Source organism: Acartia tonsa, chromosome 13 (assembly GCF_053477335.1).
Source record: "Acartia tonsa isolate MP-2025a chromosome 13, ASM5347733v1, whole genome shotgun sequence".
Lineage (NCBI taxonomy): Eukaryota > Metazoa > Arthropoda > Copepoda > Calanoida > Acartiidae > Acartia > Acartia tonsa.
This window is the reverse complement of record NC_137272.1, coordinates 36,641,583-36,713,671: the sequence shown is the minus strand read 5'-3', so window position 1 is coordinate 36,713,671 and position 72,089 is coordinate 36,641,583. Positions and strand designations below refer to the sequence as shown.

At 33.9% G+C, this 72,089-nt stretch overlaps 1 protein-coding gene and 1 long non-coding RNA gene across 3 annotated transcripts; both read right to left on the bottom strand.

Annotated features, from left to right (window-relative positions):
• Window positions 1–14,611: 14,611 nt before the first annotated feature.
• Window positions 14,612–33,639, bottom strand: LOC145335441 (2-acylglycerol O-acyltransferase 1-like). 2 transcript variants are annotated; one of them, XM_080181187.1, is made up of 14 exons: window positions 33,565–33,639; window positions 33,046–33,081; window positions 31,466–31,532; window positions 30,584–30,660; window positions 28,607–28,668; window positions 28,140–28,186; window positions 27,131–27,201; window positions 26,054–26,064; window positions 25,940–25,996; window positions 23,046–23,108; window positions 21,908–21,999; window positions 20,806–20,883; window positions 19,414–19,475; window positions 14,612–15,846 (listed from the first exon to the last, which is right to left on the bottom strand). In XM_080181187.1, the coding sequence occupies exons 1-14, from the start codon at window positions 33,569–33,571 to the stop codon at window positions 15,737–15,739; spliced, it is 840 nt and encodes a 279-aa protein (XP_080037313.1). In that variant the 5' UTR covers window positions 33,572–33,639; the 3' UTR covers window positions 14,612–15,736. The 2 variants fall into 2 exon arrangements, with proteins under 2 accessions (XP_080037313.1, XP_080037312.1); XM_080181186.1 differs by lacking the exon at window positions 25,940–25,996 and having other exon boundaries at window positions 14,613–15,846; window positions 25,997–26,064.
• Window positions 33,640–33,933: 294 nt separating this feature from the next.
• LOC145335273 (uncharacterized) lies at window positions 33,934–34,541 on the bottom strand. Its single transcript, XR_013885186.1, has 2 exons — window positions 34,433–34,541; window positions 33,934–34,058 (listed from the first exon to the last, which is right to left on the bottom strand). It is a non-coding gene; the product is annotated as an uncharacterized LOC145335273 (long non-coding RNA).
• Between the last annotated feature and the right edge of the window lie 37,548 nt (window positions 34,542–72,089).

The following is a 72,089-nucleotide window of genomic DNA, read 5'->3' as shown; positions in this document are numbered from 1 at the left end:
ATAAGAAAAGTCTTAACCTAAACATAAAATAAACCACAAAAATATCTTCAAAAAAACATTCAACAACTTATTTGTCTAATAAAGTAAAAACCATATGTTTTTCTGTTTTCTGTTTTTCCTGTAAATTGTTTCCTGGAAGCTAGATCTGTTTTTTTCTTTTTCTCTGCCAATTTTACTTTTCTAATGATTACATAATAGCGGGTGGAAGCTCTTTACAGTGCCTGTAAAAAATGACGTTATTCAATACAAATGACCAATGCTAAGTCAATACAAAGACTAAATTACCAATTGCAGGCCAGTATACATTTTTAATTATAGGCCAGTATGACGTAATTGTTTAAAGTTACTATAAAATGCTTCAAAGGATTGGATATTTAAAATTCTAGTGTCAGTCTTACTTTATTTATTTGTTTATGTTATTAAAATATACTATCTATCTATAACTATCTATCTATCTATCTATCTATCTATCTATCTATCTATCTATCTATCTATCTATCTATCTGTCTATCTATCTATCTATCTGTCTGTCTGTCTGTCTATCTATCTATCTATCTATCTATCTATCTATCTATCTATCTATATAATATTGCATGCTGTGCGTAGTATAAAGTTGTATTTGGATTGACACATTACTAATTAATTTATTTCTAAGTGCTTTGTAAGTTAACTTGTAAACCAGCAAAAAAAACACTTTTTAATGGTTTTTAATACATGCTTGCAGTCGAAATTATCTATAATATCATACCTATCGCTTTAACACAGGGAAGGCGGGGAGGAATAAAAAATAGCCCAAAACCACCAAAGATATTTATTTAGCTTCCCTGAAAAGTACAATGTATTCAGATAATTATTTTTTAAGATCTTTAGATACAGACTATAAACTACTAATGCGTATCCCTGCCCTCATAAAATAGAATAAAACCTGGCAAGAGTTATTCATAGCTTTATGATAATTTTCACTACTTAAACATACACATATTAAACTACTTAAATGTAAAATATAATTTTAATGAAAATAATGTGCTATTTTGTAAGGCTATAATCTTTTGAGTCATTATATTAACTTTTTGGTTATATTTTTCCCTCTACTTAATGTCCCCAAATATTAAGAAATAAAATATAGTCATTTCTTTTTATTTGAAACAAGGATGACAACATCCATAAACGGACATTACCACTTGTATAGTGTCATAACTGAATAATCAGAATGTAAGTGTATAAAAGTCGGAGCAAAATTGTAAGTAAATTTGTTGAAAAATTGCTTGATACAGTATAATGTTTATGGACATACTTACATTTTTAGGACTTGATTATAGAGTTGCCTCGATTATAATATGGAACTTTGTAGTCCCAGGAATAAGTGTACCAAAAATCAGATCAATCGGATAATTAGATCATATGAAAACTTGTTAAAAAAGTAAAATGTTTAAAATAGACGTACGGACATTCTGGTAATAATTGTAGAGTTGATACGATTTCTAAATCGTACCTAACTACTACAGAAATCACCATGCAAAGTTTGAAATCGATAGGACAATTCTAACAAGTCTAAATTAACGAAAAAAGCTATCCGTTCCAGACGGACGGACCGACCCTATTTATAGAAAAGCTTCGCTTTTAAAAAGATTATAGTAAAGCTTCTATAACGTTTTTTTTCATTTTTTACTAAAATCTTTTTTTTTAAAAGATTAATATTGTCATTTTATCTATAAAATTGTGATATTTTGACCTTCCAGGTTATGTAAAGATATCTGTCCTTCTTTGTGTCTGAACCGAAAGATCTTGATAACTGCTAGGCTCATACACCTCTCCTTTACAGGTTTTTATTTTTATTGTGGGAGAAAACCTTCTCACTTCACATAAGATAAATCGGCTATGTAAAAACATTTTATACTAAAGAAAACTAAAATAATTCGAAAACGATTTTTAGCTGTCGCTGGGGGGCAACTTTTTACCTGACCTCCAAATATTATTTTAGATTTATTTTTCTTGTTGGCTATACCTTATTCCTTTGTATAAAAATCATCCCCTCCATTAAAAAAAAAAGATTTTCAATATATGAAAATATTTTTACTAAATCATGATTACCAACATAGATATTTTGTATATTATTAACTAGAGGCGGCGTTCTAAAATTATTCCGCTATTGGCTAGATTGAATATTAATCTTTTTTTTTGTATTTTTGTTGTTTCAAATTATCGTTCTGAAAGGGTTAAAATGTTTAGTTTTAATGTTAAATTTTAGTTTAATATCTGAACACATTACAGCACATCGCTAGTATCAAATTATTTTAAAACTAAGTTTTCTTTGATTTACTATTTTATAAATTTAAATTTTCTATTTTATGAATGGAAATTTAATACTTTAGTATAATTCAAATAGCAACATGAAATAAAAAAAAGAATGTATTCTTCATAGAGTAAATAAACGGGTCTTATAGTTCTGGTCAATGAGAGTTTATTATGGATTATTGGAGCACTATGGGTATTAAACACTCTACTATTGGAAGACTCGAGCTCATTTATAGACATTTATTTGCTATATAGATCTGTCATGGATCTTGATGCAATAAAGCAAGCTGTTTTATAAAAAAAATCTATCAAAAATAATTCATAAGGTAAAAAAACAGAAAAGTAGTCGCTCATATAGGTATAGAATAATTCTAAAATCTTAAGAAATTTTTTCCCTCTATATATCTTTTTATCTCTTTCCATCTTTTTATTTGAGTTTTAGGTTTTACATACATTTTACATTCATAATAATATAAATGTATATTATACCCAGGGATCTAAAGGGATAAGACGATGATTCACAAGATTATCCCTTATGTAGATTACAATAAGTGGCTGAAGCGTTTGGACACTCAACTTAATGAACCAACCAATCAAAATTCAATAAAAGTCCCCAGAGTTGTCAAGCCAACTAATCAGAACACGTTATTTTAAAACTTTGGGGACTTGTGTACTAAACAGCCCAATGTCCCCTTACTCCCTTTACATTCTTCCTCCTACTAAAATGTAAAGTTTTTTAAACATTAGCTTACCATAAAAAGCATGAAATTAAATCAAAAATCTGAAAATAAACTTATGCATATAAAAATTGCTAAAAAATAGAATATTCTCAGTAAATTTGCTATTATGGACTATTTTTTATTTCAAAATTTTCCATTACATGATCAATTTGGTGGGGGGGGGGGACGCTGAGTGGGGGTATCGTTATATTAGCCAGCTAGGAGAAACATTTTATTTAGAAAAAGTATGTGAGAATAGCCATGTATTCTATGTCTATTCTTATAAGGAGAAATTTTGGGAGAATATTAATATAGTGTCCATTGTCCCCTCACTCCCTGTTATCTTTACATACATGATATAAATGTATATTTGGATGGATTAATAAATCTTCCCTTTTTTTACTATATTCAAGGATATAAAAATTTCTGGGATCTTTAGGGATAAGACAATAAATGATCATTAGATGTACATCCCCAATTGTTATAAACAAAATTAATCCAGCAGAAGTTAAAACGTTTATTGAATACTGGTCATTAAAACCCAAAAAACTTTTAATAAGTCCCCATAGATTGGAGGCAAACGTAAAGATCAGCTTGTTTAATATACAGTCTAATATTCCCTACTCCCTAAAAGTCTTGATAAAAATAAAACTTTAACAAACAGATGAACAGGCTGACATACTTTAAAATTAAAAGTTTGCTTTACTACAAGTCTAAACAGAGAGTTTCATTGATTACTCTACAACCCTTTTTCTCCCCAAAAATACTATATCTTCTAACATCTGTTGATAAATTTTCAATAGCTAAGCTTTTCTGCATTTAGGCTACGCCCGTCTGGCCGCGACGGATAGCTCTGAATGATAATCATTTTGTATACGAACATTTTTACAAATTTAAAATGTAAATCCTAATTCTTATTTTAGAGAAGACACATTTAATGTGTTGAAAGTACTAAAAGTTAATCTAGCGCTGCTGTGTTGAGTATAGAAATTTTTTTTGTTGGGTAAAAACAATGGATGGAAGAAAATTCATATTTGTATTGAAACAAAAGCTAGAACCAGGGATCTGTAGGGATAAGACAATAGCCGAAAACTTAATGTACATCCTAAATGATGATACATTAAATTGCACCTTCATTAGATTAAAATTATTGGTTGAAACGTTTGAAAACTCAACTTAATGATCCAAACAATCAAAATTCACTAGGGTCCCCAAAGTTGTTAACGAATAAGAAAACGTTATTATAAAACTTTGAGGACTAAACAGCCCATTGTCCCCTCTCTCACTCTGAGCTAGAGCACAATTCTTAAATTTCTTTCTCTTCTCCAGTACTGGATGTGTGTTTCCGTTTTAAAAGGGAAAATCTTTATTTTCAATTTAAGTATAGAATGAAAATATTAGGCTTTACAATTCAGTTTGTCTGTTGGTTGATTAATAATGTGCCTTATAGATAATATATTACCGTAGCTGGACAACGTGTCTAAAAAATCAGCCATGTGACGTCATAAAAATGAGGAAGAATAGAGAAGTGGGAAAGAAAACCCCTAAAAAGATATGGATAATCCCTCATTATTACGTCACAAGGCTGATTTTTTGAGACAATTTGTCCAGCTACATATTATCTCTTATAAGTAACAACTCTTTATTTTAAAAATCTAAAGCTCTTTTATTAAATATTAGCGGCTACGCCCCCTAGAAGGCTCTAGGGGCACTTAAGGTAGGAGGGGGTGAAGTCAACCTCATACCATTTTAAATTTTAGTTTCAAAAGAGAAATAAAAATAATTTTTGGGGAGGAGGGGGCTGATGCTCTCCCCAAAATAGTATAAAACCTTCAGGGCCTTATAAGAAGCTTCACTGTAATAGAGAACAATATCGGCTCGCTCAGCTGTTAGCGAGATCCTTCGAGACAGACAAAAAAACGCCTTCTACATTATATAATAAGATAAGTTTTTTGTTTAATTTAAAAAAAAGAAATATTTGACAATTAATTAATTGACAATATTTAATGATAGGTATTCAATGAAAATTTGAATTTTTAGTAGCGAAGCTACTCTATAATTCACAATGTCCGTCCGTCTGTCCGTCCGTCCGTAATTAATGAATTGGGGGAAACGTGATTTTCTCGGCTCCTATAAAAGATAGAGAGCTGAAATTTTTTGACAACATTCCCATCAATAAGGAGCACAATTAACTATAAAACATCAATGGCGGTCGGACTGCTTTTTTGCAGGTTTTTGGCTATTTTTATATTTTTCACAATTTTTACCCATATCTTTGGTGTTTATGGTCCAATTTTCAAAAATTTGTCAGTTAAAGATATTAAAATTAAATTTCTGGCGTTTTAAGAAAAGAAACAATGGTGGCCAAACTGCCTTTTAGCAAGTTTTTGGCTATTTTTATATGTTTGACATATTTCCCCATATCTTTGGTATTTTTGGTCCAATTTTAAAACTTTTTTGCATTAACAGTTTCAAAATATTTTTTCCCACCGTTAAGTGCATCTAGTATGTAATTTATTTTAACCGTCTTCATCATACAAAATAAAACAAAGTTTCGTGTTTATTTTCTCCAATAAATCTATTCTTGATTTTAATAAATACACTTTAAATCTACTTCTACGTATTCCCATCCACAATTTTTTGTGCTTCGCTACTTATGGATGTTGTCATCCTTGTTAAAGTCTAAGTTTCATATTGTCCCTTTAAAAAGAATGCACAAGATGATAGCATCCAACTAGCAGCTCCACGATCATAGCACAAAACAAAACATCACATAACAATTCCCTTTTTAAATCATTTAAACCAACCTCTGTAAATCTACCAAAAGTAAATTGATTGAATTTTTATGATTTTTATATCCTTGTTTAAAGTACCATGATTTTATTTAAATTTCTGAAGATGACTAAAGTCCCTCAACAGATTAATACGTCATGCGATAAAATAACCAATGAGAGGCCAGCATAAATTTTACCATTGGTCAATTACAGTGTATACTTGCCCCTCATTGGCTATTCTATCGTATGACTTCATAATCTGTGGAGGGGCCTTAATCATTTTAAGTTTTTTCCTTTATCGCTGAACCGTTATGGTTTTCTTTACAATGTGAAGGTTGTTAACTATTTTAGGGGAGGGTACCAACACCCTCCTAAGATAGATCGCCCCTGTAAAAATACCCTAATCCAAAAATTGAAATAGGGAGGGGTCAACTCTCCATCCCCCACCTCAAGTACCTTAGGAGGCCGTTAGGGGCATATACACTCGTTAATATTTTACAAAAAATTAGACTATTATTACTGGTGGGTTTTGCCCAGTCAATTGGTCCAGGTGGTTGCTACTTTCGGACAGACAGAAAGACAGTCACCGTTCTCCTTATCATTATAGATAAATCCATACTTATTGCAGGGATCTAAAGGGATAAGACAATGGCCGATAAATTGATGATCATCCCATATGATGATAGACAAAATTACCCCTGCTTTAGATTAAAATAAGTGGTTGAAACGTTTGAACACTCAACCTAATAAATCAACCAATCAAACTTCATTAAAGTCCTCAAAGTTGTTAAGCCTATGAAAAAGAAAACGTTATTATAAAACTTTGGGGACTAGTCAAATAAACAGGCCGAATGAAAAAAAAAGTGTTATGATATGATATTATGAAAATTGTTAGAAACCTTGAAGATTATATTTTGGCAGCATGATATGCTTACAGACAGGGTCTTGGCTTCTAAAAAATAGGATAAATGATAGTTTGAGGTACATAATATTACCCTTCTGTAGATTAAGGTTAATGGTTTAAAAGTTTAAACACTGATAGTTTTAACTAATCAATCTCTGCTATAAATATACTTGAATATGGTTCTGAATATGGATATTATTGATAGACAGACTGACATACAGACAAGCTGAAGACATAGAGTAGGATCTAAACAAAATCTAAAATTGACTGCAAGGAATTATCCTAAAGTAATTATCAGACGCAAAACAGTTGTTTGGATCTTTAAAACAGAAACAAAAACATGCACCTATAATCCTTATGATTTAGTAACTAGATCTGTGTCTGTCTGTACCGAAGGGTCTTGCTAACCGTTAACTCCTTTACACAGTAGCTTCTCATAGGTACCACCACCCTCCCATGAGAAACTAGAAAAAATACCGTAATTAATTTTTTTTTTAAATCATTTAACTCTAAATGGGGTGGTAGAGGCCTCTAGTGGCGTACCCGCTCTTATAATATAATTTATATTATATGCCTATTTGTTATTAAGGATATATGTCCCAATGTATAAGTATGCCTGAAAACCTATGCAGGATTTCCACCAGAAATTATCGTTCTATCAAAATGGTGTCCGAAAAAATGTTATCACATCTATTGATCAAAATCTTGTGTATTAGTTGCCAAGGTATTTTTTTTATTTTAAGTTGTGGTGCTAACCATTACCCAATATAACCTAACTTAAGCTTACCTTAAGTAATAAAAAAAGAAATCTTAATAAATTAAACAAAAAACTTTAATAAGTGTTAATTTGACAATAGGAAATATCAAAGGCAACATAGGTTTTCTTAAATTGCTATAACCTTTAAAAATTTAAAACATAAGTTAAAGAATGCTTCCAAAAATTATAATTTTAGACTAAGGTTTTTTTTGGTCCACACTTTGTCATTGTAACATTGTACATCAAATTTTGTATTCAAGACAAGAGCTTTGCAATTTATTTGTTAGAAACACCGCCGTCACATTCTAACTACACTGAAATCCTTCCTACATTTTGCTATCTTTCTATTTCCCTGGATATCTATTTTCCATCTTTCTCTTTCCTGGATATATAGTTTCTATTTTCTGTCTTTTTTTCTAGTAATTAATCTTTTTTTTTATAAACATTGCCGTCATGTTACAACTTTAATCCTTTCTACATTTAGATATCTTTCTATCTCCTGGCTATCTTTCTATCTACCAAGCAACAAAATTAAATTATATTTTATTTCTTTTTGTAAAATTAAAGCTATATTACGCAAAGTGTCATGTGTGACGTCATAAAAATACGTCTATCATACATATTTATTTTTTGGGGTTTCCTTTCCCACTTCTCCTCTCATCCCTCCCTTTAAGATGTATTTCTATGACATCACACATGACACTTTTCGATGTCCCATTATCTGTAATATTTAAATAAAAAACATTATCAAAGGCTTGTGTTCTATCTAAATACAAAAATGATCAAACTCTACTACTAATTAAACAAAATAGTATCTATCTTTGATTGTTAAAATTAGATGTTGAACACTATCAAATGCTTGTTATCTATCTAATAGAATCTATTATCTATCTATGATTGCTAAGAAGTAAAAGCAAATGTTGAACACTATCAAATGCTTGTAATCTATCTAATTAATCTATCAAAGTACAAAATTCTACTCTTAAGCAAACAAAATAGTATCTATCTATGATAGCTAAGAAGTAAGATAAAATGTTAAACACTATCAAATGCTTGTATTCTATCTAATTATAGAAATGATCAAACTCTCCAAATTAAATAGAATCATAGTTGGAAAGTAAAATTAGTTGTTCAACAGTGTCAAAAGCTTGTCTGATGTCTAATTACGCAAAGGATTAAACTCTACTCTAATGTAAACAAGATAAATTTAATTTTCACGTGGTTAGTTAAAGTATAACAAGTACATTATAACTAAATGAGCAAACATTTTCTGTCAATTTGAATTTTAAGTATAAATTCATTTTTAGAAACATTCTTAGGTCAAAAAGTACAAGCGTTATACAACTTTTAAAAAGTGTTTAATGAAAAAATATATATTTAGAAATAAAAAGCCAAAAAATGAAAAACAATTTGGAAGAAAAATTATATTGGATAATGCATACCGTTAGATCCGCTATAAACTGTATTTTTTGGAAATATAAAATCGATTCCCCACATCACTTAGAGGCCACAGACAATACAGCTAAAATGAAATATAAAGTATTAACTGTTTGATTTTGCCTAACAATTTTTTTTCTTTTAATCATTTAATTTAAACACTTGATTTAAACAAATTGAAAATATTCTACTATGATTATCATCACCCAAAAAAATAATAAAAGGCACTGCAATTTCTAACAGACATAAAATATATTTTTAGCTTCAATATTTCTTAAATCAAACTCATCACTGTTAAAAAATGTGATGTTAAAATATTTTTCAATTATTGTTATCAATACAGAATTGCTGTTTCAGCAGGCAAAACTATTTATGTCATGAATAAAGTGTATCACTAAATAATTAATATGTTTGGCCTTTAACATTTTTGCCAGTCAACAAATTTACATAAAAATATTTTAAATAAAAATTCAGCTCTTATTGTATACAATAAATAGAAGTAGATTTTTAAAACTTTTATTTAGATTGGTGGAATTTAAAGACACAAAAGCTTCATGTTGAAAATAAATATTTCTGAAAGAATGCTAGGTTATTACAGTAAGAAAGATATCACTAAACTACTATACTACTGAACCATCGCGGAGGTTTTGTCGTGTGTGGGACATTTACTCCGGAGAACCGTTGCTAGTGTTGCCATAAAACCGGGTAAAAAAATAATTTTAGTACTTTTACTAACGCGACGGATTTAAACCAATTATCTTTTTATATATTTAATATGCTGCTTTAGATCTCTGAAACGGTTTTAAATTTTCTTAAAATTTTTTATTAGAAAACCCGGGAATAGTCTCTTTCGTAACATCGCCCCATAAGGGGCGCTTCGTCGTATTTTAAAATGGCTTTTTATAGGTTATTTTAGGTTAGGTTAGGTTATATTGGGTTAGGTGATTGCCCCACAGGGGTAGGTAATTGGCCCCTCAGGGTTAGAGCCCCCCGCAGGTGCTAGAAATAGGAGAAAAGCTACTGTGAAAAATACGAAGAATCGCCCCATAAGGTGCGATGTTACGAAAGGGACTATACCCAAAAACCCCAGGGATATACAGACAATTGCTGATAAAGATGTACATCCCTAATGATGATACACAAAAATAACCCTTCTGTAGATTTAGTTAATAGTTAAAAAGTTTGAACCCTGAACTTAATAAACCCTAAGGTTGTTAATCCAACGAATAAGAAAACGTTATTATAAATCTTTGGGTGCTAGTGAAATAAACAGCCCATTGTCCCCTCTCTCTCTGGATAATTCGATTGATAAACCAAGAAATTTGCTGTTTTCAGGTAAATAGTTCTAATTGTTATAACACCGTAGGAATGTACGAGTCACTGTGTTCCAGAAATCCCGAAAAATGACAAAAAATCATAGAGAGTGTATATTTGAACATTTTGATGAAATTTTATTTAAAAAGCAATAAGTATACATATATCTTTTAAAATAATGGTAAAAAATACTTATAATAGGGGTTTTACACAAAGGGCGTCAAGGGGGGGCTTAAAGATAGTCTAATAAGCACATATAAGAAGCTGTAACTTCCTTTGTTTTTGAGCTACATTGACGGGAATTATATCAAAAGATATTGCACAACCCAATAATCAATGTTAGGTAACCCTTAACAGTCAGGGGGGGGCGACCCCCCCCCCCCCTTACAGGTATTTTCTATCTCATTTTCTGTGTGTGATAGATATAGAGCTTTAACTGAGTGACTTGTTTAAAATGGGCACGACACATAACTGAAAGTTGAATATCTCCATCCTGGCGGGCACAGGATGCCAGGATACCTGGCAGGATCATACAGGTAAAGAGCAAAAATATTTTTTCATGACTTAAACTTAGCATTTCATCTTACCAAATACTAAAATATCCTATAATACTACATCCCAATATGAAATCTAGTTGTTCAAGTAAATTTCCGGTTCCAGGTATTAACCTGGAGGTCCTGATCCTGCAGGTCTCAAGAAATCTTTAATTAGCTCCTGTTACCTCAATTTTTGACTTAGAGACTTCAAATTCTAAACTTAAGCTAATCTAACAACATTACACGACCAACTAAAATTTAATGAAAATCTGCAGCCGTTTTACCGCAGACCGCTGCCCCTGAAATTTATATTTTGAGATTTCTAATACAAAGTTTACATACAGATCAGTCAACTTCTTACTCATTTTCTGTGTGTTTTTTTAGCAGGGAGGGATGGAACAATGGGCTGTTTATTTTTCTAGTCCACAATGTTTTATAATAGTGTTTTCTCATTTGTAGGCATAACAACTTTTAGACTTTATTAATTTGATTGGTTGGTTTATTAGTTGAGTGTCCAAACATTTCAACAACTAATTGTAATTTATAGAAGGGGCAATTTTGTGTATTAGCATTGGGGATATACATTAATTTATCGGCAATTGTCTTATCCCTTTAGATCATAGAAATGTAAGACTTTAATTTTTATTTTTATTTTCATTTTACTTTAAAGGAAACAGTTTCTATCTTAATCAACATAAATTCTACTCTTCTTTGTTAATAAGTATGAAAGAACCTTTTGTGAAAGGTTGCTCAATAAAAGGGTAAAGGGAGTATATAATGTTACAAATATAAAATCAGAATATTTTTTCTTGATCAAGCAAAACACATACAAATTTTTAGACTTCTAGCTTTAATGGGATCCAATATTAATATATATCAAGCAACCCCCCCCCCCTCCCCCCCTAATAAAAAGGTATGATAGTTTAGAGCTTAAACATTATTGGATAATCATTTATTTGATTTTAAAACTTTTCTTTACTTTAAGTTTAATTGAATAGGTGTTTTAAGTAATAAGAAATATATATATTACTTTTATGACTTTAAAAATTGTTATTTTTTGGTTAACCCTAGTTACTTAAGAGCTTAAAAAAGCAAACTTCGCGAGATTTCGGGAGATTAGGCTAAGGTTCTATGATATTATACATAGTTCTAATTTACTCATACGAGAGGATTTTATTGCCATCCTTTGCCATTTTTAGTTCTGGACCCAAACGTAAAATTTTCATTTCAAGAAAATTGTTTATCTTACAAGAAACGGGTATGTCTAGAAAAGTACCTACAATTACAACAAAAAATGGAGATTTGACTTCTTTTAAAGACTAAACGTATAAATTATTATATACTGATTCCAAAAATATATAATACTCCAAAATAGCTTTAAAAATAAAGGGTCCACACTGATTTGAAATGTAGTTTAGTTGACCGAAAAAATAGTTGTTTACAATGATGAAAAGGAACTTAATTCCAAACCTCTGGTGTAATTGCACATCAAATTCTTATTTTTCATAGTAAAGAGCTAATTCTTTCGGCTTTATTTCCAAAAACTTGTGTATATTACTAAACAATTGTTTAAAAGTGTATTTTCCAAAATGTAAAAATCGATTTTTTGTCACTGTCAGGAACATAGTGCGAGTGGGGAGAGAGAGAGAGGTACTCCGTCAAATTTTATTTTGGATCAAGTACTATTAAAATTATTTCTAGTTAAAGAATGAAATAAATTTCTTTAAGTTTTATGATTTAAAAAAGAAAAGATATAGAATGCTGATTTTATTTTTATTATTTTTCATGTCTTTAAAATTGTATTTGGTTGAGTTTATTTTAGAATTTTTATTTCTTTTGCTTTGCTCATATTTGTCATATCAGCAGATTTCTAAAACCTGGATCGGCAACTGCAACTGAAGCCTTAGCCGCATTAAGTGTGTGTGTGTGTGTGTGTGTGTGTGTGTAGCCATAATTTCTTAGTTTCTGGACCTTTGTAGTCATGGAATAGGACGAGATACTTCTGTATAGCCGCTAGGATTAGCTCAAGCTCCACCTTCAAGTACCTTTTGAATTGACATCGTATCATATGGAAGCTACTCTTTAAAACCTCACTCTTGCCAATTATGGCAGGTGTCCAAAATTAAGTCATTGTAATGAATGAAACTCTCCGCAGAGGAGCTTGGAAGTTGCATGATTTTATTGCGACTGAGAAATTCGAGCTGCTACATGGGGATTTAAACTCGTCTCTCACTACCGAATGTTTTCAGCTGCTTGTCATGTCATTAATAAATATCAGCTGCAGCCAACTGTTTCGTTGCTATCTGCGGCCGAGCCACTCTAATAGAGTGTGGCTGCAAATCCCTGAAAATAAATTCTAGCAAAATTGAAATTCAAACTTAAATGTTGAAATGTGTAAGTCTTTCATGATTTGAAATGATAATATAATCTTTAAAGCGTATATTAAAGACATTTCGGTAATAGTCCCTTTCGTAACATCACACCTTAATGGGCGATTCTTCGTATTTTTCACAGTAGCTTTTCTCCTATTACTAGCCTTTGCGGGGGGCTCTAACCCAGCGGGGCCAATTACCTAACCCTGTGGGCAATCACCTAACCCAATATAACCTAAAATAACCTATACAAAGCCATTTTAAAAATACGACGAATAACCCTTATATGGGGCGATGTTACGAAAGGGACTATTACCGACATTTCTAAATAAACAGAAACTAAGATAATCATATTTTGCTACTTTTAGAATAATGATTGCTGGTACTATTAGGCACTATGTTACGTGAAAAAATTTACTAATATAGAAAATAATGGAATTATAAAATTAATTTATTTTCTGATGTGAATTAATACAAAAGTAAGTTTAACATTTTAGACAAATAAATCATAATCTATTACATGATGTTCCAAACTAATTTAATCAAATGTTTATTTTCTATAGAAATGCGCAAATACTCAATAATATGGTATTTTAAAACCTTAAATAAAAACCACATTTATCATTTTGTTTTAATAAAATTTATAAAATAAATTTTAGGGAAAGTTGCTTCTTATCTATAATACAAAGTAGTACGATGTCTGTCTGTCTGTCCGTCTAACTGTATGTCTGAAGCTTAAGATCTCAGTAATTACTGAACCGATTGGGCTCTACTCTTCAGGGAATATACCTACTGGTCCTTTGATGGTTTCATGCTATTTTCTAAGGGGGGGTGGGACACCCCCAACCCCCCGAAAAAATGAAAAATACCCCCACCAAAAAAAAACATTTTTCTTTTCTTTTTAAAACTAAAATAAGACAAAAAGCCCCTTGAGGCTAGGGACGAAGCCGCTAGTTTATGATATTGGATATGTTCAGAAACTTAAATTACTTGAAATTAAATGTAAAATGAAACTTGTTCTACTTTAGTTCAATCAAAATTATCATTTACATATTCTTGCTTTATATGGATTTTGATTGTTCTTGATATAACAGACACTAAACAAACTTTTATAATTAAATGTACATGAATTTAAATTTAATTACAGATACACTTGATTTAAAAACTTTTTGTTTGGCTATTTTATAATTCAAAAGCTTTTTTAGAGGTCGTTATATGTTAGATATTTATTTTAAAATATACTTTTTAAAACAAATACATATCTATTGTGGGAAGAACTTTTTTAAAAAGAATAACCCCACAGGGCTAGCATCCTATAAAGAATGAAATCCAAAAATTGTAAATATCTCATAAAAAATTTACATCCCCAATTTTTTATGAGATGTAAAATTTTTCATAGAATTCAGATATGCAATCGGTTTTTTTGTAGACCTCTTATTTTCTAAGTAATTTAAGTTAAAAAAAAAAAAAATTAAGTCGATTTTAAGGTACTAAAATGCAACAAAAAAAAGAAAGAAAATGGTCATTATGAACAAAAATAGTAAGATCTTTAATTTGACACCTTACTTTTTCAATTCTGTCAGGTAATTATTGAAAAAATCGATTTTTTTTAACCCACGAGAATAAAAACTTTGAACTTAATTTTATTATTTCACAAATAAAAAAATATGGGTTCATATATACCTTCAGAATCAGAAAAATATTACGAATCCATTGTAAGCAAAATTGAAAAAAAAAGTTTACAATATAGTATATAAACTACAATAAAAGGAATTATATGAAAATATCATATTATATTGTACAGGCAACGTCTTAATTCTTCAATTGAGTATAAAAATGGGAAGGGGGTAAAGAGGGGGTAAAGAGGGGGTAAAAAAGGAAAGACAATAGTGTTGTCTGAACAAAAAAAATAATTGGCCATTTCTTTAATTTTTTAATTTTTTAATTTTTTTCAATTTTGCTTACAATGGATTCGTAATATTTTTCTGATTCTGAAGGTATATATGAACCCATGTTTTTTATGTCTGTTTGAGAAAATATTTAGGTCTAAAGTTTTTATTATACCGAGGTTAAAAAAATAGATTTTTTCAATAATTACTCAACAGAATTTTAAAAGTAAGGTGTCAAATTAAAGATCTTACTATTTTTGTTCTTACTGGCCATTTTCTTCTTTTATTTTGTTGCGTTTTAGTACCTTAAAACCGACTTAATTATTTTTTTAAAAAACTTAAATTACTTAAAAAATAAGAGGTCTACAAAAAAACCGATTGCATATCTGAATTCTATGAAAAATTTTACATCTACTACTTACTAAAAGAACCGGCTAGCTATAAAAAAAAAGTTGATACAACTTCTTTGGATTAAATGTTAATTATGTAGAATGACAGACCTGCAGGCACAACTGTTTAGAGAGCAGCTTTGATAATAGGATAATAAAGAGGGCATTTTTTTTTGTAAATTTGGGTGTTGGGTTGCAGTCAAATGCTTTTATTAAGTCGAACTGTTCTTAATTATGGATCATTTCATATATGTACATTTGGTTATAATTAACAACACTTTGACTTAATAAGAGCATTTGACTACAAACCAACACATATTTTTAAAGTATTACGCGAAAAATGACTCTCTTTAGGTAATTTTAAGTTTGATATCAGTGTCTCCATATTGTTCATTATATTCTTGGTATAATTCTTCTAGTTTCTCAACATACTCAGAATGTAGTGCTTCAATTTCTTCAACTAAAATAAAAATAAGTCTTTAAATAGATGTATAACAAGAAAAATACCTGGATCCCCCTGTTTGGGACCTTTTTTCATGGCTTATTTCACGGGAGGTAGGGGACATTGGACTGTTTATTTCACTAGTCCCCAAAGTTTTACAATAACATTTATTTGATCTTAGGCTTAACAACTTTCAGGATTATTAATAAATTTTAATTAAGTTGAGTGTCCAAACGTTTCAACCTCTAAATGTATACTACCAAGGGGAATTTGTGTATCAAGTAGATGTAGAACAATTTATCGACCATTGTCTTTTCCCTTTAGATCCCCGGCTTAATTCCAACATTAATATTTAAACAGGAAAAATGAAAATATATTATATACGATTTATCTTTATACAAAAATAAGAATACATTTGTCCACAATCGCGAAGCATTAACAATCTTCTTTAGTTTAGGAATTTAAAAATCACATTTTTTTATTTTATTTTTTTCCTTTTGGCTGCTTTGTTTTCATTATTTCAATACATATTAATAAAAGTGCCAATAGTTATATATTGCATCGTATTATAGGCAGCTTTCCACGGATATTAGGATAAGAAATATAAGATTAACAATAATTTTTTTGACTCAAAGGGGCCGAAGTTTTATTCTAAATTCGTCAAATCTTTTCTAAAATACAAAACGATACATAACCAGTTCTAAGTGTACGTACGTATATTAATCTGTTTCTAAGCCATACTTATAAACTTTTTACAATAAGTTTTTTAAATGGATGGTTGAAAGACCTATTGTAATTAGTAGCTATGCTTTCAGTAAGTATATTTGTTTTATGTGGTGAGAAAATAATAGTTGTTTACTACTTTCTACTCATGATAGTAGTAATATAATTAACAAACTTAGTGTTGCACCAGAAACGTCAAATGGCTAAAAACTTCCATGTTTTTTCATATACAAGTTTTTAAAAATAAAGTTTTTCTAGTATTGGGTATGTGTTTCATGTAAATTTAAACCTGCAAGAATCATCCAATTACTTTTAAACCTTGATTACTTCAACAATTAGGTACAAAATGTAAAACCAATCTACATACAAACAACAACAGAAAATTTAAACATGTTGATTTTTTAGCTTTTAATCCTATCCTTATATAAAAGAAACTGGATGCCTTTTTGTCTATCTACACCGAAAGATATCGCCAACTGTTTGACCGATATGGCTCTGCTTTACAATAGAGCTTCTCTTAGGTCCTGGGAAGGTTTTTCTTCACTAAAAATGAAACAACCCCCCGCCCCAAAAAAAAAAAAATTAAAAGTTCTTATTTTTTGCTATTCAAACTAGAATTGAAAATGAGCGGGTTAAAAATCGACTTTCACCTCCCTCCCCCCCCCCCCCTCGCCTCAAGTGTCTAGGGACATAGCTGCTAGTAAGTAATATTGTAGCATTTTAGCATCTAAAAAATTTGTGAGTATATATTAGAGAGGGATTGGCCATTGAGCTGTTTATTACACTAGTCCCCAATGACTTGTAATAACGTTTTCTTATTGGTTGGCTTGACAACATTGTTGACTTTTTATTTATTATGATTAGCTGGTTCGTTTAGTTGAGTGTTTTAATGTTTCAACCACTAATTGAAATCTTCAGAAGGGGTAATTTTGTGTATCATCATGGCCGATGTACATCTATTTATCGGCCTTTGTCATATCTCTTTATATCCCTGCAGGTTTCTATGGACACTTGGTCAGAGTAAAGTTGGTATAATTCTGTTCCTTTCAATTAGAAACTTATCAGGGAGACAGGGATACCACAATAGACGAGAAATTTATATCTACAATTACCTCATACGTGCGGGGATGGTGTCCATGATACCCAACAACCCAAGACTCGGGGTATTGTGTTAAGTAAAATCCATCAGACAACCAACATTTTGATTGCTTGATCCTTATGTTCGAAGTCCTAATTGCACATGGTAATGAGTTGCGCATGTTTATGGGTCAATGTATTTCCCCTACCATAACTACTCTAACTTGGCATAGTAGCAGTAGGAACCATTTATAGCGTCTTTAGTTTATTTGTATACAATACAAATGTGTAAAATTCTGACCTTAGAAGCTATGAAGTAATACGGGATAAAAACATGGATCTAAAGGGATGAAACAATGACTAATAAATTGATGGACATCCCCAATGATTATACACAAAATTATCCCTTCTGTAGATTACAATTATTAGTTGAAACGTTAAGATACTCAACTTAATGAACCATCCAATCAAAATTCAATAGAAGTGCCCAAAGTTGTTAAGCTAACAATAATAAAACGTAATTATAAAACTTTGGGGACAGCTGCAATAAACATTAATTACACTATTATTGTCCTCTCCCTCCCTGTAAACTTATTCTCTTCTGAATTACTAAATATGTTTTTACACCTTCTTATGTTTACTTAGAACTACGAAAATTAAGTAACAGGATGTTGTGTTGTCTGATTAAACAACGTCAAGTCTTACCAGAGACATTAAAAACATAAAAAGAAGAGGCTCAAACCGTGACTTATGTATAGTTTGGACTTTTGAATGAATATTGTGCAAATGGTTGGTTAGTTGGTATCCTATTATATAAATAAGTAATTTCCTCCACATAGGTCACGAAATGGTTTTGAGCTATTTTAGTTTCAAATATAGTTGCATTTTTGATATTTTACTACCCCCCCCCCCCCCCTCCTCACATCCTCTACATGCTAAAGCGCAAAGTCAAAGGTCATTTAACTAGCGAAAATTAAATCAATATTTTGCGCTGTATAGTTTGTCTAAAACATGGAACACCTTCTAAAACTATTACATATGTATAATATATGTAAGATATATAAAACTACTCAATGAATAAAATGTACATATTATTTATTTAATCTAAACCAATCCTCGTTATAGCTATATATGTTAACTAGCGGCTTCGCCCCTAGCCTCTAGGGGCTATGCCCAAAGAGGTTTGATCAAACCAATTTTTCGTGTTTTAGATTTAAAAGAAAAATATATAAAAAATTTCTTTGGGGGGGGGGAATTTTTTTTGTTGGAGGGGGGGGGGGAGTTGGGGGTGTCCCACCCCCAAGAAAATAGTTATAAACCTTCCCGGGACCTAAGCTATGAGAAGCTACCCTGTAAAGGAGAACCCGATCGGTTCAGCGGTTAGCGAGATCCTTCGCTACAAACAAACAGATAGACAAACAAACAGACAGACATCGTTCTACTTTGTATTACAGATAATTGTAAACGGTTGTTAAGATAAAAATGGCATATGTCAATATTTTAAAGAAGTATGTTTGTTGCCCATTAATTTTGTAATAGTTATTTATCGCATCGCATTATAAACATCTTTCCGCGAATATAAAATGTACAACTTTATGATTAAAACCATTTTTTAGACCCGATTTCGAAGACACGGGCTAAATTGGTTTGAATATTATGATTGTACATTTTTATATTTATAGAAAACTGTGTATAATACGTTTCTATACATAAGTTTCAAGTATGGCTGAGAACTGGCTCTAATACACCAGATATTATTAGAAGCCTTACTGGAAATACCATTACCTGATGGGTTGGCAATTTTCTTGACTGCAATGGGTTTGCCTACAACTACATGGATAGGTTTCCTGCCAATAAATATTTTTTTTAGAAAAATAACAGGATGTTTGTGTGTCTGTCTGTAACTTACTTTTTTATTATGTTTGTGTGTCTGTCTGTAACTTACTTTTTTATTTTCAAAGCTAGAATGGAACATGGAGAATCAATTTACTTCCCTCCCCCCTTTCCATCAATTGTTTACAAAATTACAAGGATAACAATATTCATAAAAAGCGATGCGCCTAAAATCAAGGATAAACGGACAAAGTAATTTAATTAACAGATGTAAATCCAAGTTAAAAAAAGAAAACCACAAAATCTTTCAGATGTTTAATTCTTGACTAAATATTAATATTTTGTAGTATTAATATAAGGAATCTTAACCTAAAGATTTATTTTTCTATCTTGAATATCAGTCGAGAAAATAACATTTTCCTAGTAGAATTACAAACTGACGGACTGACAAAGTGAATTATAAAGTATCTTGGCTATTATTACTATGTACATATATAAATGATATGACTATACCTATGAGGTAAAAGTCGCATGCTATACTGAAACACCCTTCTTCCAAGAAATATGACAGGAGCAAATCCAAGTTAAGTTAATAACTGACAGACGGACAGACAAAGTAAATCATAGAGTAGTTTCGCTATTACTTATATGTACAGGATATGACTACCTATGAGGTAAAAGTCCCATGCTATACTGAAACACCCCTCTGCCAGGAAATATGACAGAAGAATTGACAGACGTACAGACAATGTAAATTATAGAGTGACTTCGCAATTTAAATGATATGACTACCTATGAGATAAAAGTCCCATGCTATACTGAAACACCCCTCTTCCAAGAAATATGACAGAAGAATTGACAGACGGACAACGAAAGTGAATTATAGAGTAGCTTGGCTATTATTACTATGTACATATATGTATAAATGATATGACTACCTATGAGGTAAAAGTCCCATGCTATACTGAAACACCCCTCTCCCAAGAAATATGACAGGAGCAAATCCAAGATAAGTTAATAACTGACAGACGGACAGACAAAGTAAATCATAGAGTAGCTTCGCTATTACTTATATGTACAGGATATGACTACCTATGAGGTAAAAGTCCCAGGCTATACTGAAACACCCCTCTTTCAAGAAATATGACAGAAGAATTGACAGACGGACAGACAATGTAAATTATAGAGTAGCTTCGCTATTATAAATGATATGACTACCTATGAGGTAAAAGTCCCAGGCTATACTGAAACACCCCTCTTTCAAGAAATATGACAGAAGAATTGACAGACGGACAGACAATGTAAATTATTGAGTAGCTTCGCTATTATAAATGATATGACTACCTATGAGGTAATAGTCCCATGCTATACTGAAACACCCCTCTCCCAAGAAATATGACAGGAGCAAATCCAAGATAATGCCTAAAATATAAAAGTCATTAGTCAAATGATTAAAAAAAATAATTTAAGTATATAGTTTTTACTCTGTCTCACTGTTTGTATGTCTGCCTGTCATTATGTTTGTCTGTCTATTTGTCTGTCTGTCATGTAGGTACGTCTGTATAAATATATATGTCCAATCAGTCACTCTTAAGTATGTCATCTTATCTATCACAATGTATGTATATATGGCTGTCGATCAGTTGTCTATATAACTAGTTTTCCGTATATCTAAATATCTGTATGTTTGTCTCATTGTTTGTCTTTCTATTTTTCTAATTGTTTGTCTATCTGTTTGTCTAATTGTTTGTCTATCTGTTTGTCTATCTGATTGTATATCTGTTTGTCTATTTGTTTGTCTAATTGTTTGTCTATCTGGTTTTCTAATTGTTTGTCTATTTATTTGTCTATCTGATTGTCTATCTGTTTGTCTATCTGTTTGTCTATCTGTTTGTCTATCTATTTGTCTATCTATTTGTCTATCTGTTTGTCTATCTGTTTGTCTATCTGTTTGTCTATCTGTTTGTCTATCTGTTTGTCTATCTGTTTGTTTATCTGTTTGTCTATCTGTTTGTCTCATTGTTTGTTTATCTGTTTGTCTAATTGTTTGTCTATCTGTTTGTCTAATTGTTTGTCTATCTGTTTGTCTAATTGTTTGTCTATCTGTGTGTCCAATTGTTTTTCTATCTGTTTGTCTATCTGTTTGTCTACTTGTTTGTCTATCTGTTTATCAAGTTGTTTGTTTATCTGTTTGTCTGCTTGTTTGTCTACCTGTTTGTCTTTCTTATTTTCTGTTTGACTATCTAACTTTCCACTTTGCTCTTTAAATGTCTGTCTACCTGTATGTCTATCAATCTGACTAGCTGCACTGTCTGTCATTCTGTTTGTCTGTCAATATGTCTGTAAAAAACTTCTAGCTGATTTAAGGTTTAAAATAAGTTTGTAATTGGTCCTGGAATGGTCTTTGGGGCTTAGGTACCAACAAAAATAAATTTATAAGCTCTACCTTAGTTTTTCTTGCAGCTTGTAAATCCTTGGATAGTTAGTACTAACAACGCTGTAGATATGGGCCTCTCCAAAAGAAAAGGTTGGAACCAGCTGAAATACAACAAAAGTTACCAATAAGTTTAAATTGTTCAAAATGCTCATAAAATACATAATTGGTAATAGTTTACAAGTGGCCCGTGGAGCAATGATAAGCCCCATCCCCTTATTGTTAATTAAAATTGAAAAAACGGGAGTTAGTTATTTTCCTATGTGTAGCCCTTTCGGGGTCTCTAAATATATTGGGCCTATGCCTGTAGTGTCCTAACCCTGCGGGGTTACCCATATAACCTAACTATAACACAACTATTTTAAACTATGGATGGGAGTCATTAGTGTTTAAGAGGGTACTTTGTGTGATTTTGGGCTATTTTCTTAAGAAATATATATAATGGCGAGAGATCAATTACCCTACGACCATAAGAAACCAATTGTCGTTATTGTAATATAACAATTGCCAGATTTCAAGATGCCCTAGATGTAAGGGGCGAAGAACTAATATTAGAAATATGCTAATAATTAGTTCAGGGTCCCATATTGATCAAGTATTTCGTTATACAAATTTCAACATTCAAGGACAAATATTTTACAATCCATACATAAAGGTAATATGATCTTTATCTGTCTGTCTGTCTTTTTATACTGGAGGATCTCGTTAACCGCTGAACCGTTATGGTTCTCCTTAACATGGTAGCATCTCATGGGTTCTGGGAAGGTTTACAACCATTTTTGGGGAGAGTACCACCCACCATCCTTTCAAGAGAATTTCTTTACATAGATTAAAAAGAAACATTTTACGTGTCCCTCTAGGACCGTTGCCGCCAGCTAAAGATGATTTAAAGTACTCTTTATATATCTAACGCCAGTTCTTAGAGTAATTTTATTATCTTCTTCTTTATCTATCTATCTATCAATTTGTATTTTGTACATCTATCTATCCATCCATCCATCCATTTATCTATCCATCGAAACCTAAGCACCAGTTTGTAGGGCAATTTTATAAAGCCTTCTTCTTTATCTATCTATCTATCAATTAATCTTGTTATATATCTATATATCAATCCATCCATCCATCTACCTATCTATCTATCTATCACCACCTGAGCTCCAGTTTGTAGGGCAATTTTAATGAAGCCTTTTCTTTTCTTCAAGACCAGTGAAATCTGAAATATGTGCATTTTTTAAAAGTTTTTATACATATATTATGTCCGTACGTCCATCAATATGACTTTTTGTTATGGTTATTCGACACTATGTTATAAGTAAAGATTATTAGATTCGGTTCTAAGCCAAACTGAAAAATCGTGTATCCTATTGTATTTTCCATGAATAATAAAATAAAGATCATAAAATGTATTTTAGTTTTGTTGGCCCAGGCATTTGGGCCCTCGATGAAACAAAAGAAGAATTAATTTTATTATCTTTTATGTTACTATCGGCGGAAAACATTTTAATAACTCGTTTTTTTGGCCTTATTGTCTGCTTTGTCGAGCTTTGGATTTTGGGATGTTTTAAACCTTGTTTATTTTGCATACATAGAAATGTTCTAATAAAATAGAAAATAAACATTGAATTTAAAGTGTTAAGGTAAATGCATCCGCTAGTTGCCGGTGAGAAAGCCTTGCAAGTGAATCTAATGGTACTTATTGATGCTATGTTAAGCGCGAGTGTTTAATATCAAAACTTTACAGAATATCCTTAGGAAATTTAAAAAAAATATATACAAAGGAACAACAAAATTAATTCGAGAATTAAATCACGAAACCTTTACATGATTTTCAGCTGTTGTTGGGGGGCACCACATAGTAAAATTGACGACCTTTCCATATGCCCTCAAATATAATTTTAGATTTATTTTGCTTGTTGGTTAAGCCTTATTCATGTTTCCTTATTTAAATTTGTACCGCCACTCTTGTGAATATCATTTTGAAATAGTTGCAACTGCATTTATTAATATTAAATATTTGACTGAAGTGTATGTATGTATACTGTATAGCCATTTCATTCTTTTTGTGGTCAGTTAAGTCAAGGTCACCAGCGGCGTTTTTAGGGGGCTGTTTAAAGAAACAGTTTTTCGTACCTAATAAAAAATGATGTCATACAATACAATGTACCAATTATAGGCCAGTATACATTTTACCTTTGGTCAATATTATTGTATACTGGCCTATCATCGGTCATTTGTATTGAATAATGTAGCCATGTTTGAATAATCCAATTGTTTTTAAACTTGACATGATAATTCCTGTAACAGTTAATTACTTTTCAGAAAGCGTAGCATTTCTATAATCGTTACCAAAAAGTCTGTATATCCTTTAAAAACATGCTGATTTTTAACTTTTCTGATAACAGTTTTTTGAATGATATATTATTCTATTCATTAAATTAAGGAATAATGATTTTTTATGTACATATATTGGTATACGTAAAAAAGTATATTTTCAACCTTTAACATTTATTTTACCTTATGCCCTTGCTTATATTTAAATCTTTCTTAAAAAATGCATTTGGGATTAAAAACCTTTTAACATTTACAAAAAAAAACTTAGATTAACTCTCTTTCAAAAAATAAAGATCTAAAGAATTTATAATTTAGAATAATGTTTATTTTTATTTTTCATAAGCTTTTATATTTATGTAAGTTATGCTTTTATGAATTATAAATGTTATCAAATGTTTTGTCAAGGTTAAAGCTACATTAAATACACTTTATTATACGTTATATGTGACGACCTAAAAATGAGGGATGAGAGGAGAAGTGGGAAAGAAAACACCTAAAAATAAAAATGGATAATGACGTCACATGGCTGATTTTTTTAGACTCTTTGTAAAGCTTATATTATACAGTAACATTCTTATAACTCCAAATACATCTATAATACAAAGTAGAATGATGTCTGTTCGTCTGTCCAGTAAGATCTCGGTAACCACTGAACCGATTGATTTCTACTCTTCAGTCCTGTGGTGGTTTTAGGCTATTTTCTTGATGGATGGGACACCCCAAAGCCCCCCATCCAAAAAAAAATCCTCTCCCAATTAATATTTTATTTGTTTAAACCACAAATTGGCGTAGTTGCAAAATGGGGAAGGGTATTTTTTTTTGTATTTACCTAATTTTTTTAAAATTATTACTTGGGACAAAGCCCCTATAAGCTAGGGGCGAAGCTACTAGTATATCAAATAGAATAACGATATCGATTCTGTTCCATATGCTAGTAATGAGAAAGAGAGATAGGAAGAGAAAGAGAGATAGAAAGATAGAGAGAGAGAGAAAGAGAGATAGAAAGATAGATAGAGAGAGAAAGAGAGTGAGAGATAGAAAGATAGATAGAGAGAAAGAGAGATAGAAAGATAGAGAGAGAGAAAGAGAGATAGAAAGATAGAGAGAGATAGAAAGAGAGATAGAAAGATAGAGAGAGAGAGAGAAAGAGAGATAGAAAGATAGATAGAGAGAAAGAGAGATAGAAAGATAGAGAGAGAGAAAGAGAGATAGAAAGATAGAGAGAGAGAGAGAGAGAGAGAGAGAGAGAAAGAGAGATAGAAAGATAGAGAGAGAGAGAGAAAGAGAGATAGAAAGATAGAGAGAGAGAGAAAGAGAGATAGAAAGATAGAGAGAGAGAGAAAGAGAAGGATAAACTACTGAAGAGAGCAGGATTTTAAAACATACAGATTCAATTCTCCAATCGCGATATATAATCTCTTGGATGTTGCTCTATATTTTCGCCCATTCTCATAAAATGGTCCTTTCAGCTGAAAAATATAATTATTTTAATACACCCCTTTTACCCCATCCACTCCCCTTGTACTGGAGGTAAGTACAAACCGATAAATGAGGACTATAGTAGCAACCTAAATTGACAACAAATTGCTACTGTCCTAGTATCCACGTAAATTATATCCATTTAACCTTTTCTTGTGAAGTATACAAAGATTCCGCAGCCCCGCCAACCACTATCACACTAACCACTATCACACTAACCACTATCACACTAACCTTTTCTTGTGAAGTGTACAAAGATTCCGCAGCCCCGCCAACCACTATCACACTAACCTTTTCTTGTGAAGTATACAAAGATTCCGCAGCCCCGCCAACCACTATCACACTCACGTTTCCTCCACCTACGAAACATGAAGCTCTTTAAAAAAACTAGTGGCTACGCCCCTAGAGGCCTCTGGTGGCACTTTAAATGTTTTTTTTTTTATATTTAGATAAGTCTATGTTGCGTATGACGTTTATGTTTCATTGAACACTCTTTGTTAAATCGAGAAACATAATTTTTTTTTGATTTTTTGTGATTTCACTTGGGAGGGTGGTGGTACCCTTCCCCAAAATAGCTATAAACCTACCCGGGATGAAAATCTACCCTGTTAAGAAAAACCCGATCGATTCAGCGGTTAGCGAGATCCTTCGGTACAAACAAACACACAGACACACAAACAAACATCCTGTTACTTTAATATAAGGATAACGTCATACATGACTAATGATAGGCCAATACAAAGACTAAAATACCAATGACAAGTGTGTAAACATTTTAATTGACCAATGGTAGACCAGTATAACGTAATTTTTTATAGCCACTGTAAAAATCTTTCTCGTATTCATTCGAATCCGGTGGATAGGAACCGTTTCTTATTCATACGAAAAAAACTATGTCTAGCATCGTATTATATCCAGCTTTCTACGAATATAAAAATGTACAATCATAAGATTAAAACTAGTTTTTAGCCCGTGCCTTTGGCACCTCGGGGCTAAATTCAAAGTGCCGTTGAGGGAAGAGGGAGGGTGTATGAAGTCATTATTCCCATTAGATTTTAATTTATAAAACATTTGGTGGGGGGGGGGGTTTATCTTAGGGCTATTTCTCTTTGGATGTAAGGTTTCGTGATTTTCATTGTATTAAAAAATCTACCAAGCATAATATTTCTCGTATTCATTCCAAACCGTTTATTATCCGGTGGATTAACCTGTTCTCAGCAATACAAAAAAAGTATGTCTACCATCTTATTATATCCAGTTTTCTACTTTTACGAATATGAAAATGTACAATCATAAGATTAAAACAGTTTTGTTAGACAGTGCCTTCGACCCTTTGGGGCTAACGAAACTGGTTTTAATCTAATAATTTTCCTTTTTATATCCTCGGAAAGCTTTATATAATATGATGCGATAAATAACTATTACCTTCTTTATTCATAAGATGTGTGATGGACTGTTTGCTCGAGCTTACACCACCCAATCCAAGAATCCATTCTCTAAAAATATTCTAATTGAACAGGATTCTAAAGGGATAAGACAATGGCTGGTGAATTGATGTACATCCCCAATGATTATACACAAAATTAACACTTCTGTAGATTCAAATTTGTGGTTGAAACGTTAGAACACTCAACTTAGCGAAAAAACCCATCAAAATTCACTAAAGTCCCCAAAGCTGTTAAGCCAACGAATAAGAAAACATTTTAATAAAACTTTGGGTACTAGTGTAATGAAAAGCCCATTGTCTCCTCTCTCTCTCTGTCAATTTGTAAAGTTAAAAGCAGCAGCAATTGAAGCTGTATACGGCCGCACTTTTAAAGTAGAATTTCGAAAGTTGAGCTGTATGTGTTTTGATCACTAGAGGGTCGTTATCGTGGGGAATAAGAGAGACTAAAAACAACTTCAACTGCAGCTATTTGGATATTTATTTCGCCAGGTATATTTCGACCTGGCTGCGTTTAAAAAAAAAACTTAATTTGTTAATTTTTAGAGTATATTAAAGCCGGCTTTACACCCTTATAATCTAGTGGAGGGATATCATTATAATAGCCTTAACCTATCTAAAGACTCTAATTCAAAAAGATAAAATAGCCTAAAACCATCCTGCCAAGAACACAATAGGTTTAGTAATTATCAAATACTTTACGTACAAAACAATTTATTTATTTTGTATAACACTAAATAGACCACCCCAGCTTATTCTTGTTCAATGGGATAGGAAAGACGAACATAAAAAGCCATAACTATCTCAAGACTTAAATCTATAAATAAAACAGGCATCCCGGAACCCTCTGTGAAGCTTACCTAAAATAGATAACCCAATCAGTTTAGTAGTTATTGAGATCTTAAGCTTAAGGCAACAACAAAACAAATATTATAATTAATTTACATTTAATATGATATAATTTACATAAATGAGATATCATTTTCTTACCTTGTAATTGGGAAAAGAAAGTTTCCAGCTAAAACATGACAATGGATCTAAAAAAAAACAGGATGTTACAATCTAATAAAGCTTTCCTACTTTATTTCAGAATTAATTGTAATTTATAAAGCTGTAAAAATTATGAAAAAAAAGTACTTCCATTTACGCCCCACTTGAGAAAAAGGGAGGGGGATAAGTTTGAGGGGCGACTAAGCCAACACTTTAAATTTAAGTTTCTTTGTAATTCTTTTGGGTGTTCAATTTCATTGTTTAAAAATGGGTATTGTTCATAGGTAAATTTTATATGAAATGTGAAGATACATAAATCAAATTAGTTAAAAAAAAATCCCCTGGACCTTTCAGAAGATTCAATGTATAGGACAACAATTAACAGGTTCAGCGGTTAGCGAGATCTTTCGGTACAAACACACACATAATCACATAGAGATATAGTGTTACTTTTAAATGAAGATTACCCTAAGTTTCTTTAAAATGTCCAGTTTCTTTGCGCCATTTGTACCAAAAGCTCCAAAAATCCCTAAAATTTAATTTTTTTATCAATTAGTTTGTCTTTGTACTTAAGTGTAACATATCTTTAAATTTTGCCGCATTTTTTGAAGGGAGTCGGGGAGGAAGAACTATCAAAAGATAATTTCTAGTTGTTCTATTATATAATCAAATAATAGTCCATAGTAAAATTTATGTGTGTCTGTCTATATATCTATATAAAATATCACATATCTCGGCCAGTTCTGTTTATCTTACACTGTTAAAAATAAATTTTTTTTTTAGCATCAAATGATACTCTTTATTCTTCACATTAATGTATAGTATCAATCCGTACGTAGTAGGAAAAAAACCTCATTACGATACAAGGAAGTTTTCAATGCTGTATTAAGTATTAGGTAATGTTCTGTGAAGTAACACGTAGTACTAAATAATGTATTTGTCTGTATAGTATTGTCTAATACGCTCTTGGGAATATGATTCAATACGGTAGAAGTAATTTTTCATTGCCCTCCTTCGCAATTGTTGTTTCCCTCTATCATAATTTTTTATACTTTGTAGGGAATGAAACTGTTTTACTTTGTATGAAAGATCCGTTTATAATATATGATTATTATATGTACATATACATTTTGTTATATCAACAAACATACCAAGCAGAGCCATAAAACATTAATTTAAATGTAAATTTAGTAAAAAAATTACTTTAAAGATGTTTAGGACTAAACATTATCCTTAAAAATAAAAACTATGGTCAGTCATAATTACAAAAAACAAAACTATAAATCTGAGCATAAATAGTAACATTTCATATTTGTCTAAAACGACCAAGCATTGAAACACTTCCATGAGAGGTGTGCACGAATGGTGCCTGTTTTAATTATTCTATACAGTACAGATTCGTACCCTAGAACGAATGAATAGTTACTATTTTAATAAACCATTCTCTTGCGTATTGTCTGATACGCTACAGCGTATGAAATAGAACTAAATCAAGAAACATTTCTACAGCGTATTTTCCGATACCCTACAACGTATAAAATATTACTATTTTTATAAACTTTTCTACAGCGTATTCTATAGTACCCTAGAGCGTATCAATCGATACTAAAAAAATGTATGGGTTCTGTATAGTAATAATCATTGTGTTATATAGTATTACATAGTGTTATATATTAATTATATAGTTGTAGGGTACTTACGGGTCCAATACTCTCCAGAGTATCAATTGATACTAAATAAAAAAATTATTTTTAACAGTGTAGTCTCTAGTGGCTTTGCCAGATGCAACGACTTATTTCGAACATATAAAAAAAAAACATATTTTGGTGCTGCGAACCATAATCTTATGGGTTATCCATAACGCTTTCTTTTCAATCTTTTAATATTTTTTTTTTTTTTGGGGGGGGGGGGTGTCTCACACCCAAGAAAATAGCTTAAACCCACCACAGGACCAGTAGGTACATTCCCTGAAGAGTAGAGCCCATTCGGTTCAGCGGTTACCGAGATCTTAAGCTTCAGACGAACAGACAGACGGACAGAGAGACATCATTCTACTTTGTATTACAGACAAGACTTATTTATAGAAAAAACAAATAGCCTAAAACCATCTCAGTACCTTTAAGAAGCTTCACTGTAAAGGATAATAATATCGGTTCAGCGGTTAGCAAGATCCTTCGCTACAGCTTACTAAATTACCGCAGGGGGTACAATTTTCTAACACTTCTTTCTTATTTAGTGTTTTAAAAGGATTCAAAATGCAAGGACATACATTTTTTTAACTCTTATTTTATACATCTTAATTGGAACTGATGATCTATTTTTATAGAGAAACATATGTATTCCATCAATAAAAAGTTAAAAAAAAATAAACTGTGTTTATACATATAATAACTTTAAATAATAGGATATAATAGGATAGGATAATGGGGGTGAATATGAAATACCTGAGGATAAAACTCCATGAGGATGCGAACCAAAAATATAATTCTTTGATGGATCCAACTCTGCTGTTTTCACAATTCTAAAATATTAAGGTCTAATAAATTTTTAGTTGCAAAGAAATTCTTGAATTTTATTGTCTATCAGTTTGTCAACTTATCGGGATTTTTTTAGCTGCTATGACAGATACAAGTCTAAAATTCAAATCTGCACGCAGAAAATAACTTTTCGATATTTTTATTAAAATACGGACGGACGGACCGACCCTAATTATAGAAAAGCTTCGCTTTTAACAAGAACTTGTATAGGCTTCTTTTTCTAGATACTGAGTATTTACTTTAATTTCCACTAGCGGCTTCGCCCCTAGCCTCTAGGGGCTTTGCCCCAAGAGGTGATAAAAAAAATTGAGGCGAAATTCGTAAAAGGACTAAGGAAATCTTTAAAAAAAAGACCAAAGAAATCTTCAGGAAAATAAAAAAAATGGGGGGGGGGTTTGGGGGTGTGCCACCCCCCCCCCCTCCAAGAAAATAGCCTAAAACCACCACAGGACCAGTAGGTATATTTCCTGAAGAGTAGAATCCGATCCGTTCAGTGATTACCGAGATCTGAAGGGACGGACAGACAGACAGACAGACGGACAGGCGGACAGACATCAAGCTACTTTGTATTATAGATAGTAATATCTTTTCCTTACTAATGTTACAGTCTTACAGACAGTCAAAAAAGGGTTAAAGATTATGAGGGAAATCCACAGAGGGGCAGAAAAAGATAGCCTAAAACCATTGAAGTACTCGTATTAAGAAATGAATATCCCAAAACCATCCCAGTACCTCTTTAAAATGAAGTTTCATCGGTTAGCAAGATCTGGAAAAACTGGAATGGATTACCTGATTGGAAAATAGTCGCAGTAATATCTCCAAACACTCCAATTTTGTACCCATCTTTGTATCCAACCTATGAATAGTTATTTCTCACATTGTATTATGGACAGCTTTCCGCGGATATAAAATGTACAATTATAAGATTTAAATCAGTTTGTTTAGCCCCGAGATGCCGAGGGCACGGGCTAAAAAAGCTGGTTTTAACCTTATGGTTGTACATTTTTATATTAAGAAGAAAACTGGATATAATATGATGCTAGACATAATTTTTCAGTAGGGATGAGAACCGGTCCTAATGAATACAAGAAATATATCTTTGTCTAATTTAAATTTTTTGGCGGTTGTGGTTGTCAGATAATGAGGCTTGGGCCCTGACCAATACTGGCCGTGAAAACTTTTAAATAGGTGGTTTCCCTTAAATTTCATAGGTGAGCAGACGAAGCCCGCCATCTTCCTTGTTTTGAAATAGAATGAAAATATAAGGAGGGAGTTTTTCTTGTAACTTTACAAAGTGTCTCAAATATCAAAATAATATCTATCATTTTTTAAGGATTTTCTTTCTCACTTTTCCTTTCATCTCCCTCATTTTTATGACGTTACATGGCTGATTTTTGAGACTATTTGTAAAGATACGTTTTTCTTTTGTTTATTAAGGTTATGTTCTATTAAGTACAGGGTACCGCAGGTACAGAACAAAACAGGATAACAACCCCTCGTAGGGGTTATCCATAACGAGAACACTCTCCTCTCCTCCCCCCTCCCGCCACCCCCCCACTTTTCAGTTTATTTTGATTATGATTGCTAGGAACTTTGAGTGAAAGCACTAATTTGTCAGCAGTTAGCGAAATCTTAAGCTTTATCCGGACAGAAAGACAAACGAAGTCGCTTTAATTTCTGCAGATAAATTGAATTTTAAATGGAAAATAAGAATGAATAAAATGAAATATAAATATCATTTCGTTATTTCTATCTTTGTTTGCTTTAGACAAGATTTTGTTGAAAAAACAATAAGATTTTTATTTGTTTTATAAATACAATATTAAACTTTATTTCATATCCTATCATATCAAGTAGTAAGGCCTTTTGTCTATAGATTATGATCTCAATAACCACTGAACTGATTTGGTTCTCTATTTTAGGTAAGCCTCGAATGTGAAGTCTTGGGATTGTTTATGGCTATTTTATTTATGGAATTAAGTCTTGGGATGGCATTAAGCTATTTTTCTAACAACTCTCTGTCCCCTTCGAATACAGTTTCCCTAGATGCTAGGAGCATTGGCACTAGTTGAAATTGAAAAAAAAATATCTGAAAAAATTATAAAAAGATAGATATATTTGAAAATAAGTAAATTCATTTAATTAATTTTTTTAATAATAAACTATTAGGCTATCATAAAAAGTAATGTGATTTTTTTTCTGCAGCTAAAGATCTGATCCTATTTTGTTATACTTTCCAGGAAAGATTTATATACATACATCTTAGGTTGGTTTTAAGCTTTTTACCTGCCCTCCCATAAAAACTATTGGGGTGAAAACAACAAGCAGAAGAAAAAGTAAACAAATATAAAAATTAAATATTATCTTACCACTTCTAGCGCCCCTTTCTGGCGTTTTCATATCAACTAAATCAAAAAAGAAGATTTAATATAAAGAAACTACAAAAAGCAATTTTTATTCAAAAGGTTTTTATGTGAATTACATTTTAAAAATTTCTCAAAATTTATATTTTATTTAAATTTTCAATAATGCTGAGATTATCAAAAAAGAAACAAATTCAAATCATATAATATTCTAGTTTTTACAAATAGTCGCTTTGCCGTTAGCCTCAAAGGGAACATCGCAAAAAAAAGAGCGGGGTGGGGGGATAACATCTCCCTCTGCAACTAGATACTAGATGCTAGGGACAAGGTCAAAATAATAGATTATAACAACTACGAAATTAATTCGAAAAAATCACGAAACCTATATGAGATCTTAGGGGGGCAACACTTAGTAGAATTGAAGACCTTTTTATTTCCCCTCAGATATTATTTTAGATTTATATTCCTTGTTGGCTATACCTTGTTCCTATCACAATTATAGAAATTATAGAAATACAACTATACCTAACATCCAAGTAAAGTAAGCTGAGGAAATCCACCAATATTTAGTACAAAACAGGAGGTATAGCAGTGTTATCCCTGCAGGTAATTAATCAAGTCAAACAATGACAGTTAATTTCCAATCAAACTATAATATTTCAAAAAATACATTACCAATACATGATAGTTTATATTCTAACTGCCTTTGACTGATTTTTTTATAGAACAAACACATGATGCTTATTTTAGTCAGTTTTAGGGCATATGGTAGGGACTAGCAAATTTTTTAATCAGATTTTTTTATTTTTTAAAATTATAATGCTCTTCAAATTATTTTTAATAAAAATTGGTAGTTGTAGACGTTTTTTCAAGAAATTATTTTGTAAGATTGCTTTACATGTTTAAAATAATGTCTTCATAGTTTTCGCTGATTTGATTGACAAGCATTCCTGTAACAGCTCCATTAAGCAAGATCATCCAAGCCCACAGGATAATAGCCAAGGTCTGCAGTCGTCGACCTAAGAATAATAAAAGAAGTCAATTGTGTTTTTATTGTTAATATGGTCCCACGAAGCTTCATCCATAGATAAGAAGAAATAGTCAGTTCCTTAATATTTAAAAGAGTTATTTAAAAATAAAGAATCACAAAATTAGCCAATTTTTTGATTGTTCCTGTGTGCTCTGTATAATAAGTAAATTGAAAATTAAAATTAATTTACTTTCATTCTCATTGGTGTTCATAAAGTGACTGTGCGATCAGCCGTTTGTTAGCCAGTTGCCTTTCAAGTTATGTTGTCAAAACAATAACTTTGTAAATTGGTCTTGATCCATTGAATTACTTTGCATCTATAACCCAAAAGGCTATTCTATTTATTGCTCACGTTGATCTTACCAAGAGGAATTAGTAGGGGGGCAAATCTAACGCCCAATAGAGATTTGCCCGAATCTTCTGATACAGAGGTCACCCGCTCTTTCTTACCCATTTTTAACTCTTTAAAAATAAATATTTAATGACAAAAAAAAGATTACTTTCAATAGTTACTAATAGTTATTTCTCGCATCGTATTATAAACGGCTTTCCGCGGATATAGAAAGTACAAATATGAGATTAAAACTAGTTTTTTTAGCCCCGAGGTGCCGAAGGCACCGGCTAAAAAAACTGGTTTTAATCTTATGATTGTACATTTCTATATTCGTAGAAAGCTGGATATAATACGATGCTAGACATAGTTTTTTCGTATGGATGAGAACCGGTTCCCATCCACCGGATTCGAATGAATACGAGAAAAAGGATTAGTTGTTAAATTATTTATTATTTATTAAATATCCACCAAAAGTTAACTGTTAAACTATTATGGTTTTAATCTTCAAGGCAGCTAATTCTGCCTAAAGAAGGGTTCGCCTATCCAACACAAAAAGCTGAATAAAATAAACAAGAATAGTTATTTCTCCCATCGTATTATAAACGGCTTTCCGCGGATATAGAAAAGTACAATTATGAGATTAAAACTAGTTTTTTAGCCCCGAGGTGCCGAAGGCACCGGCTAAAAATCTTATGATTGTACATTTCTATATTCGTAGAAAGCTGGATATAATACGATGCTAGACATAGTTTTTTCGTATGGATGAGAACCGGTTCTCATCCACCGGATTCGAATGAATACGAGAAAAAGGATTATTCTTTTTATTAAATATCCATAAAAAGTTATGATGTTTATGTGTGTATTTTTGTACTGAAAAATCTCGCTAACCGTTAAACTATTATGGTTTTAATCTTCAAGGCAGCTTTATCTAGTTCCGCCTAAAGAAGGGTTCGCCTATCCAACAAAAAAAGCTGAATAAAATAAACAAGAATAGTTATTTCTCGCATCGTATTATAAACAGCTTTCCGCGGATATAGAATGTACACTTATAAGATTAAAACCAGTTTGTTTAGCCCCGAGGTGCCGAAGGCACGGGCTAAAAAACTGGTTTTAATCTTATGATTGTACATTTTTATATTCGTAGAAAGCTGGATATAATACGATGCTAGACATAGTTTTTTCGTATAGATGAGAACCGGTTCCTATCCACCGGATTCAAATGAATACGAGAATAATTATTTCTCGCATCGTATTATAAACGGCTTTCCGCGGATATAGAATGTACAATTATGAGATTAAAACTAGTTTTTTTAGCCCCGAGGTGACGAAGTCACCGGCTAAAAAAACTGGTTTTAATCTTATGATTGTACATTTCTATATTCGTAGAAAGCTGGATAAAATACGATGCTAGACATAGTTTTTTCGTATGGATGAGAACCGGTTCCTATACACCGGATTCGAATGAATACGAGAAATAAGAATACCTTATTCACAGAAATGAACTTTAACTTCAATATCCACGAATACGACATCTACAATTGCATCACTTAATTATAGTTATACAGAAATAATAAGAAAGAGATGAAACATTGGACTTCAGATGGATAACCCTGTAAATAGGTTTAAGCCTTAAGTAACTAAAAATTGTTGGTTTTAAAAGTAGGAATGTAAGTTTGGTGATCCAGGTTATTTTCTTTGGTATAAATTGGCAGACATGTTAAAAGATGCTAGGCCTTTTTTCAATGTGGCTACGACGACTATGAAATCGACTAATGACCGCTCGATTAGAACCGGTTCTCAGGCATACTGAAAAATCATTTAAAGCATCGAATTGCAGTAAATTTTCCACGAATTTTAATAAAAATCATAGAATTAATACCAGTTTTGTTAGCATGTTTGGGCTTAAAAAAACTAGTTTTTATCTTGTAATTTTTCATTTTAATATCCACGGAAAGCTGACTACAATACGATGTAATAAATAACTTTTTTTTATAATTTATCGTTTTATCCGCAGAAAGCTGTCTTTTATTAGAGGTTTTTTCCTCTCAAAAGACGACATGCTTTAAAATTTTAAAGCATTTTCCTTAAAAACAATTAATTTCAAATATTTTTAACTAAAAAGCTGTCCTTTTTTAATCAACTTTGTAAAAATACATTTTATTATAAATTTATGTGTATATCTTTATATCACTATAGAAACTACAATTTTTCTAAAATTATACGATATAGAGATGATTATAAATTTTCATATCTTTTAAAACAAATAAATAAAATTATCTTAAGAAACGCAAATTATTGATAAATAGTTAATAATTTAAGTACATATTTATTATAGGTATCTCATCTGTAATTCTTTATTAGTTATATTCTTGAAAAAAAGGGTAATTTAGGTTGTGCTAAAATTCCTTTAGGTGTAAGCTTTAAGGCTTAAAAACAGTAGTAGAACGATGATATACACTAAAAATGTGTATTCCTTATTGAAATAAATTTTAGACAAACAATTTTTGTAATACAGTTAACATAAAGGGAGGATTGCGCTAAAAATCCGTAAAGGTGTGAGTTTTAAGGCTTAAAAATAGAAGTAGAATGATAATATTCACTAAATGTGTGTATTCCTTATTGAAAAGAATTTTAGACAAACAATTTTTGTAATAAAGTTAACATAGGTGTAAGAAACGCAAATTATTATATATTGATAAATAATAAATAATTTAGGTACATATTTATTTAGGTATCTCATCTATAATTCTTTATTAGTTATATCTTTGAAAAAAAGGGGAAGGCAGGTTGTGCTAAAATTCCGTAAAGGTGTAAGCTTCAAGGTTTAAAAACAGCAGTAGAACGATAATATTCACTAAATATGTGTATTCCTTATTGAAATAAATTTTAGACAAACAATTTTTGTAATAAAGTTAACATAAAGGGAGGATTGCGCTAAAAATCCGTAAAGGTGTGAGTTTTAAGGCTTAAAAACAGCAGTAAAACGATAATATTCACTAAATATGTGTATTCCTTATTGAAATGAATTTTAGACAAACAATTTTTGTAATAAAGTTAACATAAAGGGAGGATTGCGCTTAAAATCCGTAAAGGTGTGAGTGTTAAGCCTTAAAAATAGAAGTAGAATGATAATATTTACTAAATATGTATATTTTTTATTGAAAAGAACTATAAACAATTATTTTAAAGAAGTTAACATAAATTTTTATCGTTCTACTACTGTTTCTAACTTAAAACTCACAACCTTTACGGATTTTTAACCTACTTTTCCGTTTTATCGTTCTACTACCGTTTTAAGCCTTAAACTCACACCTTTACGGAATTTTAGCACAACATACCTCCCACTTTACAAATGTTTTTGCTTTCATAAAACTTAATAGATGTAATGTTTATAATGAGACATAAAAGTAGCCTAGTTCACAAAAAACAAAGGAAGACCTACAGAAGCTTTAGGTTGACCGATTTTGTAAAGGCATTTGTTAGTTGTACTTGTTTAGGTTGACCTACAGAATAAATCGGTCGACCTCTAAAAGTTGTTTGTGAACTGGGCAAATATCTTTTTTCTTATCTTAACCCCTTACAGTCGGGCCCCTTGCCGCACCTTAATCGGTCGGGGGGGGGGGGGGGGGGGGGGGGGGCGTTCAACGACCCCCCTATTTATCTCAGTTCCTATTAGAGCTAGAGGGCTAATTTTTTTTGTGCAAGTCCATGGTTTGATAATGAATTTCCGACCTTTTATAAGTCTAAGTCAATCTTCGCTTCCTTCACCCTTTTATTTAACAACCTTTGTTTTTAGGTCTTTTTTTACTTAAAAATTTCAAACGGCTGTAACTTTCTTATTTTTGAAGCTAGAAGAAAATTTTTTTTCCAGAAAATGTTTATTTTTATGTAAATTTTACATTAGAAATATCAAATATAAGTTTCAGCGGCCGCAGCTGTACTTGGCAGCTGCCAGCCGCCGCAGTCGGCGGTCGGCGGGAAAACGGCGGCGGATCTTCATGAAATTTTAATACGTTATGTAGACATGTGAAAAAAGCTTAAGTTAAAAATTTGAAGTCTCTAAGTCAAAAATTACGGCCACAGGAGCCTTTTAAAGACTTGAACACCTGTATTTTATATAAGGATGTACTACTAGAGGATTTTTTAGTATTTTGGTATGATAAAATGCTTTGTTTTAGTCAAAAAAATATTTTTGCTCCTTACCTGGATGACCCTGCCAGGTTTGCTGGCATCCTGTGCCCGCCAGGATGGAGATATTCAAAAAATTTCAACTCTCAGTTATGTGTCATACCCATACTTAAAAAGTCAAGCAGTTTGGGCTCTTTATCTTTCACACACAGAAAATGAGATAGAAAAAACCGGATGGGGGGGCGTTCAACGCCCTCCCCCCCCCCCCCCCCCGACCGTTAAGGGTTAAGAAGCTTCAACCCTTAAGACCAACTTACACATCCCCAAAAAATCATCTTTCAATCAAATTCCAGATGTCTTGATTATTTATGGTATTTTCACTCAATCTTCCTACCGATCAATAAAACCCATTTAAAACATAATCTAACCTTAAGTAACAAAGAAAATAAATTTTAGATCCCTCTCTTTTTTTATTTAATTTGTTCAGTGCTTATACCTAATGCTAGATTGTGACTCACACTGAGCTGTCAAAAGCTTGCGAGATCATACTGGACACACGTACATCAAGATTCTTTAGTTTATACTTAGGGAGTTTATTTTCAATTTTTTTTTCTAGGGTTATGTCTCTAATAGAAGGCTGTGGTAACTCCCCCACCCCCGGGCCCCCTCCCCCCCTTGCATATACCCTATAATGTATAACATTACTTGGACCAACTCAATAAAGCATAATTATTTGTTGTTAGAAAAAGAAATCTATAAAAGAAATCTCCACAGACGACGACATTTTATTCTTTGTTTTTTGAAACCTAAAAACTAAAACTAGCAAATCATAGAAAATTAGCCCAATCCGTATATGAACGTAATAGGATGTCTGTGTGTGTGTACGGAAGGTTTTGTCCTTTTCCGTGTGGCTTCTTATGGATCTGTGGGAAGGTCGAATACAAATACAATATTTAGTCCTTGTATGCTAGACCCCCAATAGTCTTTAATCTAGTATGAACATCAGCACAATCGGTAAAGAAGTTAGTGAGATCTTGAGCGACGGACACACAGACTGTAATGCTAGTATATATAGTGCCCGATATTCATAGGGTAGGAAATGGCAGAAAATAGCAAAAGAAAATTTAAAAATTAAATATTACAAGGACCTATGTGAAGCTTCCCCAAAATTCAGAACTCAATTGGTCTAGTATAGTTATTGAAATATAAAGCTAAAGAAAAAATCTCACTTCTTTATATGGTAAGAATATTTGCTTTGTCCCTTGTCTATGGAAAATAGCCTGAAACTATCCCTAAGATATCTATAGAGCTTCCCTGTAAAATAAAATAAATTCGGATCAGTTCTATCCGAAGTCTTTAGCTTCAGACAAAAAACATTACTACTTTATATTATATAGAATAAATGGTATTAACCTTAAACCTAGAAATAAATTTGCTGAATAAGGTTCCGGGGTTGTGCAATCATTTCCGTTTAAAAGCACAAATTACATTCAAATTACTATTCTTTATATTTTGAAAATAAATTGAAAATAAAAAGTAATAGTACTAGTGTTTGATCCTAACTGAGGATGAATTGGGTATGGGGAAGCCCAACATAGTTAAAACTGGAAAGAAAGCGAAGTAGCGGGTTTCGTCGTATATTCACAGTAGCTTTTTATAGGTTATTTTAGGTTAAACAAATAATAATTGCTCTGTAGGGTTAGTAAATTGGCCCCGTAGTGTTAGAGCCCCTTGCAGGGAATAGAAAGAGGAGAAAAGATACCGTGAAAATACGACGAACCCGCTACTTCGTTTTCTTTCTATGATCCACTGGTTTTTATGCGGAAACGGCAGCATATCAGTTTTGACATATCATATATTTGAGTATGGACCTATATACTGCAGTAATATGAATACTTACATATGGATGAATAGGAAAATATAAGCTAGATTAATCTTTACCTTATTGTAATAGATAAAATTCTTTCTTTTGAGAATTTAAATTATCAATTTGTGATATTTTATCCTATTTTAACCTTTCCTTTCTTTTGTATTTGTTTTAGGGGTAGGAGGAGGGGAAATTTAGCCTCTCACTCTGATTTTACCATATGATATACGCATAGTTTTTTAAAGAATATATTTACCTTCTCAAAAAAACACATAAAAACTCATACGATACAAATGAACAATGATAGTCCAATGCACAGACTAAGTAACCAATGGCAGGCCAGTATATATTTTAGTTGACCAATTGGCACTTTAAAAAGCTTCGATACTCTCATCAAATCCTGATTGGACCGTTGTTTCAAACTAACTGTGTTCAAACCTTTCGACCAATAATTTTAGCCTGCTAAAGGACAACTTAGTTTATAATCATTGGGGATGTAAATATATTTCTCGTCCATTGTCTTATCCCTTAGATCCCTTATATATACGTAAGCTATATCAATGGATATATGATATACATGAATATAATGCCATTGGTAAATTTGTCGTCAATTTAGCTTGCTAATATGTACCTCAAGTATTGGTCAGTTCGTTAATCCAGTAGGTCGGAAGGGGATGGGGTATATATTATCTCACTAAAATGTACCTCATTTATTGGTCAGTTCGTTAAGGGTGGGTGGGGAGGGTATGTGGATGTGGGGTATCAGCTGAGATCATCACTTTTTAAGAGTACATGAAAATCTGGTGCAACATCCAAGTAATAATATATGGATTACTGTAGAGCTGTACTATACATGATCATTAATCTAACACTATTCATATTAGCACTTCTATAATTTATATATATGTTTATTTACATTAATGTGTCTGTTATATTTATAACACTAACAAGGATAACAACATCCATAAAAGCGAAGCTCTGAAACGGTATGACAGACGAACATTAACAAGTTTTGCCAAAATTATACGTAAATTTGTTGCAAAATTGCTTAAATACAGAATTATGTTTAAGGACATACTGACATTTTTAGTACTCGATTATAGAGATGCTTCGCTCTTAATATTGTACCTTATTGTAATTGGAATCAGTAATCCAAAAATCAGATCAATCAGATGATTTTATCACATAAAAAATTGTTGTGAAAAAAGTGAAAAAAACAATATGTTTAAAATGGAAGTACTGCCATTCTGGTAACGATTATAGAGTTGCTACGCTTTCTAAATCATATCTAACTACTACAGGAATCATCATGCAAAGTTTGAAATCGATGGGACAATTTAACATGCCTAAATTAATGAAAAAATCAATCCGTTACGGACGGACGGACTGACGTACTGACCGACCCTAATTGTATAAAAGCTTCGCTTTTAAAAATACAGTTTTAAAATTAGAATTAAGGGAGAGGTTTGGTCTCTGTAAAGGTCTCGTAAAATATGTTTTTGTAATCCTAAAAATCTCTAAAGTAGTTAGTAAATTCTAATTTGATTTATAGACACCCTCTGACTTTTGTATACTAATAAAACATGGAATTTTTGCAAATCGATACTTCTAAAACCTGACATTTCTTTTTAGAAATTACGAAACCTTTATTGTTTATGCTTTCAGGGGCGTCCAAGCAAATTTTTTTACCCATCCCAAAATTTTTACCCCGGGAGTAAAATTTGCTTGGGGGGGTAATTACCCCCCCTGAAATCTGTTGGCAGGGGTAAACTTAGTTTACCCCCCCCCCCAAAATTTACCCCCGGGGTAAAATTTTGGGGGGGGGGGTGATTTAAATTAGTAGTATTAAAAATGCGCGCGAAGCGCGCAAAATTTTTTTTTTATTAGAGATTTTTTGTTTTTTGGGGGGGGGGAAATACCCCCTTCAAAATGATTGGGGGTGCCTACGGCACCCCCAGGGTAGGGCTAAATTTTAAATGGGGGGAGGGGTAATCGCCCCATGGGATTATTTTTTTAATAAGTATTGGTTTCGTCCCTAGCTTCACTGTAGATCCGATTCTTGTGGATGATACAGTAAACTCTTCTTTTGAAAGAGCCCCCTCCATAAAAAAGCCTAAAACCTTTGGGCTGTTTATTACACTAGTCCCAATAGTTTTATAATACTGTATTCTTATTTGCTGGCATAACAACTTTGTGTATCATAATTGAGGATGTAGAGATTATTGGCCATTGTCTTATCCTTTTAGATCCCTGGTTTAGTCAATGTTATTTTTAGATGATGTAATTAATTTGTATTAGAGAAGATGTGTATTAATTAAATGCAAGAACAATATGCAGTAAAGAATATAGATTTGTGGTAAAATTAGATTTTTAAGTGCTTTCCCTCAACCTAGCGAAACTTTAAGAATAAAAGGTAGCATGCTACGTTGTTCTATATCTCAAATGGTAGCTTATGAATTACCATATAATTTTTTGGCGATAAACGTTGGAAAATCGGCCTTTCAAGCAAAAGGTAGCATGCGAGATTGCCATCGATATTGTAGCAGAGTAGCATAATGCTGCTCTCTATTCGGTTCTCATTAAAGTATAAAAGCCTCTCAGCTCTTATTTCTCACTTCTTCTATTTTTATTCTCTCTCTCTCTCTCTCTCTTTTAATTTATGCTACTATTGTGCGACTTCATACTCTGCTACAATATTGATGGCGAACTTGCATGCTACCTTTGCATGAAAGGCCGATTTTCTAACGTTTATCGCCAAAAAATTAGGTGTTAATTCATGGCGAATGGGTTTCGAGGTAGCATAGGACTCGGTACATATATTGCACGAGCTCGAAGGCGACTCTAAGACGATATATCTTGATGGGAAAGTGCTTGTTGATCACTGGAATTTTCCCCAATTATTATAAATCAAAAAAAGAGGAGGGGGGATATTTTTTGTTCTATGTCTAACCAACGGAAAGCCCTAACCCTATGGGATTATACACGCGGTGCCCTAAACCTGCAGGCGGCCCGGCTACTCAGTACCCAATATAATCTAACTTTACCTATCCTAAGTATAAACAAACAAAGAAAAGCTATCCCCATCTCTTTATTTTAGATTTATTTTTAGATGGTTCATCGATAAAGAGACACTTTCAGAGAATAAGCCATTTTAGATGTTATACGTTGTCATGCTATAATGGTTTTAGCCTAACTAACTTATATTCCTTTATATGCAGTGCATAATACCATAATCATAACTAACTTATATTCCTTTATATGCAGTGCATAATACCATAGTCCTAACTAACTTATATTCCTTTATATGCAGTGCATAATACCATAATTCTAACTAACTTATATTCCTTTATATGCAGTGCATAATACCATAATCCTAACTAACTTATATTCCTTAATTTGCAGTGCGTGCATAATACCATAATCCTTACCAAGGCTATATTTAGATTCATTTAGTCATTTATTATCATTGCACAAAAATGTTTTATTGTGCTTAGTTTTATTAGTTTATTATTCTTGTAACTTCGCCCCTAACCTTTAAAAACTAGACTTCAATAGACTGATGGTGGGTTATACGGTTTAATTTTATTTCAAAGTCAAAATAGTGGAGTTCATGTTTCAACTAATATGTATTTTGGCCTTTTATATAATAAGTTTTACTAAGAAACAAATCTAGTAAAAAAATGACTTGGTACGTTGTTCTGTCGGTCACGCTACAAAATAAACGTATATTTTATTTCTATGGTTTCTTCATTTTCTATGATTAAATATATTTTTTTCTGTCTCTCTTTCCCCCCTTCCTCTTTTTCTTACCCCTGAACATCATTTCTATAACTCACTTTGTCCTTTTTATTTCTATTTTTCTATCTTTATCTATAATAAAAATAGCTTGATGTCTATCCGTCTGTCTGTCCGTCCCTGTAGATCTCGGTAACCACTGAACCGATTGGACTCTACTCTTCAGGGACTATACCTACTGGCCCTGTGGTGGTTTTAGGCTATTTTCTTGGGGGATGGGACACCCACAACCCCTCCCCCCCCCAAAAAAAAACAAAAAAAATACCCCTGAGGTGAATTCTTTGAAAACTTTTGCCCCACTAAAATTAGTTTGCCCCACTAAAATCAGTGAGGCAAACTAAAAATTTAGAGGGGATAATTTTGCCTCACTAAAATTTTAGTGGGGCAAAAGTTTTTTTTAAAGAATTCACCTCTGATTTTTTTTAATTACCTCTTGGGGCAAAGCCCGTAGAGGCTAGGGGCGAAGCCGCTAGTTAGATATAAAGTGAATTGGGATCGATCTGTATTTAATACAAATGTTAATAGCTGATAGTTGCAATATTCGTCATAAAGTTGAATTTTTATCTGTCTATATCGAGCTATCTATCTTTCTATAAATCTATCTATCTATATTTTTGTCTATTTATCTAACTGTATTTAATAGATGTTAGTATTGGATATGTTGCAATACTTATTGGTCATAAAGTTGATTATCTATCTGTGTATATCAAGCTAGCTATCTAACTTTCTATCTGTCTATCTATCTAACTGTATTTAATAGATGTTAATACGATATGTTGCAATACTTATTATTCATAAAGTTGAATATCTATCTGTCTATATCAAGCTAGCTATCTGTCTATCTATATATAGCTATCTATCTATGTATCTATCTATCTAACTGTATTTGATAGATGTTAGTACTAGCCGATATGTTGCAATACTTATTGGCCATAAAGTTGATTGTCTATCTGTCTATATCAAGCTAGCTATCTGTCTATCTATCTATCTAACTGTATTTAATAGATGTTAGTATTGGATATGTTGCAATACTTATTGGTCATAAAGTTGAATATCTGTCTAGATATATTTAGTATAAGGTCCCATAGGGAAACAAAAAGAACATTCAGACGAGGAAATTTTAATAGCTAGCAGCTGAGCATCTAGAGGCTCTATATTCAAGAGGAAGAGAGGGCCTCGACAAATAGCCTGAAGCAGCCTATAGTGCCCAATAAAAAATGACACCATGCAATACAAATGACCAATGATAGGCAAGTATACATTTTACCATTGGTCAATTAAAATGTATACTGGTCCATCATTGGTCATGTTTATTTGTATTGTATGACGTAATTTTATTCAGGCACTATAAGCTGCTTCAATAGCCTTAAATCATCCTAAGACATAAATCTAAAAATGAAATAGACTAAAACCACCCAGGGACCTATGTGAAGAATCCCTTATTTGAAAACTCAATCAATAGTTTTTGCAATCTTAAGCTTATGACAAATAAACCTTACTACTATATATCATAGACCGCTACATGTTATGTCATGATTGTTTTTTTACAAATAAATGAGGGGTAGATTTTTTCATTGTTTCTTAGGTGGAAGATGGCTTTAAACCACAACAGGACCAGTATCTATATTCCCTGATGAGTGAAGCCCATTCGGTTCAGTGGTTACCAAGATCAGACAGACTACAGTCTGACTAACAGAGGGACTGACATAGTTATACTTTTTTATTATAAAATAGATAATAACAGTTAGTTATACATTTTTTGGGGTGAAGAGAATTGTCATTTAAAGTTTATTATTTGATTTTCAAAATTTTAGGAAAAGTATATCTTGACAAGTAAAGCAGAGTATGCCAATATTACGCCAAGTAAAGCAGAGTGTGCCAATATTCCCCCTAGTCAAGTAGAGTATGCCAATATTTTCCCAAGTCAAGTAGCGTGTGCCAAAACAGGCTATTGGCATACTCAGCTTGACTTGATCCGATTTGGTCTTGCAGAGTTGGTCTTTTGTAGGCATTGGTCTTTTGTAAAGTTGGTCTTTTGTAGGTGTTGGTCTTTTGTTGAGTTGGTCTTTTGTAGCAACGCCAAGGATTTAGCTAACCGCTGACCGATATGGTCCTTCTTTAAAGAGAAGCTTCTTAAAAGTCCTGGGATGTTTTTAGGAAATTTCTCTGCAAAAATATGAAATGAAAAATTTAAAATTCTTTCGTCTGAATGATTTGTAAGATATAGAACCTGGGGAGAATATAGGCAAGGGCGAGTAGAATTAAAGTTGGGGATACTCAACTCAATTTTGGTATTAGGATGTATCGATGTTTTATTTGGGGAATATTGAGAATAATTGCGTCATCGCTAACAGCATACAATACAATTTTTGAGAAGTTTCGCTCTTTATCTTATTTAATATTTAATTCCTTTAAGAACAAACTATACATAGTTAAATCACATAGTCTTGAAATATTAATATATACAGTTTAAAAAATAGCACAAAAATTGTTAATAACAAGAGATATTTTAATATATTGTAAACAAATTAACTAATTATATTTGGAGACTTATAATACAGTTTTGTTCTTATCAATTTAAAAACAATTCGACTATATGGCTTTTAATATGTCTGACATTTTATCGACACGTTTTGACAGGATTTAAACAACTGGTAGCTTTTTACAAGATCTTTTGGGACAAGAAAGTATCCTTAGAAAAATATTGGATTGGTTAAGTGAATAAATGTATTAGTAAATATGTATTATCCAGATCTGCCCCAAGTGGCAGAGACCCTTTTCGTCTGCTAACAAATTGCTTTTTATTCTTTTGCAGGAACTCCGCCTTGTTTATATTTCCTAAACTATTAGATAATTTCAAATACTCAATACAAAATGGGGACAGGGTTCCTTGCCGGATGTGAGAGTTACATATAGATGATGCGGCCTCAATTTTTAAAAATTTTAATATTAAATGTTAAAATCGACACACTCTAAGATATAAATAAGTTTACAGTATAGATCCACAATTGTTGAGGATAGGTTTTATGACTTTTAATACCAACTTATCGCCACTATGTCGCATTTATGACAAACAATATTTAATAGAAAGGTATCACATTTAATATGTTTCAAATTGAGAGGTTTTTTAGTGCTTTCATGTTATTTGTATGGCCCCAGGGACCTCTCAAACAAAGGTCCTCAGAAGGTTTTTCTGTCCGACCGTCTTTCTGAAGTGTAGCATATCTTCAATTTTCATTTTTATTTGTTAATTTGATGTTAATCCACCAAAGTTTTAGGACGTATGTTTGTCTTACTTTAATTCGTATATTCGATATTTCTCATCAGATTTTTAATTCTATTTTTACTTTTTTTTATTTTGTAAGTAGTGCATTATAGGTCCAAAAGTGCTATTAAGTGATATATCTATCTTCAAGAGGCGATAAAAAAAAAATTGGACGAAATACGTAAAAGGACCAAGGAAATCCCCTACAACAAAAAAAAGGGAGGAGGGAATTTTTTTGGGGGGTTGGGGGCGTCCCAACCCCAAAGAAAATAGCCTAAAATCACCACAGGACCAGTAGGTATATTCCCTGAAGAGTAGAATCCGATCGGTTCAGTGGTTACCGAGATCTTAAGAGACGGACGGACGGACGGACAGACAGACATACAGACAGACGGACGGACAGACACTCAGACGGACAGACAGACAGACATCGTTCTTCTTTGTATTATATATATGTTTGATCTTAGCAAAGCATTTAATATAAAAAACGTCACATTTCTCTAATTGAATTATTTTAAGTAGTTACAAAATATCCCGCGACCGTGTCTCAACCCGTTGCGCATCCACTCGTCGTCAGGGAGGTCATAGGTTGGAGGTGGAATGTATTAGCTTATTAACAGGCGCAACTCATTATCATGCACCTCAGACAAAGGTTGTGCAATCAAAGGGTTGTTGTCTGTTAATTAACCTAATATCCTTGGATGCTTCAGTATTGCATCCCATTACAATTAAGCGGATAGAGTCTGGATTATCTAAAAACCACTTACGCAGTAATATAAGTTATAAACTCAATGATAAATCATGTTTTCCTCAATTTTTTCTTACAGGCTGATCTGTATTCTAAAGTTGAAAGTCAGTGGGAGATAGAAAAAGGGGAAAATAAAATAAATATTGAGACAACAATTTTATAAAATTAGTTCCGTTACAAACAGCGGAGTATATTTGTTATTTATAGTTATTCTATTCTGTAATACAAATTATATATATGAGTTTATCTATATTAGTTTTGTCATACATTAAACATTTGTTCTTACACTCAAACTTTTTCTTGATCACTGGATCCCACATCTTCCCTATTTCTTATTTTAATTCAGCTTTTTTCTTAACTTAGGGGCTTCTTCCTACGTAATTCTTCTGATCTTAATCTAAGGGTCAAAAAGGCGTTTTAAAAGAAAATTACATTGGTGTACAGATGCACTATTATGTAAAACGCCAAACTCTTATTTCCCTCTGGCGGTAAATTTAGAGGCAAAATAATTTTTCTTTAGAATTAAGACATATCTCTCACATAAAACCAACAAAGAATAATTGAATCTTTACCCATGGATCTAAAGGGATAAGACAATGGCAGATTAATTGATATACATTCCTGATGATGACAAACTAAAGTACCCCTCCTGTTTTTAATAGTAGTGGTTAAATGATTGTACTTTTAAATAAATGAATCAACCAATTAAAATTCACTAAATAACCCAAAGTAGCTCAGCCAACTAATAAGAAATGGTTATTTAAAACTTTTGGGACTAGTGTAATAAACAGCCCATTGTCCCCTCCCTCCCTAAATCCTACCACTGAAAACATTGCATATTTTATTCTAGATGAAGATGGATGATTTGATGATTATTGCACTGCCCGTCATTTGGCACACCACATCTAATCAGGAATAGATTGTCCGGGGAACAAAGACGGCCAATGCATTCCCAAGGTCACTTTGTATTTGTCCGTTATTTATTGTATATTATAATAGATCGATTTCCGCGGATAACAAAATGTAAAATTATAAGATTAATCCCCGTCAAAACATGAATTAATTATGAAAAATTTATGAATGTTAGACAGAATCAAATGCTTGTCTTATATCAAACAAATATTTTAGTAATCTATCTATCACTTTGTATTTGTCCGTTTTGTATAGTATAGTACAGTAGACAGTTTTCCGCGGATAGTGAAATAAAAATTTATAAGATTAATCTCCGTCAAAACATGAATTAATTATGAAAAATTTATGAATGTTAAACAGAATTAAATGCTTGTCTTATATCCAAGAAATATTATAAAATATATTAATAATCAAAACATATATCAGCATGTTTTGTAGTAATTTAGATACGTAAAAGCATTTCTAAGTTTTTTAGCAGACCCAACAAAAATATATTATACAAATATTATGTAAAAAAAATACATCAATACTGAAAAAGTTAAGTTTATGTCAACAGAAAAGTTGTCTACAAATAAACAAACAAAAAACCGAAAGAAAAAAAGTGTTTCTTCATCAAAAAGTTTTCTTATTTGCTCTTTTACTTGATTAAGCATTGGCAAACAGTTTAACCAGTGTTAAAATACAAAATTGTTAGATATTAGGACTCCTGTAAAATTTGATAAAAAGGCACATATGCATCTATACTATATATCTGTTGTTCAGAGGTCGAATTTGGAACACCATTGTCATACTATACACGTTAAAAGTGGTACCTACCACCTAAGACGTACAAGGGTGTAGGTAAAGACCCCTCAAACTTTGAAACGCCGCAATATACCCCTTTAACATAAAAAATACATTAGATTACCCCACCATGAAACCTTTGAAACTCTTCAATTTACCCCCCCCCCCCCCTCAAAAAAGCTTGGACCTCTATGCTTACTGCTGTTCCGTCTAGGGATAAGGGATGGGAAACCTGGCCGAAAATTAGGTCTCAGCCTCCTTTTAAAAGTGATGGGGCAACTTTTCTTTTTTGCCTATAAAATCAACTCATTTTCGCCAGTTCCTCATTGGCTGTAGGCCAATATCCAATAACCTGAAACTTGCTTTTAGCATTAACCAATTATTAATAACAAACGCGTCCCCCAGTTCATTATTGGCTAAATTAATTCAAGCAAACATAAATTTCTGCTATTAGAAAGACAACAATGGAAAGTTTCTGCTATCAGAAGGACAACAATATATATGACGTTCAATCACATCAACTTATTATTAAACCTACACATTAATAAATGTCCATATAGCAAAACATAAATTGAGAGATCGTTTTTTGAAGACTGAGTAGGATTCAACATTTTATACTTTAGAACAATGTGAAAAACTCATTGTCTTTAGACAATTTAAAAGTTACATTTCATGTGGAATTGATAACCCACCTAAATGATTACAAATACAAAACTAGTTCAATATGTAAATAAAAGTGTACTGTGTTTTGTTAAAAAAAAATTTTCATTAATTTTGGTAAAAATTAATGCACACTTAATTGAACTTTTCTGTTAATATTTAACGTAAAATTAATTTTTTTAAAAATTCTTAATTTATATGTATGCTATGGAACAATTTGTTGATAGAATGTTACCCATGTACTTATTCAAATCTACTTAATTTATTTATTAAAGCTGGGGGGCTAAAGCGGTGTTCATTTCTAAATACAAATTTTGGGGTGAAGTAGATCCCTCCTTAAAATGTTTGAAAATAAATTAGATTTAACCATCTCAAAAAAATCTTTTTTTTTAAATGGGGGGGGAGGTTGGCGAAGTAATAACGGGATTCTACTTAAAGCCACTAACATATTGGTTCTTTGGAAAGTTTTTATTATATTTTATGATTGGTGAAATCAACTACCTGAATTCTATTCTATACTTTTTTTCTTTGCATTCATATAATAGCTATTTCATCATTGTTCATAGTTTTCAAATCTAACTACTGCGTCATCCCGAAACTAGTTTTTTAGGCCTAGTTGGAAAATAGGCCTGGAATAATATTTTCTTACGTTTCCCATCCCTTATCCCTGGTTCCGTCTAACATGTGAAAATGAATTTAATTTCATTTGGTCATAAAAAATCGCAGACAACGAAAAAAAAGGATTTCAAGAAAAGAGCCGTACTATTAAAAGGCTAGTTGTCCGTTGGGTGTTTTTAAATCTTATAAAAATGGTTGAATTAAAGAGGAGTATTAGGAATGAAATCTATTTTCCAACCTTCAAAATATTAATCTTGACTTAAACAAAAGAATGGAGATTCATTTAGTTTCGAGAAAACTTTTCAGTTTTGAAGCTTCTTTATAAATCAAAATGTCTCTTTGAGACATGATAGAATTGTATTTCATATTTGAAACCTAACTTTATTACTTTTGTTAAATTAATTAATAATAATCCACTTGAAATCATATTTAAAAAATTCCTCTTAAGGCTAATTGTTAACTTTTTGTTCAAATATTTATTTTACATTTATATTTATATAATGAAAATAAGGCTGACAATAATCAAAAGCGCGCAAAATCATGGATAGAAAAACGAACGATCTGAGTTGTATTGGATATGTCCAGAATCACACTATCTTTCACTTATTTTTAGAATGACTGACAAACTGACTGACAGATCAAGAAAATAATGTACTGGATGCTCATTGGTAAAGCGAATCTTTTAAAATGATGGGCAAAAATGGTATTAAAGTAGCTTCGCTACTAATAACTTGAACTTTTGTATCGTCCTTGTTTTATATGACTAATGTAAATAACTAATAAGATAAACTAAATATAAAAAAAGTTGTATTGATTACAAATAACTTAGTATACATATAATTTAATGTGGTAGTAAACAAGGATGATACATTTAAATATAGAGAAGCTTTTAACTTGCCAATGAGATTATCCATCACAATTGTATTAGATAAAGATAACTGTTTTGGTTGTGACGCTACTCTATTATTCAAATTGTCTGTCCATCAGTCCGTACGTAACGCCATGAGGGAAATGTGATTGGCTCCAATTGAATATAAATAGCTGAAAGTTTTTTGCAATTTTTCCCTATACCAATAAGTACCCAGTATTACCCAGTACCCAGGTTACGCTTCAAAATACAAAAAGATGCATCACATATTATCTCTTTCTTTTTATTCTTAATGACAACAGAAAACTCACTTTGTCCGGTTGTCTACCCATGATTTTTGTTCTTTGCTATACTTGTCATGTTGTCATCCTTGTTTAAGTATGACTCTTGGACGTACAAACAATCATAAACTTGTTTTATATTAGCTGCACTACTAAAAATATGGATAATAAAGCCCCAGATAATGACCCATATATCTATTATAGCAGATAATGTTTATGTTATATTTGTTTGTGTATTTCTAGCATCATGCATCATTAATAATAATTGTTGTCATTCAATATTCATTTAAAAAGACTAGATACTTTAGGGGATAGTGGGGGATATCAAGAAAATAGATTAAAACCAGCCCAAGATAATTGTAAAGCTTATCAAAAAAGCACAACCAATTTGGATTAACAATTTTCGAGAACCTCTGCTACAGACAATAGTTCCACAGCATTAAAAAATACCAATATTTTAATGAAAAAAAATCAAAATGGCGGTTTTGAAGTTCCCATGGAGGGAAAGGGACAGGGCTGTAAATTACCAGGGAGGGAGTAAGGGATAGGACAATGGATCGAATATTCAATATTCAACCTTGTTTATTTTAATAGTCATTTGGGATGTATATCAATTTATTGTCCATTGTCTTATCCATTAAGATACATTCTAATGGAAACCCCCACAATTGTATAAAGAATCTTTACAAGAAAATGGTTTTATGCATAATTTTGAGCCTAATGGTGTTATATTAATTCCCTCTAACTACCTTCACAACAATATATATATCACCATTATACACCAGTGGCTTCGACCCTAGCATCTAGACGATATCGAGCTATTTCTCCAATGATTTTAAAATATAAATAAAGAAGGATTGAACCTTTCTTGGTGGTATACATCTATTTAAATTATAGGAAAAATTAAAAATTTTAAAATTCAATTTACATCTTTTTTTTTCAAATTAGAGTTTTCTTTTCTTTTCAATCGCATGTACAATGCATACCTACGTCATAAATTAAAGCATTCTAGAATCCTATATCTTTCAAACCTTGAAAAATAAGCTGTGCTGTTGAAATCTTTAACTATATACAACTATTTTACAATGTTAAACATGTTGATTTTGATACCTACAAAATCAGTTTTAAAAATACATATTTTTTGTAGACTATTGTTACACCCTTTAGATAAACGCAGAGAGGGGGACAATGGGCTGTTTATTACACTAGTCCCCAAAGTTTTATAATAACGTTTCTTATTCGTTAGCTTAACAACTTTGGTGACTTTTACTAAATTTTGATTGGTTAATGTATTATGTTGAGTGTTCAAACGTTTCAACCACTAATTTTAATCTATAGAAGCGGTAATTTAGAGTGTCATCATTGGGGATGTACATCTATTTATCGGCCATTGTCTTATTCCTTTAGATGCCTGAAATAATGTATGTAAGTGTAAAACTCATTGATCCTTATAAATCCTAGAAAATGGTTAGAACAGCCATTAAGGATAAATACAGAAACTTATCTGCCCAGGTTAAACATCAGTTTTTATATAAATATATCTTTCTCTCTTTCTACACAACTAGCGGCTACGATCCTAGAGGCCTCTCGAGAGTTTTTGGTAAAAAGTTGACCCTTGCCCATTATTAAGTTTATTTTAAAAAGAAAAAGTAAAAATATTTATGGGAAGACATATTTTTCTAGGGGCGATTTCTATTAAGATGGTGGTGGTACCCTTCCCTAACATAGCAATAATTCTTCCCTGGACATGTGATAAGATACATTGCACACTGGTCCGGAGGGGTCAACAATTCAATTTTTCCTACCCATCAATTTAGACAAAAGTTGACCTGCCAGCCTTCAAAGATATCCTGGGCCACCTATATTTTAAATATCAACCCATGTTGATAATATGTTTTTTGAAATAATTTGGGGCCAAAGCTGCAGAACTCTAAAATCTAAGAACGTATTATTGACATTGTTAAATTGGCTATACTTGCTTAAATCTGATAAAATCAAATATCCGCATGTTGGAAATTGTCCAACTAAAATAAGTCCTATATAAGTTCAAAAATTATTTATAACACAAAAAATGGTACAAAATGCAAAAATGTGGTTTTTTTTCTTAGTTTTTAAGATAAGGGTAAGTTTGACAAAATTTTCTTATTGAGTACTCTCTGAGCTTTTCGCATGTTTATTAAAGAGAATTTGTTGATATTGCAATTAGCTTCATATTTCACGATATATATGGCATCCGGTTTTGTTCGTTTTTTGCATTATCTTAAAAACTAATAGATCGATTAAATTTCATCGATGTTGTAATTTAGAATTATTCCGACGCACGTAGAGGGGGGAAGGATCTATTTTTGCGGAGTAATATCTAATAAACAAAATGAAAACATACGAAATAGCTAAATAGTATAAAAATCTGTTATATTTCATGTAGGTTAGTTAAAATAAATTTTTAAATGTCAATTTTATTGTTTTATATTCATATAATTGATATTATTCTTTCAGCCTACTCTTTATGTTTCTTCGCGTGTGTGTGTGTGTGTGTGTGTGTTTCGCGCCTTGTTATTTCGTAGCGTAGAATGAGGAGAAACAAGAATACACACACACACATTCAAACACACAAACAAATGCATATCCTTATAAAAATATGCCATAATTTTATTAGCCTCTAGTAAGATGAAATAACAATGATTTAAAATATTTTCTAAATGGATAAAATCAAGAAAATTTAGATAAAATAATCAAGATATTAAAAATTAAAAACGCGCAAATTTGAAATTTGCAGCTGGTGAAAAACTGGTTATACTTACAAAAATTTTTACTTCACATGATATTTAGCCAATGCAATTGTCTACAAAAAAGTATTTCAGAGTCTTCTTGATTTGACAACTCCTTCCCGCCCTAAATGTCCAATAAAACCTCGGGAACGGCAAAAATCAGACTTTAAAGGTCATTTTAACGGTCTTTGACCTTCGAGGTCATGTATTTTTTTTTTCATAAATGGACTCCCTGACCCATAAAACCCCTAATTTGCTGTATTGGGCATTAAAATCGGCCAAAAGACGGCTGAAAACGAATTGTTGACCCAAAACTGCGTTTTCAGACCAGTGTGCATTGTAAACGAGAACCGCATCGGTTTAGCGGTTCACGAGATCTTCCAGTGATTCATTTAAATCAACCAAACTTATTTATTTTCTTATTTATTACAGATTTTAAAGTTTAGAGCATTTATGGATTAAAATCAAAAAATGTTTCTAAAAAGAACTATTGAAATAGTTAATTTTAAATAATTTATAAAAATTGCATGTAAGCTTTGGTTTACCGTTACTGTATAACACTCTACTGTTCTTTTTTAATATTAAATAAATGTTTAAGAACCGATCTTTATAAGATTAGACACCCGCACCTTTTCTTTTCTCTGATTGGAACAATTTAGGGATACAGGGATGGGACGATGGATGATAAATTTATTTACCTTCCCAATGATTATATACAAAATTTCTCCTTAAAATTATTATTCGGAAAGTTTGGACACTACAAGTATGGAGCCAACAAATTAAAATCAAATAAAAGTACATAAAGTTTTTGAGTCAAGGAATAAGATAACGTTATCATTAAACTTTGGATACCATCGCAATTTACAGTCCAATGTCCCCTCCCTCCCTGGATTAGGGATACAGGGATAGGAAAATTGGTGACAAATTAATCTTCCTATCAGTTTACTTAATTGTATATAAGTCTGTATCAAATAGAATGCCATTACAGAGACAAAGAAAGTGATATATGGATATATTATTGCTTGGATGTTACACCAGATTTTCATGTTTTCTAATAAAGTTAAACATGCAGTTGGCTAAAATAACAATTTCCCATCCCCTTCCTTTCTACTGGATTAACAAACTGACCAATAAATGTTAGCATTATAATATCCATTTTTGTTATACATCCATAATTATGAATTATTCCTTTTTCTATGTGTTAAGATAATCTAATTTATGGCAGATTTTAACCAGTAGTTACAATTTTCCTATTGACATCATTTACAAAAAAAAATAGAATAGGAAGGGGACTTTGAACTCAAAATTATAAGGATACCCAAAATTGTGTAAAAATGTTTTCTAATTCGTTTAGGTTAAAAACTTTTTGTACTTTTGATTCATTCTGTAATGGACGATTCCAACTAGTAAAGACTAAAAAATTTTCCTACTAGTAATTTGATTTACAAAAGGAATAATTTTGTTAAACATGTATGCCAATTTATGTATTAGAGAAATTATTGTTTAATAATTTACATTTTTTAGATTTATAAAAACGATCCTTGCCTATTCAAAATGTAATAGCTAGGAACACAGTAATAGTGTCTGACTGATTATGACGTAACAAAAAAAATTAGCCAATGAGAGGCCGTTATTGACCAATGGTAAAATTTATTGTGGCCTCTCATTGGCCAATTTTTTTTGTTACGTCATAATCAGTCATACACTATTACTGTGTTCAATAACTAGTCCAAAATAACTTGAATTATATATGAATACGAACATGAATAAAGCCAAAGATAAAATATTCTATCACTTCTATAGTAATACTTATTTTATCGGATGTTTCTCAAAGAAAAGTTTTATCTTAACATCCATACATCGTTCCCTTGGGAATATCAACACATTGAAGGACATTACACCAGCTTTACTGGACAAGAACGACAGCATATACTGAGAAAAGTTAAGAAAAACAAGGATTACAACATCCATAAAAACGAAGATCTAAAACCAAACGAAAGGACAAACAAACAATAACCCTTGTAGAGTGTCGAAACACTTAACAGAACAATAATTTGTAAGTCTAAACAAAATTATATGTAAATTTGTTGAAAAATTGTTCATTTATAGAATACTGTTTCAGAAATCATTCTTAAAAACAGACTAGCCTACGGAGTATTAAACATGCTTACACAAATAACATTTTTTAGTAATAAAAGCAATAAATTTGGTTTATTCAAAAAAATCTTTTTCGTATAAAACTATAAATTGGTAAATTTTGGGGTGCTTTATGTTTATTCAATGCAACCAAATTCTATTTCTACTCTTTATTATACACACTATGATAAAATAACAAGTAATAAACTATCAAGAAAAATCTCCCTAGAAAAATACGCTTTCCATTCGATAATTAGATTTTTTACTTTTTACAAGTTCTAGGGTCGACTGCTCTCCACCTTTTTTAAAAGTGCCCCTAGAGGCCTCTAATTGTGTAATAACTATTTAGCTGTAATATGCTAAACTTTTTAACAAATAGCTGTTAAAGCTATTGGTATACTTGTAGGAATACAATTTTGTAGCTAGAGAAATTGAGATATCTAGAATTGTGTCTTATCTTAATAAAATATATCCCTACACCAAAATTCGTTTCCCCCAATCTTAATTTTATCCTATTTTGGGTTCCAATAGGGTTAGTTCGGATGTAAAGTAATGTTAGGAAAAAACTTACTTTTTTTTGAGGGGACATTGTATTAAAAATTATAATAGTACCCAAAGTTTTAAAAGTACTATTTCTCAATTTCTAAAGGGATAAGACAATGAACCATAAATTGATGTAATTGAAACAAAATATAACCTCTTCTGTAGATTACAAATAGTGGTTGAAATTTTTTAACACTCAACTTGTTGAATTAACCAATCAAAATTCAATAAGAGTCCCAAAAGTTGTTTACTTAACGAATAAGAAAACCATAATATAAAACTTTGGGGACTAGCGTAAAAAGCAGCTCAATGTCCTGTCCCTTCTTGGAAAATCCTACTATTAATGAATACAAAATAATTTTCTGTTTTTTCTTGAATTTATATAACTTACGCTTATATTCTTATTAAGCCTAAACGTATTACAAACTACAAAGTGAGACAATCGAATATCAAATAGAGCATCTTTTTAGTAGCAAAGCTACTCTATAATTCACCTTGTCTGGTCTGTCAGTCAGCCTGAAACGGAATGTGGTTTCCTTTGCTGCTATTAAGGATAGACAGCTGAAATTTTCAGTGTAGATTCCTATAACATATGCGTGATTTTTTCTCTTTCTTTCTTTAGCCATGACACCTGAACATATGCTCTTTAACTCACTTTGTCCGTTTGTCCATTTTATGACTTTTATTCTTTTTCGCTACTTATGGATGTTGTCATCCCTGTTTTTATACATATTCTATATATATTCAAATTGCTTTGTGTGTTATAATTTTAGAGTTAGATATAACTAGAGTAACTTTTAATAATAAGGAATGATATTTGTGTCTTTATGGACTTATATTTTGAACTTGATGTACGTTTATTTTGTTAGGTTTGTCATATTTCATTTAGAAGGCATTCTCTAACAAATAAGGTATAAACCTTCCTAAGCATGAAACTAAAATAATTAACTTTAAACATAGAATTAGAATATAGATTAATATTTTTACATAAATAATATTAATCATCTTAAAAAAATGGATGTTGAATAATTTGATCAAAATTGCCTGTTCCCTCAAAACTTAATCCCTAAAGCATTTCTTATATAGAGAGGAAGGCCTTTAGGCAGTTAGGCACTCCATTAAAAGTTTTTAAACATTTAAAAGAGTTAGAATTTGTTTCCTAAGTTGGACATAGATATTTCATTAATCCTTTTACTAAAGTAACAGGATGTTTGTCTGTCTATTTGTCTGTTTGTTTGTCTGTGTGTCTGTGTGTCCCGAAGGATCTCGCTAACCACTGAACCGATCGGGTTCTCCTTAACAGGGTAGTTTCTCATAGGTCCCGGGAAGGTTTATAACTATTTTCTTGGGGGGTGGGACACCCCCAATTCCCCCAAAAATTAAAAATATCCCCCCCCCAAAAAAAAAAATTTCCACCCCTCTAACATATTTTTTAAAAATTTTCTTTTAAAATCTAAAATAAGAAATTGAGTAATCAAATTCGACTCCCCCATCCTCAAGTGCCCCTAGAGGCCTCTAGGGGCGTAGCCGCTAGTATAATATAAACAAGGATAATTTTGTACATAAATAGTGCAAACTGCAGGGAGGGAGGGGGACATTGGGATGTTTATTACACTAAACCCCAAAGTCATAAATTAACGTTTTCTTGTTGGTTGGCTTAACAACCTTGGGACCTTAAATTGAAATTTGATTGGTTAGTACATTTAGATGAGTCTCCAATTGTTTCAAACACTAATTGTAATCTAAATAAGGTGTGAATTTGTGTATTATCATTGGGAATGTGCATCAATTTATCGTTCATTGTCTAATCCCTTTAGATCCCTTATTGCAAACTATCAAAACAAACAGTAAACTATTTAAAGTAAAATAAAGAGAGACTTTTAATATATCTAATATTAGAATGCTGATAAGTAATTAATCTAGAATATATAAATGGTTTTCTATTTACAATGCTCATAGTCTTTGAGTTTGTACAGTGTACACCCTGTATCTCGCTTTATGGACATACTAACGAATGTACTTACAGACAGCTTACCCTGATTACAGAGTAGCTTCACTAAAAAATTATTTAATCTATTTACCAGGGCTAGGCAATCAGCTGGAAGTCTAAGCCAAAATATGGCAATACCTTCCTTCAAAAAAAAAACTTCCAAAGCATCCAAACGGTGTTTAAATTTTAGGCTTCGTCGCGGCTGACGCACGGCTGCCGAGCCCTACTGTTTACTGCCTTTATGAATTTGCAAATTTTGTAGGTAATGTTGTATTGGGCTCAATAAACCAAAATATTTAACTACTACACTGTAAAAAATAATTTTTTCATTTAGTATCAATTGATACGCTGGGGTTGTATTAGACCTGGACCCGTAAGTGTGCTGTATTAACAAAATGAATATATAACACCATGTAGTACTATATACCGTAAAAACTATTACTATACAGAGATATTACATTTTTAGTATCAATTCTTACCCTACAGAGTAACAAAAATTACGAACCAGAGTATTAAAAACTTCCTGCTAGCGTATTGAATTTTATTCCATAGAGAGTATTAGATAATACTATAAAATGCACATTCTTTATTTAGTAATACATATTACTCCATAGAACACTAAGTAATACTCAATACAGTATTGGAATCTTCCTTATATCGTAATGAGGTTTTTTCCGCTAGAACGTATGGGTTGATGCTATACATTAATGAAATGAATATATAGTATTATCTGATGCTAAACCTTTTTTTTATTTTTAACAGTGTAGGGAAGGATGAAATTATCTGCTTTGGGGACAATTAATGAATTTTGATTTGATGGTTATATTAAGTTGAGTTTCCAAACGTTTCAACTGCTAATTGTAATCTACAGAAGGGGTAATTTTGTGTATGAACATTTGGGATGTACATCAATTTATTGGCCATTTTCTTATCTTTTTAGATCTCTGATCTTTTCATCCCTGGATGAAGACAGATTCTGTTGATCTGATTAGTACCTGGTACAGTCTTTATACAAAGTTTTACTAATTTTTTTTCATTTTTTAAGTTTTCTTATTTGAAAAACAGCCTAAAACCACCCAAAGATTATAAATAATAAACAATACATATAACCATACCGTGACCCAAGAAAAGCTTTCCGAAAATGGAAAACTTAGTGGGTTCTATGGATGGTAAGATCGCATAAACGGCTGGAACGAACATTTTTTTAGGGAAGTTTAGTAATGGTCTAGGCTAAAGGTTTTAGGCTATGATATTAAACACAACTTTTTTATCATATAATTGTTTTTAAAGATTGATCTTATGGGGTTGGGGTTTGTGATTATAATAAATTGTGAATGTCCAAGGTATTCAAAGAAAAGTTACAAAATTATCTTAGATGATATTGAAGATAGTGTATTATAAGATAAACTATTTTGCAAACAACTTTTCCATCCGTCAAAAATACATTTTAAACACCAGGGATAAAGTATGGATCAATAGAAGATTAAATATATCCAACAAAATTACCACTTTCTATAGGAGAAAATTATTGGTAACAAATTTGTTACCTTTGAAAATCATACCCAAATATGACTAATTGCAAAACAATTTTACCCTATATAAAAATTTTCTTTTTATTAAAACAATACATTTTATCTCAATAATGATTGTATTAAGCCGCGCACAACGTATTCTACAACTTTGACATGTGTGAGTTTGATTAATTCTGGGTAGTTCATTAGGTAAATTATTTCTATTCATCAGAACAAAAGACAAGTAATGGAGAGAGAGAAAAGGGGAATAAAAAGGTGTTTTTGCATTATAGCATATGTACTCTATGTTTAGGTTTGCTAATTGCCATCCATAAGACAAAATAGAACATTATTTGTCCGTCTGAACCTTAAGATTCCGGTTACCACGAAATCGAAAAAGTTGTGCTATTTAGGGAATATATAAACTGGTCATGTAGTGGTTTTATGCTATTTTTTGAGTAGTAGGACAACCCCATCTTCTAAAAAAGAGAAATCAGTGGCCAAAATAAATATAGGGTGAGGGGGACAACCTACCAAACCGTGGGGTGAAAACCCCTGACCAAAAAGACCTCTCCCCCCCCCCCCAAAAAAAAAGCTTAAAAAACAATTTTTAATGAATATATCTGTGTTGTAATATGGGATTTATATGTTTTATTGTAAATTATTATCAATTTTTCTTAGGTTTTACATGAGCAACTTATTAATATTTTGTCCCATTCAGAATGTCATAAAAGAAGATCGGCCCAAATGTTTATCATATTTTATTAACTCAATAATAGCTTCGCCATTATCCTCTAGGTTGATAATGCGGCTTTATAAGATTATACCTAAAACTATTTTAGAGCATGATATTATTTTCATTAAAATTAGCTATATGATCATAGAATAAATGAAAATATATTTTAAAAATCAAAATCCATTTGCTTGCAGTTTAAGAGAACGCATAGTTTAGACGGATGTTCTATGCAGACTCTTGCAAAGCTTCCCTTAAAGCACAATTAACTAAAGATACATGTTTTATTGATAGTTTGATTTTATCAGAAAAACGTTACTATGTGGTATTCGGCAACCGTGAGCCATGCCTATGGCACCCCTGATCTAGGGTTCGGTGGAGGGTCAATGGCCCTCCCCCGAGTCCTGGGGAAGGGGTCTAGCGACCCCCTCCCTATGCTTAAAATTAATGATTGAATCTGTCATGTTTATTATGGTTAACTGTATTCTTAATTCTCCCCCACCCTTTTCAGGGATGGGGGATCATTATTGCCCAAACTGACCATTGTATATGTATTATGATGCTTTTATGTTATGATTATTTATTCCTATCCATGTAATTATTGTTTGTTGTATATAGCTTTAGTATCTTTTAAACCTTCAATAAAGTGACAACTGAAATAGATGTTGATCATTATCTAGTGAATGCTAGAGAAGCGTAGCTTCTCTATAGTAAGGTGTCCACGTCTGTCACACTGCCGTAATCTAATTGAACTCCGGTGTCTGCCATTTATCCTCGGCGGATACCACAACTTTTGGTGACAGCTGTGTGAGATTACGGCGAACCACAAGTGTAGAGCAGACGCGCATCTGAGGCTAAGGTACTCCCAGCAGTGAATCTGGCAAAACTGACGCAAGCAACCTGAATTACCCACCCTGGACAGCAAAGTTTAACTCTGCATCCGGCAGTTGTGGAAGCGAGACAGCGAAATTTGACGAATAACCGCGAGCAGCGCCGATATCTAACGGAGAATTGAGCGCTCAAAGGGCTGAAACAGGCCTGCGGACCGGCTGAAACAAGCCAAATAAGTGTAAACGGCTGCAAATAGGCCAACTTTACTGCAAGAAATAGCAGGATCCGAACCAGTGGCGCTAGCAGGACGGGACATTCCCTGCCGCCATCAGCCGGATTTGGATCAGCGGCGCTAGCAGGACGGGACATTCCCTGCCGCCGATAGGCTGAAACATGCCACATAGCTGCAAGCTGCGAGCCAACATACAAGTGTAGTGCACCAGAACAGAGAAAAACTACGTCAACTCCAAGTATCCTGAGAGGCTACAACGCAGCCACCCATCTAGAAAAACAGATATTATGTTACATTGCAGGGATTACCACCCTGGTGTGATGGCTAAACAATAGGTTTATGAGCAAAGCTTGGCAAACAAATTGTTGTGTTGTGATAAATCTAAGAATAGAACAGGCTTGGATTTATTGTGTATTGTGATAACAGCTAAAAATAGAACAGAGTTGGTAAACAAATCTGTTATGCAATTGTGATAAGGACAAAAATAGAAGCTAGATGTAATAAAATAAAGACCCTGATATACAATCAAAACACCTCAAGCCCACAGCACAACAACAATACACCCCTTATTCCAAGGGAAAGGGAGGAGCCCCTCTCCATTGAAGGCAAATACAATCAGGGTGATATAATAGATAAGCCTAGGATTAAGAAGAAAAGGCACTATTACACCAGCACACAGTTACCTCCCTCCCTCACAGGGGAAACGGACGGAGTTACCCCCGTCCCCTCACGCGCTTCCCCCCTTCCTACCCACACTAGACTAAGTCCGTCTGTAGTGTGGGGCTAGCGATCGGACACACAGAGCGCCATTCACGGGTAGCGCAACAGAGTGCGGAAAATATCATAAATTCAACGGACGAAGCGGACCAATGAGAGAGCGAGTTGAGGGGTGAGAGCGCGTTTTCCCCGTGTGCGCGGATTTGATGGTGCGGACGCGCGTTGCAAGGACAGGAGATTTCACGCACACACACACACACACACACCGGAGCGGAGCTACTCCATAGCATTTAACAGGGGTATTTTTAGCAAATAAAGAATTACAAGCTTCTCTCCTTCTAGCTCTAGTGTGATAAAGGAAAACCCAATCAGTTCCTGACAGCAGTTCAGACCCTCAACATCTATCTACCCCTACCAGCCTACCCTACAACCTCAGCACCTAACTAGTGATAAGTACAGCTAAGTTATATCTTTGCAACTAAACTACCAACCTAGTGATACAGACAGTGTTGGCTGTTAGGCTAGATAGCCTCAAGTGACAAACCATTCATTTTAGTACTGTATAACTTTGTGCCCCGCCGCTGAACCGTTGACCCAATGGACCAGCCGCAAGCCCCAGGAGGTGACCAAGCCCCAGGATGGCTCCAGGATGACCCTCAACCGGCCCCAGCCGAGTACCGCAAGCTGATGCTGAGCAATCTGCCGGAGTATAGAGGGCCGCCCAAGCAATCCTGGTCGTCACATATCCGCAGACTCGAGATGTCATGGGCGGCTTACCGCGTGCCACCTCATGATTCCCTCAACCGCCGCAACGCCCTCCTACTGTCACTGGTAGGGCAAGCGGCGGAAATGGCATCCCATCTGTTTGGCGAGGCAGGCCAAGCCTTGACCTACGAGCAGGTCAAGGCCGAGTGTGAAATGTTATTTCGTCCTGCTTTTGAATCCCAAACGCTTAAACAAGCGTTTAGGGATTACAAGCAACACTCGACAGAACCGATACAGGCGTACATATCCACTAAATGTGCCCTGTATCGGGACGCCTATAGCCATGAGGATCTTGAGTTGTTGGTGGACGAATTAAATCGTGGAATTCGTAACGCCAATGTAAAACGCATCATGATGGGTCATGAAATTACGAGTGTACCTGAGTACACTCGTAAGGCCATGTTTACCGTCACCATGATCACAAAGCAACTGAAGGAAGGTGTGTGCCTAGTGGACTCTACCGACGGGCTGACTGGATCCGCCAGCATCCAGTTGCCCCAGTATGATGATTCGGAGCCAATGGAGATTGGCGCCTTGGCTCCGGGTCTCCACCAGATGGGGAAGGTCGCTCCAGATGACAAGGTTCCAGGACGCTGCTTCCGCTGCCAGGGGAGAGGCCACCGAGCTCGAGACTGCCCAACGCCTGTGGAAGTCAGCCTAGAGGAGAGACGTACCCAGCCACGCCGTGACCGTTCTGCCAAGTGTGAGCGTTGTCACTATGACGGTCACACGGCGGCCGACTGTAGAGCTGACTGGGCCCAGGTAGCCAGCCGCAGGCGCACCGCCGATAAGGGCGCCCCTCCAGGGAAGCCCAGCAGAGTGGCCCACATGGAAGGGGGCGCGCCCCCAGCACCCCCGCAGCAAGCAGCCGTGCCCAAAGCTGTGGACCGAGCCGATGGGATGCCGCAGTTTGGGACTGTCCCAGCTAGGATCAACGTACTGGGCGGCGCGGCTGAACCCAACCGGGTTGGCCTAGGCTTCAGCCTCAACCACCTGGGGCCAGAGCTGATACAACCCAACAATGTCGCTGAGCCAGAGATTCTGAGGCCCCAGCATTTTAGCCTCAACATGATGGAACCTGCCCGACTGAGCCTACCCAGCAAGAGTGGAGGGGCGCTGCCCAGCGTCCCTGAGACGGTGTACGGGGAGGCCCTGGCAGCCGCCGAACGAGAGAGGCAGGAGGTGCTAGCCAGCGCCTCTGCATCGATGTATGGGATGCCACCCGGCGTCGCCACCTGGGATGATGGGGGGGTGCTATCCAGCGCCTCCCACCTGGTGCCTGGGGCGACAACCGTCGCCGCCACCGAGATACCTGGATCCTGGAACGAGCCAGCCTCCAACCTGATGTCTGGGGCGACAACCGTCGCCGCCACCGAGAGACCTGAGTCCTGGAACGAGCCAGCGGTCCCAGAGGAAGGGGTGACACCCGTCACCCCCAGTCAGCCAGCGCCACCAGCCTGCAGGGAGAGCCCAGCTACATGCCATCCAGAGCCCCCTGCCAGCCAAGGGAACCCAGCTGCTCAACATCAGGATAAGTTGAATTTGTTAAATGTGTTGTATCCAAGATATTGTAAAAACCCAGCCTTGCCTGTGCCCCCTGCACCAGAGGCTGGGGAGATTGAAATTTGGGAAAATAAGGACTTGCCTGTGCCACATGCACCTGAGTTCCTAGGGCAGGGGAGGGAAGTGAGTAAGGGCGAACCTGTGCCACATGCACTTCAGCCCCATGCCACTGGGCATGCTTTGGACAAGGGAAGGGAGCACTTGGGGCTAGGGGAGCCGACACCCAGGCAAGTGCCAGTCGCTTGCCAGTCCGTCATTGGGGAGGGTATCGGGGTGCCCCGGCCTCATACAGATAACGCTCAATGGAAACTTGTATCTAGCCAGGAGCAGCCCAGCCGTGTCCAGTCCCAAGAAGCAGCCGTGACCAGAGCTGAAGATCCCCAGCCGCGTGTACGAGGAAGATGGTTGCCTGGAAGCCTCTCCCATTGGTGGATGGTCCTGTGGGGCCTCCTGCTGGCAGCCGTGTGGCCTACAACCAGCTACGTCCTGGTGGGATGGGACTGTGCCAACCCCACCCATGTCACATCCTACAATAAAGAAAAGATGTGTAACACGGAGCCCCTACACCAGGAGGTGCCCCTGGGCCATGAAGTACACGTCCTGCAGCAAGTCAAGGTGAGGGAAACCACCGGGTACAGTTGTCAACTCACCGTGTCCCAGTGGACATTCAGGTGTGGAGTATGGGGTCACCTCAAGGTGACCTCGGTCCCCACCCTCATGAGGCCAACCAAGATAGACCCGGAAGCGTGCCGAGACCTGGCCAGGAACCGAGTCTACACGTTGCCAGGCAAGACCCAGCCACTGACGTTCCAGCTGAACCATCCCTTGTTCTTCACCATCGATATGGTGGGCGCCCTCGTCAACAGCCCCGAGGGGGTGGGCTGTGAAGGGGAGGACGTCCACTTCGAGGGCCAGCTATACCGCAACGAATTAGTGCTCCAGGAGCGACGGCTGCTGGTCAAGGAGGAGACCTATGTGGTGGAGGATGGACGGGTGGAGTCCCAGTCTGACCACCTGACCCTAGAGTGTCCCCATTCTGAGCTGTCCTGCATCACTGGGGAAGCAACCTACGTGTGGGACCACCTGGGAAGAGATTGCCCCTTGAGGCTGATCCGCAGCCTCCAGCCCAGCCTGGTGATGGATGCATATCTGGTTGACCATCAGGCCCAGTTTTTCATCAACATGACCAACCCCACCTCGATTGTGAACTGCGACTTCGAGGCCCATGCCACAAACCATCCAGCGTTGTTCGTGGCAGCTGACCCAGCCGCGGCTGCGCTGCCCAGAGTGTCGGCCAGGGATGTTGACGTTCCCCTTCAAGCCCAAATACATGCAGGTTATATTGGGTTTACCCTGGAAACGCGCATGAAAAGCACCGCAGCAGAAGAAGTAGCGGCCAACTGCTGGAAGCTCCAGCAACTAGACCCGGCCCACCCTGTGCTTGTCCAGGGGAGCACGTTCTCGGTACTGAGGGGAGACATCCTGCTGCAACTGACCTGCCAACGCCATAAATACGTTGTCCGCGAACACAAGGAGTGTTGGGACAAAGTGCCAGTAGAGCCCACAGGTTTTGTAGACGCTGTGACACGGGTATATAGTGAACACGCCACCAAGATTCCCTGCTCCTCCACCTACCCCCTGACTGTGCACGCGGAGGAAGGCTGGATAGAGTTAACCCCCGCTCCCAAGAAAAGGCCACCCCCGCTGGATACGCCTAAGCAATTGTTGACAGAGCCCCTAGATGACTTCAGTTCAGGTGGCTTGTATTCGCAGGCTGAGTTGAACGACTGGCAACAACTGCTGGCGTTCCCAGCATACAAGAGTGCCATGCTGACCGGCCTATCCTATGGCTCCTGCGTTCAGCAAGGCAGCTGTTCGGCCACAGGAGACCATGGGATAGTGTCCTACAACATTGACCGACTGGCGGAGGAAGGAGAGGCAGCCCTGGATGTCTGGGCTGGATTTAGACAAGCCATCCACGAGTGGGGAGATGGCGCAGCCATACTGTGTTTGCTGTTGTTGATCCTCAAACTGCTGGGGGACCTAACCATCATTTCCCTGGCAGCAGCACAAGGAGGAGTCCGGGCAGCCCTGAATGCGATATCACAAGTGTTCCTGTACCATCCAGCTTTGTATAGGAAAGCGCTGGCTAGAGCCAGGCTCAACCATGCCAAGTCCCGGGACTTTTCAGTGGACTGGGATGCCATTCCCATCGGCAGGGAAGCAGCCGAGGAAATGGTGTCTATGAAATCAACTGACAGCGGGCATGACCGCCCAGGTAGGCCAGGACCGCCCTCTGGCAGACCCCGCGGCCCCTCAGGAGGACAGGCCGCTGCTCAGACGATCAACCTGGCAGCCAGCGCCCCAGCCGCTGCCAACAACAACCAGCAGGCCCCACTGCTGACCGTTCCAGCAACAACTGTGCCACCAGCAAACCTGATACCTGCCGGCGCTGACCAACGTGTCCAACCCAAGCCAGCCTCTGCCTTCTATCCCACATTGGGAGCCCATCAACCCTAAGAAGACACTCACCACTAGGATTCCATTGAATCATTATCGTTGTATATATATCTTAGCCCTAAGGAGCGGACCGAAGGCCTCAACCACTGTCGGAAGTCTGGTAGGGAAATCATCTCCCAGCCTTCCGAGGGGAGAGTTGTGGTATTCGGCAACCGTGAGCCATGCCTATGGCACCCCTGATCTAGGGTTCGGTGGAGGGTCAATGGCCCTCCCCCGAGTCCTGGGGAAGGGGTCTAGCGACCCCCTCCCTATGCTTAAAATTAATGATTGAATCTGTCATGTTTATTATGGTTAACTGTATTCTTAATTCTCCCCCACCCTTTTCAGGGATGGGGGATCATTATTGCCCAAACTGACCATTGTATATGTATTATGATGCTTTTATGTTATGATTATTTATTCCTATCCATGTAATTATTGTTTGTTGTATATAGCTTTGGTATCTTTTAAACCTTCAATAAAGTGACAACTGAAATAGATGTTGATCATTATCTAGTGAATGCTAGAGAAGCGTAGCTTCTCTATAGTAAGGTGTCCACGTCTGTCACACTGCCGTAATCTAATTGAACTCCGGTGTCTGCCATTTATCCTCGGCGGATACCACAACTACTCTACATGTATATATGTATAGAATAATATATTAGTCTAAGGACAATTATAGCTTTTAAATGAAAAAGTTGAAATTTTTTTTCTTTTTAGGAACGATTTCTCTTGGGATATGGTGGTACAAAATAGTCATAAACCTTCCCAGGACCTATGAGAAGCTACCCTGTAAAGGAGATCGATATCGTTTCCGAAGTTAGCAAGATCCTTCAGTACACACATACAGATCCTGTTACTTTTATAAAAAAATGACTAGCTGATGTGCCCCTAGCATATAGGGGCTCTGTATTTCAAGAGCTACGAAATGACAAAATATGGCCTAAAACCATCCCAAGACATAAATCTAGAAATAAAATAGCCTAAAACCATCCTTGGGTTTATTTGAAGATTCCTTGAAAAGGAGAACTAAATCGGTTCAGCGGTTAGTCAGATCCTTTGTATAGAGAAAAGGCTTATTACTTTATATAAAGACTAGCGGCTACGCCTTTAGAGGCCTCTAGGAGCACTTGCGGCAGGGGGAGTTGAAATTGATAACCATTTTTTTTATTTTAGATTTAAGATAAAAAAAAAATTGGGGGGGGCTATGGGCACTTGAAGCAGAGGTATTTTTATAGTGGTTATATCTCTTTGGAGGGTGCTGGTACCATTCTCCAAAAAAAGTAAATGATTTCAATACAGCTGTTAGTAAGATCCGTTCCTTCACAGAGACAAACATCCTGTTACTCTTGTATAAGGATAACAAGACATAACAAGTTATTTAACATATGTCTTTTTAAATGCCAGACACACATGTTCCGACACAACCCAATCTTTCCCGATTTTGTATAATTTTTGAGGAACACGATTCCAGTGACGTCATATTTTTCTTTCCCTAAAAAGGGAAGGGGGGAAGAAAATCTCTTCAAAAGAGATGGGGAAAACCCCCTTTTCTCCCATCTCTTTTTTTCTTCCCCCCTTCCCTTTTTAGGGAAAGAAAAATATGACGTCACTGGAATCGTGTTACTCAAAAATTATACAAAATCGGGAAAGATTGGGTTGTGTCACATGTTCCCCACTTATAGAGTATCTGCTCTACGTACGAGACTTAAAAGACTGTTACTTTGAAATTAAGTTTTATTGAGACGGAAATAGACCTGTCATTGAGGGTGTGCGTTTACTTCCGCATGTTTTCGCATTCGCATCAAGGAGGAAGGGGACAATGGACTGTTTTTACACTGGTCCCCAAAGTTTTATTATTTGTTGTCCTATTTGTTGTCTTAGCAATTTAAGGGACTTTAGCGAATTTTGATTGGTTGGTTTATCAAGTTGAGTGATCAAAAGTTTCAAGCTTTAATTGTTATCTACAGAAGGGGTAATTTTGTGTATCATCATTGGGGATGTGCTTCTTCAATTCATCGGCCATAGTATTATCCCTTTAGATCCCTGCATTCGCATAGTGTCTCATATTAGCAATTAGACAATAGCAACTCTAAAAAAAGGATTGACTTGACAAATGGTATATGCATTATGACATGAGCGAAAACAGTTTGTGCTGCTGTATAATTCTAGAAATATAGATGTATAACCAGACAACTACCTAGATCTCCAGTTGGGGACCTTTTTGTCTGCTAGCAAATTGCTTTTTGTTCTTTTGTAGCGACTTTGCTGTGTTAATATTCCCGACACTATTGGTTTATTTTCAAGGACCCAATTGGACGTCAGCACAGGGTCCTCGGGGTGGGGGACATACATTTTTTTAACCACTTTTCCCCTCAAATGTTTTACTATAATGTATGATGTTTTGATGTTCTGATGATTTGCTGATTTGAAACATGTGCGACAATGAACGCACACTATCATTGAATACTAAGCTTCCTTTGATCAATATTTGAAAGGAGTGAAGAAAACATTTAAATTTAAAGTGGTTTAGATATTTATTTCAGTTTCACTAGCCTTAAATAAATAGAGAAGATGTTAGTCTGTATTAAAAACTGCTTAACCGATTTGTCCTATAATAAACAGTGAAAAAGTATTAATTTCTAATGTGTGAGGATGATAAATCTATCCCCCCCCCCTTCCCCCCACATAAAAAAATGTTAATTAAATTTTAAATGGAATATTTTTAAATCAATTGTTTTAATAAAGTCAAGCTGACACTAATATCAATAATTAGGTTTTAAAATACACAGAAGTTCATAATAACCTTTATATAAAAGTTACAGAATGTATGCAATTCTGAAGCTTAAGATTCCGCTAACCACTGGACCGATATGGTTATCTTATACAGTGAAACTTCGGCGAAGCCGCCAAATAAACATGGCTTAAAAATTTTATTTCAATCAAGGTAAATATATCTTTGCTTCTATCTGTCTGAAACTTTGAAAATTCGGGAAAGGTAAGGTGTTAAGAAATCTTAAGAAAAATATCAATAGGATGATTGTCCGTTATTATGTATGTCTTTATGTCTGTTCAAGGTCTTGTAAACTGTCGGGAAGACTTTCAATTTTATAATATAATTATATAAAAAGCTTCATTTAAGCTGTTTTATGCGAAGAGGGTACATTAATAACAGAGGAGATGTTGCCCCCCTTTCCTAAACTATCTTAAAAATTCTGGAGCGTAACTTTTTTTGTAAATCCCCTGGATGATAGGGGCGGAAACACAAGTATTTAATGTTTATAATATACATCTTTGTAGCTAGCGTAGATATATCTACAACTGTAATATGTCCGTCTTTTCGTCTGATTATAAAAGTCCTATTTTTAAAAAGTTTGAAAGGGGAACATATCCCCGCCCCCCCACCATCTTTGGACGCCCCTGCTCTTTACTATTAATATTATTTTTCTCTGTAATTGCTGTCATCTCTTTTT

What these genes read in the sequence shown, in the direction of transcription:
- LOC145335441 (XM_080181187.1), bottom strand. An exon ending in TTTCTTTTCCCAATTACAAG is followed by an intron (nt 27,202 to 28,139) that starts GTAAGAAAATGA and finishes GAATATTTTTAG; the next exon opens with AGAATGGATTCTTGGATTGG. An exon ending in TGTACACTTCACAAGAAAAG is followed by an intron (nt 23,109 to 25,939) that starts GTTAGTGTGATA and finishes CACATATTTCAG; the next exon opens with ATTTCACTGGTCTTGAAGAA.